The 72,089-nt window shown below is 34.5% G+C and overlaps 1 protein-coding gene, 1 long non-coding RNA gene and 1 pseudogene across 2 annotated transcripts; 1 reads left to right on the forward strand and 2 right to left on the reverse strand.

Moving 5' to 3' along the window:
* Positions 1-4,681: 4,681 nt before the first annotated feature.
* Positions 4,682-7,624, reverse strand: LOC133180029 (uncharacterized). The gene is made up of 3 exons (XR_009720249.1): positions 7,561-7,624; positions 7,390-7,467; positions 4,682-4,814 (listed from the first exon to the last, which is right to left on the reverse strand). It is a non-coding gene; the product is annotated as an uncharacterized LOC133180029 (long non-coding RNA).
* A 2,929-nt stretch (positions 7,625-10,553) lies between these two features.
* Positions 10,554-23,163, reverse strand: LOC133179865 (uncharacterized). The gene is made up of 15 exons (XM_061314561.1): positions 23,031-23,163; positions 20,336-20,508; positions 15,656-15,778; positions 15,416-15,565; positions 15,069-15,289; positions 14,754-14,843; positions 14,336-14,676; positions 14,111-14,216; positions 13,754-13,889; positions 13,098-13,273; positions 11,686-12,754; positions 11,550-11,591; positions 11,243-11,329; positions 10,994-11,062; positions 10,554-10,646 (listed from the first exon to the last, which is right to left on the reverse strand). The coding sequence occupies exons 1-15, from the start codon at positions 23,161-23,163 to the stop codon at positions 10,554-10,556; spliced, it is 3,009 nt and encodes a 1,002-aa protein (XP_061170545.1).
* A 32,752-nt stretch (positions 23,164-55,915) lies between these two features.
* LOC133179607 (uncharacterized) lies at positions 55,916-57,262 on the forward strand (annotated as a pseudogene).
* The last annotated feature ends 14,827 nt before the right edge of the window (positions 57,263-72,089 follow it).

The following is a 72,089-nucleotide window of genomic DNA, read 5'->3' on the forward strand; positions in this document are numbered from 1 at the left end:
CCCAGGGGCCATGATTTGAACAATTTAGAATCTACACTACCCCAGGATGCTTCCACATAAGTTTCAGTTTTTCTGGTCCAGTGGTTCTTGAGAAGATTTTTCAAGATTTTTCCTATATTTTTCAATGTAAAACTTGAGATTCCCCCTATTGTGGCCCCGCCCTATCCCCGGGGTCATGATTTGAACAATTTAGAGTCTACACTACTTGAGGATGCTTCCACATAAGTTTCAGCTTTTCTGGCTCAGTGGTTCTTGAGAAGAAGATTTTTAAAGATTTTCCCTATATATTTCAATGTAAAACTTGTATTCCCTATTGTGGCCTCACCCTATCCCCGGGGGTCATGATTTGAACAATTTAGAATCTACACTACTTGAGTATGCTTCCACATAAGTTTCAGCTTTTCTGGCTCAGTGGTTCTTGAGAAGAAGATTTTTAAAGATTTTTTCCTATATATTTCAATGTAAAACTTGTATTTCATACTGTGGCCTCGCCCTACCCCCGGGGGTCATGATTTGAACAATTTAGAATCTACACTACCCCAGGATGCTTCCAAAAAAAGTTTCAGCTTTTCTGGCCCAGTGGTTCTTGAGAAGAAGATTTTAAAAGATTTTTCCTATATATTTCTAAGCAAAACTTGTATTTTCTATTGTGGCCCAGCCCTGTCCCTGGGGGTCATGATTTGAACAATTTAGAATCTACACTATCCCAGGATGCTTCCACATAAGTTTCAGCTTTTCTGGTCCAGTTGTTCTTGAGAAGAAGATTTTTTTTAAAGATTTTTCCTATATATTTCAATGTAAAACTTGTATTCCCTATTGTGGCCTCGCTCTACCCCCAGGGGTCATGATTTGAACAATTTAGAATCTGCACTACCCCAGGATGCTTCCACATAAGTTTCAGCTTTTCTGGCCCAGTGGTTCTTGAGAAGAAGATTTTTAAAGATTTTTCCTATGTATTTCAATGTAAAACTTGGATTCCCTATTGTGGCCCCGCCCTACCCCCGGGGGTCATGACTTTAACAATTTAGAATTTTCACTATCCAAGGATACTTCCACGTAAGTTTCAGCTTTTCTGGCCCAGTGGTTCTTGAGAAGAAGATTTTTTAATGACCCCACCCTATTTTTGTCTTTTCTTGATTATCTCCCCTTGTAAAGGGACTTGGTCCTTTATTTTAAAAATTTAAACTTCCCTTCCCCCAAGGATACTTTGTACCAAGTTTGGTTAAAATTGGTCCAGTGGTTCTTGAGAAGAAGTTGAAAATGTGAAAAGTTTACAGACGGACGGACGGACAGACAGACGGACGGACGACGGACAACGGGTGATCAGAAAAGCTCACTTGAGCTTTCAGCTCAGGTGAGCTAACAAGTAAAACTGACCATGCCTCCCCCCCTTAGAAAACACGGACCCTTCCTCGAAAACGCGGATCTGTGTTATAATGGTATGAAAAGTCTTAGGTATGAAGCTTTAAAAGTCAACGCCCCCCCCCCTCCCCCATACACACACACAAACACACACACGAAATAGGTTTTTCACGTTTGGGAAAAGAGTTTCTTTTTTTTTTGGCTCGTCAAGAAATTTCTGGGTTGAAATATTTTTTTTTATTGGGATCCCCCCCCCCCTCTCCGTGGAAAAAAATTCCTTGATCTGCGTGTCTAAATATCACGAGCCTAGCGTAATTATGAATATTTATGAGATGCCTCTAACGATTAAAAGGAATCCGATGCAGTACTTTATTTCCGGAATGTTTAGTATCATCGTCAAAAAGAATAACGATCGATAGCAACATATCAGTTTTTTTCTTTTTAATGTATTCCACACTGATTTTACCTTATTTATCTTTGCCGATAATAACTGAATTTAATACAATTTTTTTTTCACATAAAAGAATTATTGAAAGCTATTGCTTGGTTTTCATGTGCAGTTGTACATTAAAGAAATAATATAAATAAATTCTAAAAAAAATATATTTATAAATAAATAAATAGATAAATAAATAAATAAATAACAAGGGCACTGAAGAAAAGAAAAAAAATGTGAATGATAATAAGTAAAAAAAAAATGAAATTAGATTGTAAATGATGGGAAGATAGATATCAATTTTCTAAACAAAACAACACCAGATAAATTATAATTATATTTAATAAATAATTCTGAAATTAACAGTATTAAATTAAAACCAACAGGAAGAAATATGAAACATATTTCAGAAAGTCATCTGATCTAATCTGATAACATTAAGTCCAGCATCCATTTTCCTGATATGCCAAGCTACTGTATTGGTATGCTCTACTGAATACAATATATGTGACGCACCTGTACCCTAGGCTTTGGAAACAATCTACCAAGTACAAAAGTAACACACCTGCACCCTAGGTTTTTGATAAGGTCATCTGGGAACTACATAACAGTGACCCTCCTGAACCCTAGGCTATTGATACGATCTACTGAGTACTACATGACAGGTAAGAGTCCAGTACCCTAGGCTATTGATACGGTCTACTGAGTACTACATGACAGGTAAGAGTCCAGTACCCTAGGCTATTGATACGGTCTACTGAGTACTACAGGACAGGTAAGAGTCCAGTACCCTAGGCTATTGATACGGTCTACTGAGTACTACATGACAGGTAATAGACCAGTACCCTAGGCTATTGATACGGTCTACTGAGTACTACATGACAGGTAATAGACCAGTACCCTAGGCTATTGATACGGTCTACTGAGTACTACATGACAGGTAAGACCAGTACCCTAGGCTATTGATACGGTCTACTGAGTACTACATGACAGGTAATAGACCATTACCCTAGGCTATTGATACGGTCTACTGAGTACTACATGACAGGTAAGAGTCCAGTACCCAAGGCTATTGATACGGTCTACTGAGTACAACATGAAAGATAAGACACCAGTACCCTAGGCTATTGATATGGTCTACTGAGTACTACATGACAGGTAAGACCAGTACCCTAGGCTATTGATACGGTCTACTGAGTACTACATGACAGGTAAGAGTCAAGTACCCAAGGCTATTGATACGGTCTACTGAATACTACATGACAGGTAAGAGTCCAGTACCCAAGGCTATTGATACGGTCTACTGAGTACTACATGACAGGTAAGAGTAAAGTACCCAAGGCTATTGATATGGTCTACTGAGTACTACATGACAGGTAAGAGTCCAGTACCCTAGGTTATTGATACGGTCTACTGAGTACTACATGACAGGAAAGAGTCCAGTACCCTAGGTTATTGATACGGTCTATCGAGTACTACATGACAGGTAAGAGTCCAGTACCCTAGGCTATTGATACGGTCTACTGAGTACTACAGGACAGGTAAGAGCAGGAACCCTAGGCTACTGATACGGTCTACTGAGTACTACAAGACAGGTAAGAGTCAGGAACCCTAGGCTATTGATACGGTCTACTGAGTACTACAGGACAGGTAAGAGTCCAGTACCCAGGGCTATTGATACGGTCTACTGAGTACAACATGAAAGATAAGACACCAGTACCCTAGTTTATTGATACGGTCTACTGAATACTACATGACAGGTTAGAGACCAATACCCAAGGCTATTGATACGGTCCACTAAGTACTACAGGACAGGTAAGAGTCCAGTACCCAAGGCTATTAATACGGTCCACTAAGTACTACAGGACAGGTAAGAGTCAGGAACCCTAGGCTATTGAAACGATCTACTGAGTACTACAGGACAGGTAAGAGTCCAGTACCCAAGGCTATTGATATGGTCCACTAAGTACTACAGGACAGGTAAGAGTCAGGAACCCTAGGCTATTGAAACGATCTACTGAGTACTACAGGACAGGTAAGAGTCCAGTACCCAAGGCTATTGATACGGTCCACTAAGTACTACAGGACAGGTAAGAGTCAGGAACCCTAGGCTATTGAAACGATCTACTGAGTACTACAGGACAGGTAAGACACCAGTACCCTAGGCTATTGATACGGTCTACTGAGTACTACATGACAGGTAAGAGTCAGGAACCCTAGGCTATTGATACGGTCTACTGAGTACTACATGACAGGTAATAGACCAGTACCCTAGGCTATTGATACTGTCTACTGAGTACTACATGACAGGTAATAGACCAATACCCTAGGCTATTGATACTGTCTACTGAGTACTACATGAAAGATAAGACACCAGTACCCTAGGCTTTAGATACGGTCTACTGAGTACTACATGACAGGTAAGACCAGTACCCTAGGCTATTGATACAGTCTACTGAGTACTACATGACAGGTAAGAGTCCAGTACCCAAGGCTATTGATACGGTCTACTGAGTACAACATGAAAGATAAGACACCAGTACCCTAGTTTATTGATACGGTCTACTGAGTACTACATGACAGGTTAGAGACCAGTACCCTAGGCTATTGATACGGTCTACTGAGTACTACAGGACAGGTAATAGACCAGTACTCTAGGCTATTGATATGTTCCACTGAGTACAATATATAAGTGAAACACCTGTACCCTAGGCTATTGATACGGTCTACTGAGTTCATATATAAGTGACACACCTGTACTCTAGTGCAAATTGTTAAGTTATTATGGATTCATGATTCAGGTAGCTATTTTTATGAAAGTTTTATGATATGCATTTCTGTGTTCATCATTTTTGAATTAAGATATAACTAGAGTTCAGCAATTTCATCCTGTACAGAACGCTCTGTAAGAGTGCATCTTTCATCTGCTTCTTCGTATGGTAAACCTGTTCTCTTACATATCAGATACACTATAGATTCTTTAACCAAAACCAGGTTCATGTAATGTACTCCCATTCTGAAATTATAAAAAGGTAAAGAAAATTTAAATGAGTTTGAAAGAAATAGAAATAAGATCACATTTTTTCATAGTACAAAGTTAAATTTATAGACTTGTTTAAAAAAATGTGAAAAAATACTGCATACAGGTTATTTTTAAGTGTTATTTTCTACTTAACACACCTTCGAATAATTTCGTCTAAACACATTTGTATTCAATGAGATATGACTTTCTCTGAAGTTACCCTTTTTAGCTCACCTGAGCTGAAAGCTCAAGTGAGCTTTTCTGATCACATTTTGTCCGGCGTCCGTCTGTCTGTCTGTCCGTCTGTCTGTCTGTCTGTCCGTCTGTCTGTCTGTCTGTAAACTTTTCACATTTTCGACTTCTTCTCAAGAACCACTGGGCCAATTTCAACCAAACTTGCCACAAAGTATCCTTGGGTAAAGGGGATTCAAGTTTGTTCAAATGAAGGGCCACGCCCTCTTTCAAGGGGAGATAATTAGGAATTACTGAAAAAATAATGGCATCATTTAAAAATCTTCTTCTCAAGAACCATAGGGCCAGGAAAGATGAAACTCATGTGGAAGCATCCTTAGGTAGTGTACATTCAAGTTTGTTCAAATCATGACCCCAGGGGGTAGGGTGGGGCCACAATGGAGGATCAAAGTTTTACACAGAAATATATAGGAAAAATCTTTAAAAATCTTCTTCTTAAGAACAGCAAAGCCATGATGAGTCATATTTGTGTGGAAGCATCCTCAGGTAGTGTAGATTCAAATTTGTTCAAATCATGACCCCCGGGGGTAGGGCGGGGCTGCAATGGAGGATCAAAGTTTAACATAGAAATATATAAAGGAAAAATCTTTAAAAATCTTCTTCTTAAGAACAGCAAAGCCATGATGAGTCATATTTGTGTGGAAGCATCCTCAGGTAGTGTAGATTCAAATTTGTTCAAATCATGACCCCCGGGGGTAGGGCGGGGCTGCAATGGAGGATCAAAGTTTAACATAGAAATATATAAAGGAAAAATCTTTAAAAATCTTCTTCTCAAGAACAGGAAAGCCATGATTGGTCATATTTATATGGAAGCATCCTGAGGTAGTGTAGATTCAAGTTTGTTCAAATCATGACCCCCGGGGCTAGGGCGGGGCCGCAATGGAGGATCAAAGTTTTACATAGAAATATATAGGAAAAATCTTTAAAAATCTTCTTCTCAAGAACAGCAAAGCCATGATGAGTCATATTTATATGGAAGCAATCTCAGGTAGTGTAGATTCAAATTTGTTCAAACCATGGCCCCAGGGGGTAGGGCGGGGCCACAATGGAGGATCAAAGTTTTACATAGAAATATATAGGAAAAATCTTTAAAAATCTTCTTCTCAAGAACAGCAAAGCCATGATGAGTCATATTTATATGGAAGCAATCTCAGGTAGTGTAGATTCAAATTAGTTCAAACCATGGCCCCAGGGGTAGGGCGGGGCCACAATGGAGGATCAAAGTTTTACATAGAAATATATAGGAAAAATCTTTAAAAATCTTCTTCTCAAGAACAGCAAAGTCATGATGAGTCATATTTATATGGAAGCATCCTCAGGTAGTGTAGATTCAAGTTTGTTCAAACCATGACCCCCGGGGGTAGGGCGGAGCCACAATGGAGGATCAAAGTTTTACATAGAAATATAAAGGAAAATATCTTCTTCTGAAGAACTGCAAACCATGATTAGTCATTTTGATATGGAAGCATCCTCAGGTAGTGTAGATTCAATTTTGTTCAAATGATGACCCCCAGGGGTAGGGTTGGGCCCAATGGGGGAAGGAAAGTTTTACATAAGAACATATAGAAAAAATATTTCTTCTCAAGAACAGAAAAGCTATGTTTAGTCATATTGATATGGAAGCATCCTCAGGTAGTGTAGATTCAAGTTTGTTCAAACCATGACCCCCGGGGGTAGGGCGGAGCCACAATGGAGGATCAAGGTTTTACATAGAAATATAAAGGAAAATTTCTTCTTCTGAAGAACAGAAAAGCTATGTTTAGTCATATTGATATGGAAGCATCCTGAGGTAGTGTAGATTCAATTTTGTTCAAATGATGACCCCCAGGGGTAGGATGGGGCCCAATGGGGGATGGAAAGTTTTACATAAGAGCATATAGAAAAAATATTTCTTCTCAAGAACAGAAAAGCTATGTTTAGTCATATTGATATGGAAGCATCCTCAGGTAGTGTAGATTCAAGTTTGTTCAAATGATGACCCCTTGGATAGGGAGGAGCCACAATGAGGGATCAAATTTTTACAAAGGAATATATGGGAATTTTTTTTTAAAAATCTTCTCAAGTACAACAAAGCCTTTTGTTATATTGACATGGAAGCATCATCAGGTAGTTTAAAATTCAAGCCCCCCCCCCCCCCCCCAGTCTTTTCAATACTGAACTGATTGTGCTTTTGCCTAGCCAATGTGCTCAGGTGAGCGATGTGGCCCATGGGCCTCTTGTTTAATTTCTCTCACAGATGACCTAAGCCAATTAGGTGAAAATAACACAGAGGCCAAAATATCCTGGTTTACAGTATAAAGAAAAGAAAAACACATACAAAATGTTTTCTCTCAGGATATGTTCTAGGTGTTGATTTTTCAGGTTTTCATATGATCTGTATCTTGTGTAGATGGATCTGAAAGTTGTTTCATGACTATAGTGCAAATGGCAAATGTAAATGAAAATACATTGTTTCATTAAAAACTGAAAGAAAAACTAGCTAAATTACCCATGTACTGGCTTGCTGACACACATCTTTTCTGTCAGGACTGTGTGTAAATGCTCCATAACCTTCAAAAGATGAAACAATATTGACTTCTGCACAAAGCACAACAAAAGACAAAAACAGATGATTAATTTTAAGAAAAGACAGATTCCATCCCAAATCCCATGAAATAATATAAATGTATACTTACCTTTGCGCTAATAAAATTCTCCCCATAACAGTACTTTTTGTTGAATTTCTCATACAACAACACAGGATTTTCCATAAATTGATGATGCCGTACATGATCAACTTCTTCACTGTAGAAATACATTTAAAATGAAACATACAAACCTGAATTTCAATAAAAATTAGTATAGTACTTAAGAGACCAAAGTATTATTTCAAGCATCAAGTATCTTAACTATATACCAGTCTTTCATAGTGCAGTTCATAATCTCCTTCAAGTATGCAACAACACTGTTCACCTGCAGATTGCATGGAAATAAAATGAAATTAATACATGACAACACTGAACTCAAGACAAGAATGACAACACTTCTACTATTTAACAGCAACAAGATAATGTTTTAATTTTTTGAAAACTATATATATTCTATTACATTTTACAAATTATGATATACATGTATAATAAATGATATTCTATTCTACTCACATGACTGTTTATGAAATCTGTTTGAATTTCTGAAAGGAAAAGATCATCAGTATTTACACTGTGTGCGATATTTAAAATTTTTAAAACAAAATTTTATTTTTAAAAAACTTTGATATGAAATATTGATCACTCACTGTTCTGGTTTGATACAGCCTCACTAACACCATCAGCATTGAAATCATCTTCATCATCCTCATCCTCATTATCATCTGTTCTGTCCATCTGTCTGTTCATCACAACATCATCTTCTCTGTTCTCAGCAATAACAATGATGTCATCTTCCTTCTCATCAACATCATCATTAATGACATCTGCATCTGCACTGACTTTAAATCCATTAACTTTCCTTCCAACACTTCTTTCTTCAACTTCTTCAACACCACCTTTTTCTACAGCAACAGCCCTGTGTCTTCTGAATGCAAATTACAATTATTTCAATAATCATATGTCATTGAATAAATTAAAAGTATAAAATTATGCATCTTATTTTATAAATTAATATAACATTAATTAAAGATTAAGTATTAAAGTATAGAAAACCAATGTTATAATAAACAATTGTTGAAGACTTATTGAGACAAATACTACAAGTGAAATATATTGACACAATTGTCTTAAAAAGATATTGATGTTAGAATTTACATAATTACTCACAAAACATTATCCTTTACAGTGTCTTCTGGTTTTCCATACCTGAAATATTCAATTCATACTTTACAAATTTATTATACATGTGGTGCAATATGAATTTCAGAGTTATTTTCCCTTTGTCCACCTATAGTACTATGTATTAGAAATGGCTTAACAGTTCAACAGTAGATGTTCAAATGTTAACAGAGGGTTGACCACAAGCATTGCGAAGTGCAGACAATTAAAACAGATAACAATATTTCACCCTAAGAGATTTATATGGCACGCCAAATTTACAAAAATGAGTAAAACCTAGTTTCACAATTGATAAACTAGGTTTATCGACTGTAAACTATAGTTTACAAATCGTAAACTATAGTTAACGATTCGTTAAGTATAGTTTTCATCTGTAAAACTATATTTAACGGTTGTTAACTATAGTTTACGAATGCTAATCTAAGTTTATCTGTCTGTAATAAGCGTTAACAATAGATTTTGTTGATAAACATAGATTCACGTTTGTAAACTATAGTTTACAATCGTAAACTATAGTTTACAATCGTAAACTATAGTTAACGGTTGTTAATCATAGTTTCACAAATCGTGAAACTATATTTATCAGATCGTTAACTATAGTTAACGGTTTGTAAACTATAGTTTCATAAAAGATTTAAAGATTTATTACAAAAATGACCTAGGAACTGTTCCCCCATTTTCATTGGGAAAATGGAGCCTGGTAAGTAATATAGCTTACACAAGTACATGCATGGACAATGAAGCAAACCCCAAATGAAGAAGTGTTCGTTTTTTTAAAATTGTTTTTTTTGTTGTTTTTTTCCCTTTCTTTGGTCATTTTGTTTTGTGGATTTTCTTCTTTTTTTTTTTTTTTTTGCTTTTCAAAAAAATTCGAGTTCAATTTTTATTTTTTATTTTTTGGAAAGGCTGTGGAGCAGCCTCCCCTTCATATTAAAAAATATTTCTGGATCTACACAGGAGATTCTGTCAATTACCTGTTGCTTGCAAAAGCTGGTTCCCAATTCCTCGTCTAATTTGATATAGATTATCTGGACGACAACTAAATGTTAGAGGCAAATCAGATATGATCAGCTCAGCAAACTATTAACAAAATTTAACAGTGAATATATGATAAAAGGGTAATAAGTGATTTCCAATAAAAAATTATTGACTGCAGGGAGTTTAACATATCTTTTTTTTTCATTTAATCAAAACATCACCAGGCAGATAGATAGGCATTAGAGAATGAAGAGTTTAGATCTAGTGAATATTTTTCACCTTTACAACATACACTCCACAGGAATTAGAATCATACTGCTTTGTATGTTTTATTGTTTCCACTTTCCAGCCATCCTCTGAAATTTCATTCACACCTCTTCTCACTCTACCAAGTAGGAATTCTCTAAACAAAAATATAAAAACCAACAGCCATACAATGCAGTATTTAATAGAATGTAGCAATCATTAAAACTACTGTAGAGCACTAAATTTTCACGACACCTTATTTTTGCGAGATAGACATTTACTTTTTATTAGTGAGACAAAATTTTCACATATTCTGGTTACTGATTAATATAATCTCTACCAATACTTATATATGCGAGAATGATATTTTCGCGAGCACATTGTCTAACTACGCTAGATAATGTGCTCTTGAATATAAAATAATTTACAGTATTGCAATCTTAAATAATATTTACCTCAATTTATCTCCAATATCTTTCATAGTTCTCTTTAATTCACCAAGTGGATTAATGTAAACCAGTTTCTTCGTACTTGGATATACCACCTGAATGTGGAAAGACAGAAACATGTACAGATACTTATTTGGATTTTATGAGAATTTCAATGACTTAGTATTTTCTTTAAATTGTTGGAGGGAAGGTTTGGTCACAGTCATCAAACATGGCATCAATATAAATGACCTTGCAAAAAGCAAAACATATCTTGAAAGTAAGTTAAACCAAACCCTTTTTCTTACACATGTATAATCCTTGAAAAAATATAACAAAGGTACTTATCAGATATACAAGAACTTAATGTCCAATTTAATAGAGTTAAACATGTATACAACTGACAAGTTACTCATAGATCAAGTTTAAATTGAGATTTACTAGTTTTAAAAAGTATACAAACTATAAGTGTCCAGTGGCTGTTGTTTTCATTGACAGCAGCAAGAATCATGTCATAACTGGAGAATTTTGTCTGTATGTCCCAAATGAAATTTAAGAAAAACATCAATTGATTAGCATTACTAAGTTAATGCTTTATTTAGATCAATTATAAATTTTCTAAATAATACTCAATGTTTTCATTAAAAGACATTTTTATTTTTTTATGCATACACAGGCACACATTATCAGAGAGAGAGAGAGAAAGAGTTACCTGTGTCATGTACCCATGAAAATTTTCTGATATTCCTTGAAATATGGGTGTTGCAACTGATGAATCAATGGCTAAAAGCTTCTTATTCTGTGATATTATTCCAAATAAGCAAAATTAAAATATGCAGACAATAATTAACAATACATCAAACAAATTCCAAATACATGTACTAAATAAAACAAGCATTTAAAAACTATAAGAGATTATTAACATCAAACAAATTCCAAATACATGTACTAAATAAAACAAGCATTTAAAAACTATAAGAGATTATTAACATAAAACACAGCTAATTCTAAAGATTTACCTTCTTTGTCTCTGTTAGAAGATGTAAGTATGCATCTATTACCTAAAAATGCATTTTGTGCATTATACAATTGTTTTACTATAAATTGATTTAATCAGAAAAAAGAGGGAAAACTTAAATTTGAAAAAAAATATACCTCATCGGATAGAGAAGTCTTTAAATACCCAATTGAAGTGTCTGTGATTTTAAAACTGCCAATTCTTGCAACTAAATAATCTGATGGTTTGATCCTCCAAAGAGTGTCTACATCAATGACTGGACTTCCTTTGTTTTGATAGGCCATGCTTTGTTCGGTAGCAACAATGTCATTCTCATGGTTCCTATGTTGGTTGCTGGGCATGTCATATGTCCCATCAATAATTATAACATCATCCTCTTCTGCAAACTGGACACAATGTTTTTCATTTAATTTCCTGTATTTCTTTCTTAATGGTAGATTCCCTGATTTTCTTTTTAAAGATGGTCTTCTACATTTGTCTGTACTGTTGAGTGGTAAGCCTGAATCTTTCTTTATTTTTGATGCAGTGAGTAATTTTAGTTCTGTTATTTTGTTAGAAATTTCCTGCAGGTCTAGACAATCATTAATCAGGTATAAGTCAGACTGTATATCTTTCAGTCCACCTAAAGCAGTCTGTAGAAGAATATGAAGTGGTGTTTTGGGTTTATCTGGCTGTTTTTGGCATGACTTTTCCGGGCTTTTTTCCTTTGATGTGCCTTGATTCAGTGGAATATCTGTGTCTTGATTCAGTGGAATATCTGTGTCTGGTGTGTCATCTTGCAGAGATGTATTTGGACTGTCAGGAATGCTATCCACGCACTGCTGTATGATGCTTTGGTCTAAAGTAAAATGTGGACAGGTCTTGTATCCATCAGGAAGGTTATCCCAGCTGCATTCTGGTAAGGACATCATCACTGCAAGCATGTGCTTACATGGCAAATGATGTCTTGAGTAGTCAACACAGGTACATGTGGGTTCAATGTCCGAAAATATCACTTGATATACATTGTTGGAGTCAACACTATGCACAGCATAGGCCCTGTCTTCAACCTCCTGTATATTTTCTATGGGAATAGTTTGAATTTCAGGTGGAATTCTTTTGATGCAGTGCTCGACAAGCATCCTAGGTTTGTTGTGTAAAAATGTTGGAACACATGATGAGTACTTCTTGCAAAACTCAAAACTCTGAATATTGTAATTGAGATAACTGTAAAATAAAATAAAATTGTATTATTGCCACATCTAATTTCAAATACATGTATACTCTTTTCAACATCTTATCCAACCGGAGAAGTATGTATATTAATCCATATGCATGTACTACAATGTGAAAACATCACTAAGGCAAAAAAGTCCAAACCAATAAATCTTTCATATTCTGCAACTATACAGTATATAGCATAAAACTACTATTAAAAATTTTGGGTTTTTTTTTGGGGGGGGGGGGTTGATTCAATGCTTTTTTGTTTGTTTGTTTTTTTTGTTTTTGTTGATTTTGGGTGGGGGGGGGGTGAAAGTTGGAATGAAAAAAAAACATAAGAATTAAATACCTCCTGTAACTGTCAGGTAAGAAACTGGAGACCAATGTTGCAATCATGGTGCAAAGACTACCTTCACTGTAGTGTGACAGGTAGCCTCTTTTGAATTCCTGATGCTTCCTCTCTAAGCCATTAGTTGTTGTAATTCTTATGTTGTAATTATTTTCTCTGAAAGCTTTAACCCATCTCTGAAAAAAAAAATCAGCATTAAATTTGAAGAAAAGAAAGGCATTTAAAGCAGGTAAAAAACAACTTAAGCAAAGCTTGTTGCCAAGCAATAAGTAAGTCCTTCAACAGAGGATGAATGTAAAAAAATAATGCTCTACGAATCATTCTAAAAAAATAATTTTCAAACATTTTGAACTTTTTTATAATAAGAAGAGTCATATAGTACTAATGTAAAAGTGGGATGCATCATCTTTGAAATAATCTTGTTCCACTTGTTCCTTGAAATCATATTTATATACTATAAAAAAGGGAAGGGTAATAGGAAACAGAGCAAAAACAACAAGTTCTGAAGGAATTCATAAGACTTTGCAACAACATTTTTTTTCAATGAAATATCATGCTTTTATCTTAGTTGGTTTTAACATCCATTATGATCAGTTTCTTTATAGAGATGTTACCTTGAAATCAATATGTTTCTACTGTTTTTCCTTAAATCTTACATGTGAAACTGATATCCACTGTTTTTCAAACCACCTCTGCAGTTGTTGATTATTCTGCCAGTGAGGACTTTCTCTTAGCCTGTCTAGAGCTACTTTGTAGTCTGTTTCTGAATCGGCAATAGCTAATCCTCTCATTCTGTAAAAATATTAACCAAAAATAATAATAACATTACACATTTGCCAATAATTCTATCATGAGTCATTCTCTTTAGATTTTTGCATTACAATATCTATGAAAATAATGGTAACTTTTTTTCTTTTGATTAAATAAATATATGCTTAAGAAAATAAACTCACAAATAAATATGACAATAAGCATAATAATTCAATATTATCATCACGTGTACAAGTACTTACAGTTCAATAACCTCATCCTGATTTGAACCAACACCATGTTTTATTTGCTTCAACCACCGTGTCCATGATTGTTCACGATGAAAAGAACAGAGATATACAGTACATTCTGTTAAAAAAAAACTATTTCATTAATTCAACAGAATATTAGAGGATTTCAATGGCTAAATTATTTGGTTTACAATGTGACAAAATTTACTTGGAATAATAAGAGTACATATTTTTTACCTTCAAATACTTCCTCAACTGCATGGATTTCCCTTTCATCATAATCTGTCATGAAATACTTTGGAGTCCATCCTGGATTCCATTCCTTAATTTTGTTTAAACCCTCCTCAATTGACTTTTTAGTTTCCGTTGAAACAACAAAAGAACCACATATGGAATGCCCAACATTAGTTTGCACACAAATGAAAAAGAGAGGGAGGGCATACTTTGAGGTCTTATATGTGGCATCCATGATGCAAATGTCTCTCCCATACAAGCTTAAAAGTCGTCTCTGCCAGGCGGTCTGGTGAACAAACAGGAAGTCCTCTGATGGAATGTTACCATTGGTAGTGGTATCATACCTGTGTGTTTGAAAAATACAATACATACAATGGAAACTTATGTATTATTTTGTCAGTGATACTTTTGAAAAACTTACGACGTCCTAAGAAAGAAGTTGTCCTCAGGATAACTTTCCTGCCATTTTTCCACCAAAGACTCAAGGTTCTGCTGGTCATCTTTGGAAAACCTAGAAGCAATATAATTATCTAACATCAGAATCTGGGATTCAGTTGAATACATACTACTTACAATAGCACCAGTGAAACTCTAAACCATATGATAAAAAAATATATTCTTACTTAAGCTGAGCTTTGATGGAAGATAAATATTTCTAAGACTGTTATGTTTTAACAACTTTACTTTAGATAAGAAATACAACATGTACAAAAGAGGAACATTTATAATTCAATACTTCAAGCTGTTAATGGCAATATCCATGTGGTTTTTAATGTCCTTGTCCAGTGGAAAAAATCTTCTGTTTGTTCTTGGGATATCCTGATCTGGACATAAGTCATTTTTCACAGAGATTAGTAAGTGCCTCTTCATTTCAGAAACATTTCTCACCCCATCGGCAACAAGTTCTTTTATGCGGGTTACTAATCTCTGATCAATACGTTGAGTGAATCCTGCAAACTACAAGGGACACATTTTGTATTATTTGAAATAATTAAAAAAGAAATTTGGAAACTTTATTTTGAGAATGAAATATTATAATATACAAAGTAACTATAATTCTGGTTACTGATCATCAACACTTACCTCTCCAGTAAGATGGTTTTTGTGGTCATTGACACTTGGATATGACACCAAATAAACAAGTGATTTTTGAATTGTGTCTCTGTTTGCGAAAGCTTGTTTGAGATTTCTAGATATCTTCCTTTTCATCAACTTATTGTTGTATGAATCTACCTAATTTAAAAAAAGACCCAAAAAATTATTTAGAGACCCAAGCAGTACAACCCAATTCATGTACATTAATGAAAAAAATGATAAATGTACCTTGAAATCAGGGAATTTCATGATGGCTCTAATTCTTATTGTTGCTGGACAAGCTTGCTTTTTAGACATTTGGATTTTCTTACGTGCTCTTCCTTTATTAGAGTAATCATGGTCTCCAGGCCTCTATCAATGAAAACACTTACAATATTATAAGTTTGTGAATTCGATTTGGTTGTTCAGTACCTAACATTTGGTGGAGGTATTGTTGTTATCTTCTTTCTCTAAATTGGTTATACTTACCTTATAATTGTGAATGATTAGTTCTTAGATCATACTGTCAGTAAATTACTTTTAACATCCAAACATTTTAGCAAGACTTTCTATATGTGAATTTTTTTTTCTCATGTATATTATTTTTTATGATGGATTACATACAACTTAAATCAAAATTCATGCAAATTTTGTTTTGCTTATAAAGTGAAATAAAAGTGGACATCATGAAAATTTATGATCTTCATGCAGTACTTTGTGAACTTCTAGAAAGGTCATGACCAATAATACATGATTGGTAAAGATCTCTCAATCACAAGTTATTTATACTTTTAAAACATATTTCAGTTATTTTTACTGTACTCTATCAAGGTTAGTAATAAACAAAAAGTATTGTCAAATATCATTTGAGCCGTCCCATGCGAAAAGGGCCCTTAAGGTAAAAATTTTCAAAATTGACTTTTCAATGGATTATGATAGATTATAGTGTAAAATAACCAAATATAAAGTTTGATTCAAATATTCAGAATAATTACTGAGATATAGGGAATCAAAGGTTAAGAAAATGTTAAAATTACCTTGAAAAATGACGTTGAAAAATGACGTTCAAACTGACGCTTTTATATCCCTCTCAGAAATATTTGAAATATGTATCTGATTGAAAAAAAAACTACTTTATCACACGGAAACATACACGAAAAGTTTATGCATAAATCCCCTGCCTTTATTTTACATGTAATATTTGATATAGTTGTTTTCGTTAAAGTATATCTAAATTATATACTCGTTGTTACTGTGTATTAGTTTAATTTTATAAAGAAGAGGTATTTTGGACTCTGTATCAGACGTAAGTTACATATATGTACATTTTTAGAGTGTCGACATGTTTGCTTAAATGTCCATTTTGGTCAATTGTAACACACATGATTTAATAAATCCGATAAAAAAAATTCTTTATGTAAGTTTTCTCATAAATAAAACACAGATAATGGTTTTATATCGGTAAATACCCGGTATGCTTTTTTCTTTTAAACACTTGCGACGTCATGTTAGACGTGAATATTGCTCTGATATACGGTTCAGAGAAAAGTAAATATTAAATAAAAAACAAACAAATAAAAGACATGTGTTTAGATATTTTACATACTTGAATTTTATATATTTGTAGTTTATGAAAAATGTTTTTTTTTAATTTTAAAAAGAATCTGTAAGATAAGACTGATAACACTGCGTCTTCCTTGTAATTATAGAGTTCATTGTTTGATAATTTTTCATCATAAGGATATATCTTTTGTTATTTTATTCATGACCTAGATGAATTTATGAAAGAAAGCTTGAAGGGCAGATACAAAAAATTGATCGGCAAGGGGGGGGGGGGGGGGATCTGCAGTAACACAATCCAGTTAAACTTTTCTGACAAGTTAAAGAATGAAGTTTGAGGAGGTTTTCTGACAAAATAAATGAAGTTTACGGAAGGAGGAGGGGAGGCAACATGTACCTACAGTACTGAACATACATGTATTCATTGTCCTACATTGGTAAATATTGACACAAGCAATAATAAGTGCCGAGACAATCCCTTCCCCCTTTTTCATGGGTAATGTATGTTTCTTACGATATTGTACATATTAGACCATCTGTCAAAATTGGTTGATTGCTCTCTCCGACCGGCTAAAAATGGCCCGACTCAAAACTCTTTTTAACTGCCAGGAAGCATTTTAATTTATTGCATTTCGGAAAATAGATTTTGAAAATTCAGCATTGATATTAAAATTTTCTGGGGAAAAAAATTCGCACCTACCTACCGACCCAATTTTTTCGGCCTGAGTCGGGAGAGGGCATGCAAACATTATTTTAAAGTTGGTCGTATTCCCTGCATTATTGGCGTAAAACGTCTAAATATTTGCACCGCCTATTTGCACTGCACCGACTTATAAGCGGGTCAATATTCATACGTCTTGCAGTGAACATGTAATATCACAAAAACTGAGAATGAGGATATAATTTTCATATTATCATCATATCCTTTTACGGTCATTATAAGTTCAGATTATATTTTGATGTTTGAATTTTTTTTTATGTCACATTGATTCATCATGTACCCCCCCCCTTTCGCTAAATTTCGTTTGAAGAAAAAGAAATCAAAAACTTAGGCCTACATATTCTTCCATTCATTTTGTGGTTCTCAAATTTTGTGGAAGAATGACCGCTTAGTTTGGGTCTAATATGATATGTCGTTGATATGGAAAGAGGGAATGTTGGCAGTGAAGTGAGTGGCGCTGCAGACCAAAGTAGTAGTGCCGTATTCCTAGGACTCTTCCCGAAATCACATATTATAAATCTTAAGTAATGAGTAAATCAGTTTCCGATTTTTTTTAAAGCTTTTAACGATGGACAACAATTTTAACTTTCATGCGGGAACACAGATGGAAGTGGCCAGTATTTCGTCGGACCTTCGCACACATACAATTTATACACTGGTATATAACAGAGTTCTTTGACAACAATTAGCGAATTGAGTGATAAAATGACATGTGTTGAGTAAATTACAAAGTCTGTGAAAAGCTTTGGTAAGATGGACATGAAAGAAGTTTAAAGTGTTGAGGGCAATTAAATTAAATACAGATTTGTAATTAAAATTGATAAAAAGAATATATGTTTTAAATAATATTCAAACTAAGATTTATCTCAAAAGTCGATATATAGAAGTATTTATCTCAGATTTAAAAAAAATCAAATTTTCTTCGCTGACACTAATAACCTGTCGACATGTTATACCTGAGGTCTGATAAATTTATACGCATTGGATATTCTTGTATCATTGTTGAGCACTGCCATTTTAGCTCAGTTTTCTTTTGTCGAAAAGGGATTAACCCCCTATGGAAATACATTTTTTCTTTGTTTTTTTTTTTTTTTTTTTTTTGGGTTTATTTTTAAATTGTTATTTTAAGCCCCCCTCCCCCTTTTCAGAAAAACGTTGTTACGTACATGCCTAAAGAAATGAACAAATATGATTCATTAAGAAAAATAAGCAGTCATTCTTCCCATTTATCAATTCAAAGATTAAACTGAACTTGTTGCAAACCTTCCTACACAAAAATGTTTCTATTCTCGTAACCTTTAATTCAGACAAACACTGCATTTTTGGAAGAAATTAAAAATAATAATCAGATGCAATATTAGAGGGAAATAAATCTGTATTCAATCTTGCAGATTTAATTTCCCCGTATTATGTTTTTGGGGTTTTATACATAATGAGCAGACGCATTAAATGCAGGCATGTTGTATTGGGGGGGGGGGGGGTCCATACATAATATTTTACTGTTGATTGAATAATATAGAATGAAGATGTTCACTGAATGACTAATTGCACCCACCTCTAATACCCCCCCCCCCCCCAATTTTTGTAGGAAACTCAAATCTTCCCATATAATGCATAAAAAAATGGTCATTTTTTTTTCTTTTGCAGCATTTACTTTTTTCTCATTTTTTTTTCCGCCTGGTCCAACAGTTTAAACAAATATTACTAGATTTTATTCTCAAATTTGGAGAAATATATATCGTAGCAAACACAGAAGCTAGGCGGTCTCCGTAAACAGTAAAATTTGGTTTTTTACTTGAATGAAACAAACACATTGACCCTCAATCACCGTGACAAAGGCAGATCGTCATTTATTGCGTTTATACACACAGAATAAATGTTGTTTTGAAAAAAAAAAAATTAGATGTTTTCTTCATTAAATTTAATGCTTTACAAAGAATCAAACTTTTTCAAACTTCGTCATTTGCTACATGTAGAGCTGAACAAAATTTTAATCGCATATAAAAACCTATATGCTGGGAACGGTTTAAGATTTTTTTTTCATTTATTGTTCATCATTTCACTTCGGTTACTATGTATTTGTGTTATAAAGATGTGTACATGTAGAGGTATATATCGAATATGTGCATGTACAATCGCTTTCAATGTATTAAAAATTTGATAAAAAAAAACTAGCACCTAATTACATCAGCAAAATTTAATATTCAATATTGGAAATGTCCATTTATATGGAACTTAGTTCTAATAATTCATTTTTTCTTATTTTTCCTGATATTTTATATTCTAAATGATATAAACAACAATGAAAATAAGTTGATAGCGCTCAGGTAAAAATGTTGGAAAAATATACGCAACTTGCATTTTATGACGTTATCTTTACCGGCGTTTTTCTCATTATGACGTCAAAATACATAAGGGCCCTTTTCGCATGGGACGGCTCATTTAATTATAATATGTAGATAGATCATTAATTTTCATAAAAAATTTAAATGGTTTATTACTCCACAATTCTTCAACCAAGAAATCAAATTCCCTTGAATCAATTATTTTTCCTTCAGCCACAAAAATTTCACCCCTTCAAAAAATATTTCAACTTGATTATACAATAATATCTGTAAGTACTTTAAAATAAAAGCAAGATAAATTACATGTCTTTGTTTCTTCTTTTCCTTTGCTCTCCTCTGTCTATCTGAACAATGGTGACATTCTTTTACCATCCATCCTATGTTCACATAAGGAGTGCCATCAAATTCAACAGAAGGACTAGCTGTTTCTTGACAATCTTGCCAAAGAATTTTGTGACCCTTTAAAGATGTAACATCTGTAAAAAGTATTTTTAAAAAATGTGCACATAATTTTTCATATAATTAAAAAGCAAAAGCAATTGCAAAACATAGTAAAAAAATTGAATTTAAAACATTCCAGTCATGTCACACTGACTACGAGTACCCCCACATAGCAAATAAATAGCCTAGGGTATGAATGTCATATTGACAGGAAGTACTCCATAGACTGTATCAATAGCCTAAGGTATGAATGTCATATTGACAGGAAGTACTCCATAGACCGTATCAATAGCCTGAGGTATGAATGTCATATTGACAGGAAGTACTCCATTGACCGTATCAATAGCCTAAGGTATAAATGTCATATTGACAGGAAGTACTCCATAGACCGTATCAATAGCCTAGGGTACTGGACTCTTACATGTCATGTAGTACTCAGTAGGCAGTATCAATAGCCTAGGGTACTGGACTCTTACCTGTCATGTAGTACTCAGTAGACCGTATCAATAGCCTAGGGTACTGGTCTATTATCTGTCATGTAGTACTCAGTAGACCGTATCAATAGCCTAGGGTACTGGACTCTTACATGTCATGTAGTACTCAGGAGACTGTATCAATAGCCTAGGGTACTGGTGTCTTACCTGTCGTGTAGTACTCAGTAGACCGTAACAATAGCCTAGGGTACTGGTGTCTTACCTGTCGTGTAGTACTCAGTAGACCGTAACAATAGCCTAGGGTATTGGCTATTACCTGTCATGTAGTACTCAGTAGACCGTATCAATAGCCTAGGGTACTGGTCTTACCTGTCATGTACTACTCAGTAGACTGTATCAATAGCCTAGGGTACTGGACTCTTACCTGTCATGTAGTACTCAGTAGACCGTATCAATAGCCTAGGGTACTGGTGTCTTGCCTGTCATGTAGTACTCAGTAGACCGTATCAATAGCCTAGGGTACTGGTCTATTACCTGTCCTGTAGTACTCAGTAGACCGTATCAATAGCCTAGGGTACTGGTGTCTTACCTGTCCTGTAGTACTCAGTAGACCGTATCAAATCAATAGCCTAGGGTACTGGTGTCTTACCTGTCATGTAGTACTCAGTAGACCGTATCAATAGCCTAGGGTAATGGACTCTTACCTGTCATGTAGTACTCAGTAGACTGTATCAATAGCCTAGGGTACTGGTCTTACCTGTCATGTACTACTCAGTAGACCGTATCAATAGCCTAGGGTACTGGTCTATTACCTGTCCTGTAGTACTCAGTAGACCGTATCAATAGCCTTGGGTACTGGTTTTACCTGTCATGTAGTACTCAGTAGACCGTATCAATAGCCTAGGGTACTGGACTCTTACCTGTCATGTAGTACTCAGTAGACCGTATCAATAGCCTAGGGTACTGGTCTTACCTGTCATGTAGTACTCAGTAGACCGTATCAATAGCCTAGGGTACTGGTCTATTACCTGTCCTGTATTACTCAGTAGACCGTATCAATAGCCTAGGGTACTGGACTCTTACCTGTCATGTAGTACTCAGTAGACCGTATCAATAGCCTAGGGTAATGGACTCTTACCTGTCATGTAGTACTCAGTAGACCGTATCAATAGCCTAGGGTACTGGTCTATTACCTGTCCTGTATTACTCAGTAGACCGTATCAATAGCCTAGGGTACTGGTCTTACCTGTCATGTAGTACTCAGTAGACCGTATCAATAGCCTAGGGTACTGGACTCTTACCTGTCATGTAGTACTCAGTAGACCGTATCAATAGCCTAGGGTACTGGACTCTTACCTGTCATGTAGTACTCAGTAGACCGTATCAATAGCCTAGGGTACTGGACTCTTACCTGTCATGTAGTACTCAGTAGACCGTATCAATAGCCTAGGGTACTGGACTCTTACCTGTCATGTAGTACTCAGTAGACAGTATCAATAGCCTAAGGTATTGGTCTATTACCTGTCGTGTAGTACTCAGTAGACAGTATCAATAGCCTAGGGTACTGGACTCTTACCTGTCCTGTAGTACTCAGTAGACCGTATCAATAGCCTAGGGTACTGGACTCTTACCTGTCCTGTAGTACTCAGTAGACCGTATCAATAGCCTAGGGTTCTGGACTCTTACCTGTCATGTAGTACTCAGTAGACCGTATCAATAGCCTAGGGTTCTGGACTCTTACCTGTCATGTAGTACTCAGTAGATCGTATCAATAGCCTAGGGTAGTGAGGTCAATAGCCTTGCTCACTGGTTTAATATCTGTGTAAAAGTTTTTTGTGGATTTTTTTTTTATCGGTAGCCTTTTAGCCTATTATATATTTTTTCAATGCATGTCATGCATACCTCTTTGTAATAATTCCATCGTTTTCTATATTCTCATTCAATCGTTTTATTTTGGCAAAATAATTTAGTTTACACCTGTTGTTTTCAATTAAATTGTACCTGTTGTTGGAAAAGAACAGCATACTTCGAAATATAATGTTAATAATCTTACACACACAGATTTATCGTTACGTAATATTATATTGTATAGGTAGTTATAATCGATTAATACTTCTCCTTACCATCTCCTTCTAGTTCAAAGTGTCGTTTATTGCTGATTCTCTGTGTGATGAATCTTGCTGTTGTTGTTTTTTCTAACTCTTCAAGAAATGCTTGTATTTCTTGGTAGTTCTTAAACTTTCTGACAGCCGGCATGGTTTTGTTTTGATTAGAAACCGCGCGAAAATGTCAAAGTCATTTCTTACATTATTATATTCGTATGGGAAAAAACTTGGATATAAAATAATGAATTGCTTCTTATTTGTATATAAAACAACAATTCAAACGTTGATTAAACTATTAAAAATGATAATAAAGTTTGTTTTCATTCTTCTTTAATTTATTGCGGATACCGGATCTGTTTGAGCTGACCGACATATTTTTTCTCGTTATCAATACCTCATGAATATTCATAACTACGCTAGGCTCGTGATATTTAGACACAACCTAACCACCCGCCTGGACCCCATCTAATTTTTTCTACATGTATCCGTTGAAAGAGGATGTGACCCTTCATTTGAACAAAACTTTACCAAAAATATTCTGTGTTAATTTTCGTTTTTATGGTCCAGTGGTTCTTGATAAGATAAAAATGAGAAAAATTTACGAGTAGCTTTAGAACAACAACGACGATAATGCTTATATACACCAATATAGCAAACAAAGATGAAGAATTATGAACAGCAAAAGCTTACTTGGGTCTTTGGCTTGGGAGATGAGATACTTATTAAAAATTGAAATTATTTTGTCATTTTTTTCTTTTTACAATCGACGGGCCTGCATTTCAAAGAGAGAGAGAGATAATTTCTAGCTAGGTCTTTGAATAACAGTGAGATCGGTTCAGAAACCCAGGTCCCTAAGAATGTACATGTATATAAAAAAAGGCAGTGCCTTTCTCTCGGAATTCATCACCTGCTTCTATAAAGCTCCATCCTCACTTGTACTGACATGTACCTGGTAAAACCAACCGACTGCGAAGGAAAACATTCTATTTATTTCGAGGATGGGGGTTTACGTGTAGTGATGAGAGGAAATTTATTCACCTATACGTTCATTAAATATGAAAGATTGCTTCTGAGTATTTGTATACGATCGCACGACTTTCGTGATAATTTATAAAAAGATTATGAAAGCAAAGAACTAAACTAACATTTGTTGTAGATGAATTAAATAATTATTTAGCCGTTTATTTTTTTAATATCTGTAAGAACCACTTTATATTAAAAAACAAATAATCGTCCTATTATTGGCGCCCATGATATATTAGACTAGGTGTTTAAATAAAACATAATTCAGATATCGACATCCAAGAGAACAACACATTCTTTTTCAGTGGCGGAAACAGGAATCTTGAAAGGGGGGCCCGACCAGTTTTGTGTCGGGGTAGGGGCCCAAAGCCACATTATAAATTGATTTATTAAATCTTGTGTATATTTTGGATACAAAAGGGGGCCATGGGCGGATATAGGATTTGTGATGGGGGGGGGCGTCGATAACTTCGTTCAGGCAGGGGGTCTGGGGGCCGCCTTAAGGCCCCCAGTGGGTCCAGGGCAAAGCCCTGGTGGTGGCCCAGGGCGCGAAGCCCCCGGAAGCTCCTGAGTTTTCGTGAATTTTAAGAGTCAGTAAAACCAGACATAAAAATAGTTGTATTGATTACTTCCTTTACACAAAAGCCTACAAGATATGAATTAAGTTTGTAACTTACAATACTCTAAAGTCTTTGTAGGAATTTCACGTCTGCTTAAGAATAATGTACAAATTTATTAATCATTTGATAATTTTTATTTCAAATTTACTCTTGAGAAAGCAGAAACTTTGTGTATCTCCGAACTTCGTGAATCTCCGAACTTCATGTATGTCAGAAGTCGTTCTGAATCATTATTATTTCAGCAAGGATGCTAGTCAACCTGATATTTGTATGTAACTCTAATGTTATTCCAAAAAGTGTTGTTGTTTTTTTTTAAATTCCATTCACTGACCTACACATGTATCTCCACCGCAGCCAACGAAACAATATAAACAAACTCGCTGTAACGTGCAGTTCCCTTTAAAGCAGTATGAAATAAACGAAGCACAATGATACACAAAGAATATCTGAAAAATTAAATATTGCAACGTTTGTTTTTATAAGTATTATACATATATGACAGATACACTGTAGGGTAGGGTGGTGTAATTTCGACCGATTATTTTTTTATATTTAGATTTGTTCAAGTATGTCACTGCCTATTACATGTATTACGCTCAACATTTACTGGATTATTTTTCCTTCGGAATACCTTTTATTGTTCAGATTACAGTGTGTTATATGTATTATTCGTCATGATATAAAATAAATGTGTTCGATTTACAAGATATGTGTGTTGGGTAACTTCAACTGCACACGGGGTATTTTCGATCGATGTGCAAATATAAATGAAATTATTCGCGTCATCTCTAATTTAAAAAAATACATATATATTAATCTAAATTATTCTGTTGTAAAACATAAAAGATTGTGAAAAAATGCTGACAAAAAGAAAAAAAAGCAATTTTCAAAATGTACCTAATTTGAAGACATTAAGTGCACCAGGTGCCTAGAGACTAATTTACCGATTTGTCAAGGCATGCTACAAAAATATATATGCGCAGGCATCTAAACCGCATGTAAACAAAACAGATGATTTTTTCCACGGTTATAGAACTAAGTTTCTACGGAGTATTCTTGTACATAATACTTATCCTAATACTTTTTTTATACGGATGGTGGTCATGATTTTTTTCTGGTAACAAATAGCATTGCGTCATTTTCATTGGTCGAAGTGAGTTACCTGCTGACGCCGTATTCATGCAAAGGGTAACTTCGGCCGATTTCTGTTCAGCTGATTTGCATTTTATTTGTAAAAACTAAATACTATAAATTTAAAAGGTATGAATTTAAGATGCAAATTTAAACATAGTTGATAAATTTCACGTCAGGAATATCCACTGTGTCTTTCTGTATATACAAGATATTTTTAGAGGTGATAAACTGATAATTCCCCGCAATGGTTTAAAAATACTCGTCCGTAATTTTTCGGGCGATAAAGTTTCTTCTTGGATGTAATTTTCCAGTAAAGAAATAAATTTCGCCTATTATTATCAACATTGATTTGTATATGAAAAATGCATTTTCTTTCTGCATAAAATAGATGTGTGTACACTATAATGGGTTATAAACAAATTATTTTAAGGTATTTATGAACAGTCGAAATTAACCAGGTGGTCGAAGTTACACTCGTCTGTGACCATCCTAACCTATATCCTGACGTTAAAAAAAAGTCTTGTATCTATGTAAGTAAATTACTGCATAGTTACACCATTTGATAAATAAATACATCAATCAGTGGATAGGTTTGTAACATAGACCTTCTGATTTTAATTTCATTTATTTACCTCACTCGGCACACCTCGGCCGATTCGTACCTCATCTGGATGAAGGTGACGGAATCAGCCGAGGTTTGCCGAATGTTATTTACCCCAGCCTTTAAATATTGCAGTATTTTTCTTTGCATCATCATAGGAAATTGACAAGTGCTGTATACCCTTCAAACGAAATCGGGAGACGTTTTCCGCTTTGAATAATTATGAGATAATATTCATAGCCTAGCGAATGCAAGGTTTTCAGACTTGATTTTTAAGAAAACCGATAATTGGTCATAAAATAAAATTACCATTTTTTAATTGACCATTAATTATAAAACCAAAGTATGGCATTATTAATATTAGTCATGTCATATTTTGAAAATTTTAGGGGGGGGGGGGCGTGCGCCCCCAAGCCCCACTTAAATCCGCCAGTGGGGGCAGGCCCCCTGAACCTCCTCTAAATCTGTCAGTGTTTTCTTTCATTATACGGACTTGCAGAATAAGCGAAATACTCCAGACATTTAATAAAAATCTCAAACCCGATCTAAAACGCGTTGACAAATTCAAACCAGACGGTTTTAGTTTTTACGGCATTTTTACAGTGATATGAGAAAAGTCGGATAATTGCTGTTAATTTTAAGAAATAAAGTTCGGCATTTTTCAACCTCGTTCGGTATAATATAATTTACTGATATTTTTTTTCCGTTAAGGAGGAACACATGGACGAAGGATAAAAAAAGAGGTATTCTGCATGTACATGTACACATCATTGCTATAATTGAACCCAAAATCCTTCGTTACATTGTATTTGGGTATGATTTTCACATGTTCTCAGGCGGATAATCATCTATTTTTATCTGTCTAAAGACAATAATTTCAGTTAATAGAGAAATGTTTTTATTTCGTCGTTTTTTCCCCATCCTTTTGGTTTACACGTTTGCTTTGTACACAAAAGCGTGTGTTCATATACCGCTGTTTCTACACGCTATCGATGTGATCAGGGAGAACATGATATCCTCCAGCAATTTACTTCTTATGAAAACACTCAATGAAAACATATTAGGTGAAAATATATACACCCATTAGTATCTTAGTACCTTAGTATCGACCTGTTTAATTGCAATGTCACCAACCGTAACGATCGCTGGCCAGGACTTGAATATAATTTATTACCGTTATTAAAACAACTCGTCAGCTGAGTGGACCTATGATTTAAACAGTAAAATAGGGAAATCCCAGAGTTCGAAGTGTATTTATTTTGGGCGCTCTTCCGCATAAACAAATTAAATCGCATTTACGCGTACTTACATGCATGTACCAATAATTTGTGTCATGGGTAAATTCAATTTATTAGATGAAATAAAACAAATGCATAAGATTAATCTTCCTAAACAACACGTTTTTAAAACAATCTATCTGATATAACTGACGGTATAAAATAACAAAGAAAATAAAGGGTTTGTGTTTGTATTTAATTTGGAATGAGAACAAATCTTAACCTGTCAAATCACTTATAAAACATACTTCGTTTTCCAGACGCTAATTGCCATGCGTAATCTTCACATGCACTGACCAAGAGGTCACAAGTTTGAAATGTATGGCTTCTCATTGCGTGAGTCTTGTCAACACATGTCGGAGGAGACTATCTAAGCCAATTGATTCCCAAAGAAAACTGCATAGGAAGGGGGTTTTTTTGGTATACTTTTTAACGGTTAAAATTCATTCGACGCTCGATAGAATTTTCAAATACAAGTGAAATATTGAGGCGGTTAAGTTACATGCGTCCGACCTAATATTTTGTATGCAATAATATTGTAAGTTAGGAAGAAAATAATACAAACTCAAAAGTACTTAATTTTATTTTCGATTTTCCTGACAATTAAAAATGTGACCTCTACATACAATTATCGTTTTTAATTACATACATCCTGTTTAATGTTCATGAAAGAAATAGCAACTCGTTAAATAATAACATAAGAGAGATAAATAAACTGTTTCTTTAATACGCAAAGAAAGTGGTCTTTTCGGCATTCAAAATGCATTGAATTTGAAGTGAATAAGTGAAAGGCAGTTAAGACTAGCTGATTAAAACGAGCGAGTGATAATTAAACAGTAAGACGGAATCATATGAAAGATTCGAAATGATTTTAAAGTAATTTTCCACAAAGCGCAATTATCTCAACAATGCAATGTTTATAAGAATAAATATGCAACTTTCTTGTAATTGAGCGAATAAAATATAAATCGAAATGTACTAGCGACTTAATCAAAGATATGAAATAATCTGAAAGATTCAACATATTTATCCACTCATCACTTAGTTAAAATGTATTTGGAATGGCCATTCTATGGTTTGTTTTGTGTATGACCTTAGGTCGCTGGTTCACACGCCGATTGATCCTCGGTGACCTCCTTTGCCACGCGCTATCGAGGGAGGGGTTACATAATTGTAAACACACGAGGTGAATGTAAAAGGCGTGTACTTAATGACTGTGAATAGTCTATGTTTAAAGTTTTGTTTTATTTTCTAACTTTATTGTTTGTTTTTATATGATAAGAAGAAAAGGTTATCTTTTTTCCCTGTTAAGTAGACTGGTTTATCCAAATTAGAAAACAAACGAAATAAAAGGGAAAGTTGTCAGTAAATAATTTGGAAATAAAGCACAAAATACTTCAAAAACCTGATTCTAAAGAATATTAGCATCTAATATAGCAAGGTTTATTATTTATAGTAAGTTTATTTTAATTACACGCATGAAGAGCTCTTGTTTACTTGCTGAATGAAAACACTTACCTGTATATGTGTTATGCTTCTAGCTCATTTAGAACACAAGACTCAAACAAAATAACATTTTCTTGAGATCAATAAGATGTTAAATAACAACTTTAATTACGGCAGCTATTTCGAAATATTTACCGTTTTTGAGTTATAAAGCAAAAACTTTAAAGGGCCCCAGATCCCTAATTTTAGGGGCCAGACCCTTTTTAGTGGTCTCAAATGAAAGGCCTTAAAATTGTGCACAACTTTTATTCTACATGGTTTATCAAAATATTTTTAGTTTAGAAGATAAAAAGGAAAATATGTGTAAATTTTCGCTCTTTTTGGCGTTCTAATTTTTGACCCCTCTCTAGCGCCATTTTTAATACAGCAATTGAAAAACAAAAACCGATGTGCACAACTTCAGTGCTTCTATTATTTAAATTCGGTAGAATTTCTACTCCAGCTTCAGTAGTCTCTGAGCCTTTGTCTGGAAATGAAGCCTCTTAAATTTTCATTTAAAGGGAGATAACCCAAAAGCGGAAGTGGGTTTTTGAAATGTTTGACAGCATTCTGATAGAATTTTGTAACGTCTTTAAACCCTGCAAATTTGAGCAAAATCCGTTGAGAAATGAGCAAGATATGAGGTCTCAAAGTTGGCGTCTTGGGAAAAAAAAAGAAGAATAATAAGAACTAGAGCAAAGCTCGTTGCAAAGCAACGAGTGGGTCTTCCTTCTTAGCTTGTAAGTTGACGTCGTAATAAAAGGATAAATATTTGTTTAATTTCCACCTAAAGGTTACATGTTTCTGTTTAGATTGTCAACTTTGCTAACATTCTCTTTCTTCTTTGACCCAAATATCAAGAGACCTCATCTCCGGAACTCTGAATCTGGATCGAGCATGAGGATATATAATTCAACTGTACTCTCTACAAAAGTACTCCTGAAATTGTATCCAAAACACTAATACTCCCAGACCCTCATTTCTTGAACTTTGACTTTTAATTTTTAATTTCTAGACTTTTCTATTCATCTAACATCTTTGATGCAATCATGTTAGTAACACGTGTCATACTACAGAATCATCAGTGTTTTGCTACATCACTGTCATAATAATTGCTTGACAAAACATTTACACAGCATAACTACATAGCAAGTAATCCAAATGTGTTACTGATTGAGGATATCCATTCTTTGACAATCAGTAAGTAGAAAAATACTCTTACAAGAAATGCACAGGGATGATTTCAGTAAGACATGGTGTCACTTGTGGAAAATTTTAACATAACATCTTTTTTAGCCTTTAACTTAAAAGTTAAACTTCATTATCTCAAAAACCGATATCTAAATACATGTACCATTTATATGGTGAAGTGAGTTGGTACTCCCAACCCCTTATTCTTTAAGTTTTTTACCCTGCATGGTTATGTGGAGTCATTGGATATCTTGATGATCTTGGTCCAGTTGAAATTGAGAAAAAATGGTTTTACTGTACTTCTTGGGTTCATTTATTCAAATGTTTTACAAGGGGGGAAAAAGACACATATATTTAAATTTTCATAACATGTTAAAATAATCTTTTACATGTACATGTATATTACACATATATTCAAGTAAATTTTTTTAATAAGAATTCATTAAAAATATTTGAATCCATTGAAGTTGATTGCAGTAGATATAATGTGAATTATGAGCCTAAGACACAACAAGCAAATTTAAAGAATAGTGGTCTCATTCTGTCATTTGTCAACTGAAAAAGTTTGATGATAATACGCCTGAAACTGTTCAAAATATGCCTCTAAATCATTTTGAAAAAGAATGGCTGCAAAATTTAAAAAGTAGGTAACCATGAACTACTTTTGAGTCAACATGATACGAGGTCCTTAGATGCATCAACTGACAAGATTTGATGATCCTAGTCCTTATATATAAATTATTAAAATATCAACATTCTAATAAATGTAATTTTTGGTCAACTTTGAAGTGACCTTGAGACCAAGCCCTTTGTCCCAGAGTGATTCCCTGTGCAAATTTTAATCTACAATATATTCTCATCCTTTTGTGAAAGTTTGGTGATAATCTGCCCAGTGATTCTTGAGAAGACGATTTTTTAGCAACCAGTACTTTTGGTTTTATTTACCTAATTATCTCCCCTTGTTTAAGGGTCACAACCCTAAGTTTACTATAAACGGGAGCCTTTGGGCCATGGATACACTGTGACAAATTTGACAATAATTGGCCAAGGGGTTCTTGAGTTATGGCCCATATTCTAACAAGAGGCCCATGGGCCACAACGCTCACCTGAGTTACTTTGGCCCTGCTGTTCTTCACCAGACCCGCCCTCCCTTGTAATACTTATTGCGGCCCCACCCTACCCCCGGGGCCATGATTTGAAAAATTAGAATCTACACTACCCCAGGATGATTCCACATATGTTTCAGTTTTTCTGGCCCAGTGGTTCTTGAGAAGAAGATTTTTAAAGATTTTGCCTATATATTTCAATGTAAAACTTTGATTTCCTATTGTGGCCCCGCCCTACCCCTGGAGGCCATGATTTGAAGAATTTAGAATCTACACTACCCCAGGATGCTTCCACATAACTTTCAGCTTTTCTGGCCCTGTGGTTCTTGAGAAGATTTTTTAATGACCCCACCCTATTTTAGTCTTCTCTTGATTATCTCCCCTTGTAAAGGGGGTTGGTCCTTCATTTTAGCAAACTCCCCTCCACCCAAGGATGCTGTGTACCAACTTTGGTTAAATTTGGCTCAGTGGTTCTTGAGAAGAAGACAAAAATATGAAAAGTTTACAGACGGATGGACAGACAGATGGACAGACGACTGACAACTGGTGATCAGAAAAGCTCACTAAGCTTTCAGCTCAGGTGAGCTAAAAAGTTTACGTACACCGCACAAATGGCCATAGCATTAGCTCTTTGAGCCTTTGGCTCACAAGAGCTAAAAAGATAAAAAAAATTATGTATCTTAGAGTTGTCTATTTGTAATCAAAGCTATATTGAAATCAGACCAATTTCTTGAAATAAAAAATTGCACTGTTGTAGTGCAAAAAATTAATGATATTTTACATGTCGCTACAATATTCAAAGAGGGTGTGTTGCAAAATTTTGAATTAAATTAGAGGGGTTATGACTGTTTAATCGCTAATTATAGATGATCAATGCGAAAACACAAAGTTGAGAATTGCAATGTCATTGAAAGTCTTGGAGAGCAATGAGCTATTAAAAAAACATAGGTAATCAAAGATTACGAAGCTCACCTCGACGAATGTTATCTACATGTAAGGCAAATTTCACATCATATTTTTTTCTAGTTAGGGTACATCCCAAGATCAATATCCATGCAAGTTTGATTTAATTATAGATCTGCTCAAAAAACTTTTGACCTGTTTAGTAATCAAGAAAATTTTGGTCAGTTCCAACATCCAAAGCAAGTCTGGAAGTTTTCATCCTTAGATGCACCATCTATGCAAGTTTAATCATAACAGGCCATAATATTATATAGCTACTCCAAAAAATTACCCTGGTCACTCATCTGGAAAATGTACGTCAGATTCAGAATCCAAGGCAAGTCTGGAAGTATCCATCCCTAGATACATCATCCATGCTAATTTGGTTAAAATATGGCTAAAATTCACTCATGTGGAAAATCTAGGTCAGACCCAGCATTCGAAGCAGGTTGGTTAGTGTACATCCCTAGATGCATCATCCATGCAAGTTTGGTCCAGGTAGGGCTTATAGTTACTTGGGAACGAGACTACTCCTAAATCTAAACCTGGTCTCACATGTGGAAAATCTAGGTCAGATCCAGCTTCCGAAGCAAGTGTGGTAGTGTCCATCCCTAGATGCATCATCCATGCAAGTTTGGTCCAGGTAGGGCTTACAGTTACTTGGGAATGGACCTGCTCCTAAAACTTTAACTTGGTACACATCTGGAAAATCTACATCAGATCCAGCATCCGAACTAAGTGTGGCCATGTCCATCCCCAGATGCATCATCCATGCAAGTTTGGTCAAGGTAGGGCTTATAGTTACTTGGGAATGGACTTGCTCCTAAAACTTTAACCTGGTCACTCATCTGGAAAATCTAGGTCAGATCCAGCATCCGAAGCAAGTGTGGTAGTGTCCATCCCTAGATGCATCATCCATGCAAGTTTGGTCCAGGTAGGGCTTATAGTTACTTGGGAATGGACTTGCTCCTAAAACTTTAACCTGGTCACTCATCCGGAAAATCTACACTAGATCCAGCATCCGAAGCAAGTGTGGTAGTGTCCATCCCTAGATGCATCATCCATGCAAGTTTGGTCCAGGTAGGGCTTATAGTTACTTGGGAATGGACCTGCTCCTAAAACTTTAACCTGGTCACTCATCTGGAAAATCTAGGTCAGATCCAGCATCCGAAGCAAGTGTGGTAGTGTCCATCCCTAGATGCATCATCCATGCAAGTTTAGTCCAGGTAGGGCTTATAGTTACTTGGGAATGGACCTGCTCCTAAAACTTTAACCTGGTCACTCATCTGGAAAATCTAGGTCAGATCCAGCATCCGAAGCAAGTGTGGTAGTGTCCATCCCTAGATGCATCATCCATGCAAGTTTGGTCCAGGTAGGGCTGATAGTTACTTGGGAATGGACTTGCTCCTAAAACTTTAACCTGGTCACTCATCTGGAAAATCTAGGTCAGATCCAGCATCCGAAGCAAGTGTGGTAATGTCCATCCCTAGATGCATCATCCATGCAAGTTTGGTCCAGGTAGGGCTTATAGTTACTTGGGAATGGACTTGCTCCTAAACTTTAACCTGGTCATTCATCTGGAAAATCTAGGTCAGATCCAGCATCCGAAACAAGTGTGGTAGTGTCCATCCCTAGATGCATCATCCATGCAAGTTTGGTCCAGGTAGGGCTTATAGTTACTTGGGAATGGACCTGCTCCTAAAACTTTAACTTGGTCACTCATCTGGAAAATCTAGGTCAGATCCAGCATCCGAAGCAAGTGTGGTAGTGTTCATCCCTAGATGCATCATCCATGCAAGTTTGGTCCAGGTAGGGCTTATAGTTACTTGGGAATGGGACTTGCTCCTAAAACTTTAACCTGGGACGCCGACGCTAACGCCGACGCCGACACCGACGCCGACGCCGACGCCGGGGGTATAGCATAAGCTCATCTCGACTTCGTCGAGGTGAGCTAATTATTTCTTCAGACAGGTCATTTTTCAAAGTGCACAGTAAATTTTCCTTAAATCAATGTGTCCACAAACTTTTCTAACTATCCTCGTTCATGTACATGCCCTTAGCACTGAAGTCATTTGAAATATGCACATATGTTAACATTTGTTGCTGTACATACCAAAATAGCAGTTCTCTCTAAATGTTTTTGTAAAAATACATATATTACAAGTTCTTAATGTATTAAGGCCTGATGTGTCCATAATCCTAGATGGAAGGACTTTTATCCTTGTGTGACTGTTTAAATTTCACTATGCTGCTTATTCTTCGTCATCTCCAAACAGATGCTCTTCTGGTAAATATGGTCATGCTTGGTATCAAATTTCAGTTATCAGATGGCAGTCACACCTATCCAAAAGAAATTGAAATTTCTCATTTAAAATAAAAAAAAAACTGTACATTTTACTCGGACAGCTAAGTCGCACAGTCAGAGGCTTTAGTCAAATGAAAGTCGAGTACTCGTTGAAATTTAAATCAATTTTTCATGTCATTTTCCTTTTTGTCTTTAAGAGACTGCTAGCCTGTACAATATTTAAACCATTATACAACAAATTATTGAATCATTAACATTTTCGTAGTAATAAATATATGTATCAAATGTATTTGATTTCAAATATAATATTTACTGCCAGTGTTTTTTTTTCAGTACTTTGGGACTGGGGGCTGGGGCCCTCAGAATTGGGAATTTCAGCATCAAGTAGGCTAAATTGGGAATCTCCCAGAAAGCCCAATCACTTAAAAAGCATTGTCAAAAAGCTTCGTTTTTGTCTTTGTATTACTTTAACAAACAATTGTTATAACTAATCAAGACTATTCTTGGTATGGATTAACTAATTACTTGCATCAAGAACAATAGTGGTATGAATTATCTAATAATGAAGAAATTCAACTTGACTGAGGTGGCAGAGGATAGTTTTTTTTAATGCCAAACATGTGCTGAGGGGGTACACATATACATGTGATCAATAAAAACATGTACATGGGGACAGTTTTCCAGGGGCTAATTAATTACACTTCATATGCCCATGGCTCACAAATTCTGTCAACAAATTACATGTAATCTGCCTAGTAGACAATCTCTCACCAGAGGGCGTATTACGCTTCGCTACAACACCTTTGTCAATGTCTAAATGCCAAGATTCTTGGCAAAACTTACTCTGACCTATTGCATAACAAATTATAAATTTTAAAGTTATATATTTTAGCTTTAAAGTTTAGAGAAAAGTTTATGTATGAAAATTAGAAAGAGATATATCTGTATCACCGTATCTTACATGGGATTATTTCTCGGCGGGATGTTGCATCACTCATGTAGACAGATATGGAGAACGTGGAAAATTTAATAAACGCATTGCCGACAAATATCAACATGGTTTAGTTTTTAAAGACAAACAACTTGCAGCATTGACACATGCACAGAAAAGTGATAGTAAACGCTTGTTAATCTTCCTGTGATAAAGGCCACGCGTCTCCACCTTCCGTACTACTTTTTAGACGTTGACAGAGGTATAAGTGGAGCGTAGCGGGAACGATAACTCTGGGTAGAGATTGCCTAGTAAAGTGCACATGTACCAAAAATGCACCTGGGGTCTCCCCAAATTTTGGCTTGTTTTTCCAAGATTTGGGCCTCAGTCGCACCCATACAACCCATCCCCAGGCCCTAGCGAGCAGGATAAAACACCCAGTAGTCCCTAAATCAATGCATGCCCTAAAGAAAATTCACCAATTGATATGGGGCCATTCATCTTCCCTCTGAGATACACACCTTCTTCTAAGGCCTACTGCTTTTCAGCTGAATTTTCTCTGCAACTGACCACGTGTCTTAGGTTCGCATTTACAACTCTGTATATGATAAGCCTCATAGTGACACCTACATGTTGCACATCATTTATTTTAGCAAGCACTCTGCTACACTGCAAATGTGTCCCATAATTATTCTAATCATTTTTCTACATAAAATATCACATCAAACAGGGGATATCTCAATTTTTTAAGATATATGACCGGGTCTTTAGTACGAAACTATCCCCTGCCACCTTTAACTTTCAAAGTTTGCTTTTTAATTAAAATAACTTTCCATATTTAGAAAGTGCAATCAATTCTGAGTAAAAATATACTAAATATGTCTTATTTCAATGAAAAATAAAAAAGTTAGAGGCAAATAAGTGACCCCACCAATTGTCGGTCAACCACCTTAACCCCATATTCTTTGTGTTACTTCAAAAATGACCAACTCCTACAATCCAAAAGAATCTATTTCTTATCAAAACAGTGTTTAATGGTAACTTTGATCAATTTCAAATGCAGCTACATATAAAAAATTCAATAAGAATTGCATGCCTTCATGAAATGTACTCACATGAAACACATACTTTCCTATTTTTGATGTTTTGAGAAATCCCATTTTACCTCTTAATTGCTTGAATTTATACATCTATAGCTTGTTTGCAAAAAGAAAACCTAATCTATTTTTCAGGATATTTATTGTAATATACAAAAACCCCTCTTGCATCAAAGGTTCAAGAAGAAGTGTCCTGAAAATTGCAGTTATCTACCCTACCCCTCCAACCATTACCTGATTCTATAGAAAATATACCGTGGAAATCTGATTTTACTGACTGTCCTTTTTCTGAGTATATTTCCATTCAATTTCAATGTATCTGAGTGATCAAATACATGCATTTGATTCCCCTGAATAATTAAAGTGATCGTCCTGTCCTTACTTGGCATTTGTGAGTAAATTTCAGGTGTTTAGTAGAATCCAATAATTACATGAAAATGTACATATTTCTGATATTTTGTTCATTAAATATGCAAAAAGACCATCTGTTTTGTTATAATTTAAAGAAAAATATATAATCTATATGAAAATAATGAAAAGTTTAAGTTCTATCACATTATAGAAGACAAATGAGGGGGAAAATGAAGGGGAGGGGGGTATTTTTTTTATGTAATTATCAATAGTAAGATGGGTCTAATTTGAAAAAAAATTAAAGCACTGCAATTCTTTGAATAAATGTGGTTCTGTTAACTGATATATTTGCATACTGACTCATTCTTTTCTCAAAATAATGATATTTAGTGAAAATACATGTAAAAAAGAGTAAGTTTATAATTTGTAATTTCAGTGATATCGCAATAACTGAGCCCCTTTAATTTTAATTAATACTAAGTGATTGCATCAAAATTTGATAAAATATATGTGACAGTGCCCAAACTATTATTTTCAAACAAATAAATTTTTCTCAGACAAAAATTGCCTTACTCTGTTAAGATTTGTTATGCTGATGCTTCAAACTCTTTGAAAATGTGTACTGGGAAAGGTTTACCCCCCATGTGTTTAGGTCTCTCTACCTAAATGAATGAGAGTCAAATAAAAGAAATATGGTGAGTTTTGAAAATGGCATACATCAATAAACTTATTTAGAGAAGAATTAGACTAAATTACATATTTCTGAAAATTGGTGTTTTCAGATAGTTTTTTTAAATGCCAAACATGTGCCGAGGGGGTACACATATACATGTGATCCATAAAAACATGTACATGGGGACAGTTTTCCAGGGGCTAATTAATTACACTTCATATGCCCATGGCTCACAAATTATGTCAACAAATTACATGTAATTTGCCTAGTAGAGTGCACATGTACCAAAAATACACCTGGGGTCTCCCAAAATTTTGGCTTGTTTTTCCAAGATTTGGGCCTCAGTTGTACCCATACAACCCACCCCCAGGCCCGAGCGAGCAGGATAAAACACCCAGTAGTCTGTAAATCAATGCATGCCCTAATGAAAATTCACCAATTGATATGGGGCCATTCACCTTCCCTCTGAGATACACACCTTCTTCTAAGGCCTACTTCTTTTCAGTGTATTTCCTCTGCAACTGACCATGTGTTTAAGGTTCGCATTTACAACTCTGTATATAAGCGTCATAGTGACACCTACATGTTGCACATCATTTATTTCAGCAAGCACTCTGCTACACTGCAAATGTGTCCCATAATTATTCTAATCATTTTTCTACATAAAATATCACATCAAACAGGGGATATCTCAATTCTTTAAGAAATTTGACCGGGTCTTTAGTACAAAACTATCCCCTGCCACCTGAACAACAAAACCTGCTTGAAAAACATGCAATAAACAAACTAAATTTGATCACATATGTTGTAAGTTTTTCTTTGGGAAAACTTCCATTACATTTTGGGAAAATACAGGCATATTTTCAATTGGGACTGGGGCCGAATTTCGGCCCCAAGTCGGTTCTAAAAAAATCACTGACTGCACATTTTATCTATATACAGAACATCAAATGCTCGTATTTATCCTTTCTTTTCCTGCTGCTAGTACATGTACCCGTTATTGATTTCTTACCTGAAGCCATTTGAATGTGTTTTGTCAGTGACCCGTGATTGTTAAACAATTAAAGTGTAACTCTTATAAAAACAAAATTTTAATTATGAGATTTTTTGCATTCAATCAATACAATTTAAAAATGATTGATATTAATATCAGAAAGAAACACCTTTGAATTATGCTCATAACCATTCCCCAGTTTACATGTATTTATAAAGTTTTATTATTCTTCATTAATTGGTAGTTCCATTTTATGAGATCTGAGATCTTACGAAATTGCAGGTTGAAACTTTACAATTTGGATCCGACATCTTTTAAAGTATGCCAATGCATGTTTGTCGAACAACAAAATTCCTTTGAACAATTAACAAAGACTGGTTAAGCCTTTCCCTGAGTTTGAACACTGATACGTTAATAAATGAACTGAGCAGGTCCAATTTTTTTTTTAGCTCATATGAGCCATAGGCTCAAGTGAGCTTTTCTGATCAAAATTTGTCCGTTGTCTGTCGTCGTTGTTGTCATTGTCGTTGTTGTTGTTGTAAACTTTTCACACTTTCATCTTCTTCTCAAGAACCACTGGGCCAAATTCAACCAAACTTGCCACAAAGCATCCTTGGGTAAAGGGGATTCAAGTTTGTTCAAATGAAGGGCCACGCCCTCTTTCAAGGGGAGATAATTAGGAATTAGTGAAAAAATAATGGCATCATTTAAAAATCTTCTTCTCAAGAACCACTGGGCCAGGAAAGATGAAACTTATGTGGAAACATCCTCAGGTAGTGTAGATTCAAGTTTGTTCAAATCATGACCCCCGGGGTAGGGTGGGGCCACAATGGGGGATCCAAGTTTTACATAGATATATATAGGAAAATATCTTGGAAAAAAAATTCTTCTTAAGAACAGTAAAGCCAAGATTGGTCATATTTATATGGAAGCATCCTCAGGTAGTGTAGATTCAAGTTTGTTCAAATCATGACCCCCGGGGGTAGGGTGGGGCCACAATGGGGGATCAAAGTTTTACACAGAAATATATAGGAAAATATCTTTAAAAATCTTCTTCTTAAGAACAGCAAAGCTATGATTGTTCATATTTTTATGGCAGCATCCTCAGGTAGTGTAGATTCAAGTTTGTTCAAATCATGACCCCCAGGGGTAGGGTGGGGTCACAATGGGGGATCCAAGTTTTACATAGAAATATATAGGAAAATATCTTTAAAAATCTTCTTCTTAAGAACAGTGAAGCCAAGATTGGTCATATTTATATGGAAGCATCCTCAGGTAGTGTAGACTCAAGTTTGTTCAAATCATGACCCCCGGGGTAGGGTGGGGCCACAATGGGGGATCCAAGTTTTACATAAAAATATATAGGAAAATATCTTTAAAAATCTCCTTCTTAAGAACAGTAAAGCCATGATTGGTCATATTTATATGGAAGCATCCTCAGATAGTGAAGATTCAAGTTTGTTCAAATCATTATCCCGGAGATAGGTTGGGTCCACAATAGGTGATCAAAGTTTACAGAGGAATATATAAGTCTTTTTCTCAAGAACAGAAAAGCCAATGATTAGTCAAATTGATATGGAGGCATCTTTGGGTAGTGTAGAATGAAATTTGTTCAAATGAGGGCCCCCGGGGGTAGGGTGGGGCCACAATGGGGGATCAAATTTTTACAAATGAATATATGGGAAAAAAATCTGCTGCTCAAGAACAACAAAGCCATTTGTTATATTGACATGAAAGCATCATCAAGTAGTTTAAAATTCAACACCCCCCTCCTTGTAAACTTTTAAATTCTGTACTGATTTTTGCTTTTTTTTCTCCTAGCCAATGTGCTCAGGTGAGCGATGTGGCCCATGGGCCTCTTGTTTTACATTGAATTTAAGAGTAGCAAATTTTTAACGAACAACAGACTTAACAAATTTTAGTCGATAGTCAATATGATTGAATGATAGTCGAGTACTCGAATATTCATTGACACCCCTAATGAAACCATCAAACAGAGTTCAAAGATACTGTCACATTTTCCGTGTATTATTTGTAAAAAGTACTCTATTAAATAGATGTTTACATGCAGTCAATTTTGAGGATGTAATTACAAAATATAATATAAATAGGGATTAATTAGGAGTTTTTTTTCATGATTTCACAAAGGAAATGCACATAACTTATACATGTAAAAAATTTATTAGGATGGCAATGGTCAACTGGGTAACCATCTAATCAGTCAGAAATATAGTAACCGGTTTAGTATGGGATGACGGGTAATGATTTTCATAACCGGTTAGTGGGTATTTTTTGTATAATATGTACTTTTTAAATAATATACCAGTATACATTTTTTTTTTTAAATTACCACTAAGATCATGTAGATAGCATGTGTAAAACTAGTCTCATTCAAGCAGATGCTCGACTGTCTCCATAAACTCCTGCTCGTTGGAGTTTACGGAGACAGAAAAGCATCTGCTTGAACAAGATTAGTTTAAAACTGAAAAGTTGCTATTGACTTATTAAATTATTCACAATATACAGCCACTGTGAAAACAAATCCCCATTATTTTGTCATTACAGTAAAACATGCTTATAAGTGCCAGGGACAAATAATTTTGATTCATTATAAATGTATTCATTTTTCAGTTTAGTTTTCAGTATGTTTTAAAACCACAGGGAATGAAAATCACTTCACTATACGCTTCAATTCCTTATTTAAGTCTGTTCGCAGTAAGCGTGTTTTACTGTATAACCCAAATACCACTCTAAGTTTACATACCCAAATCATAAAAAATTCTATATTCTAATTTCAAGAACTAATTTTTTACTAAACAATGTTTTACATGGTAATTAATCTAGTTCATTATCTGTAATGGTAGCCTAGTTGTAGGGCATTCATTTTGTAATCAGGAGGCCTGGGCTTGATTCTCATTTGCTGTGTCAAACCTAAGACATAAACATACAGGTAATGAAGGTTCCTTCACCAAGCGCCAAGCATTAGAATGAAAGTCAAAGGTTTTTCAGATGAGACCTTAAAAACCTCACAGTAGATGTTGGGACAATAAAGAACCCTCACTGCTCAATGGGCCTTAGTGCCAAGTATTAAGGTCTATGTTTGAAGCCCTTCACCAGTATGTGGTAATGTCTCTATACTAGGGGTGCAACGATACACTAACCTCACGATACGATACGTATCACGGTATTCAGTTCACGATACGATACGTATCACGATACATAAAAAGGTTAAATAGTCTTTCAATTTTGTCATCATATTTTTTAAAACTTGACAGGGTTATACAAAATGTTCATATTTTTTAATAATAATTAAAATAAAATTTTGTTAACTTGAATTCGATTGTTAAATAGATCTTTGAGTTGTGTCATTTTAAACCAATGATGAACATTTACAGGGAACTACGGGGACCTTTCCTAATAATCTTCCTTTTAAATTGGAATGAAAAAGGAAGACATTCATTCTTTTATTTATGTAGAAAACCAGTTGTCATATTTCTCGTGTTAATACGTTTTAGTCAACAAGACAGCGAATTTTCATCGAAATACACAGGTGATGGAATATCATGTATTACCAAAGAATACGTTTAGATCTAAAGGGTTTATCATTTGTCTTAACATCTATAACTTATAATCACATTAAGTCCCTCTCCGTTATAAATCTGAGGTCTGTAAGATGCTGGAGATGAGTTTAACTGCCGTAAATGCATTATCGGCGACCTCACCGGCTCATGTTTTGCGCGGAAGCCATTTTGAAATAGTAAAGAAGGAAATAAAATGGACAAAACGGATAATTCTGGACCGATTGAACCGAACCGCGATATCAGTTTAGCGTATCGTGAATTGAACCGTGGAAAAATATACCGCGATATACCGTCAAACGGTTTATCGTTGCACCCTTACTCTATACAAGAGAAAAATTCACAAGTAAGATGTAAAACAACATACAATCAATCAAAGTTTCAGTAAGAAGCTGATCCTTACGTCGCAGGTTCGAATCCCACAGCTGGATGTGGAGATAGGTTCCTCAGATGGAACCGTATGAACCGAGGTTCTGTGTCACAGAAGGTGCTGGCATGAAAAAGATCCCTCACTTCCCAAAGGCCATAAGTGTCAAGTACAGGTCTATATTTGCAGGCCTCCACCAGCAAGTGGTGGCATAATAATATGACTAAAAAAAATTTGAAGGGGCAATAAACAAAACACAAATCAATCCTGCAGTCTTATCACAGAAATAATTCAAACTTTTATGTATAAATATATTTCCAAATTTCTTTTGCAATTTAACTGAGTGACATTTTTGAGATTTTCCAATAATAATACACATTTACTAACTGGGTTCGAGGGCAACATGTGTTTTGTCGGACCCAAGAACCAAACTGTTTGCCTGAGGCCATTAGGCCGAAGGGAAACAGTTTGGTTCAAGGGGTCAGCAAATTGCATTTTACCCCGAGAACACGGTCAATAAATGTTTTGTTATATCTTTTACTTTCTTTTTTTGTTTGACATACATGTATTTTGTAGTGGCTTCCGTGATGTAAATTTCCTTTACCAGCACTGAGGAAAAACTCTGTCAATTCCGTAACTTTCGAACACCAACGAATGCAAATGAGATTTAACTAATCCCGCGCATACTGTAATATAGGAGTGAAACGGTCCACCGCGGTATCGATGCACCGCGGTATTTTTTCTCGGTTTGATACACGGTGCAAAATCTCTAATTTTCGGTTCGGTTCATTTTTCGGTCGGGATCGTTATTCAGTCGGGTTTGGCATAAGGTATAACACGTTACTCAGAATAAATAAGTATAGAAAACGTAAATTTTTAATGACTGATAGCTTGTAAAATAATTTTTGACAGTCAAATAATTTTAATCAATTTCTTCTAGTCAATTTGCAAATAAAATTCGTAAAATATGTGACTAGATTTAGAAAAAGAAAGCATAAAACAACGTAGAATTTGTTTCCTTCTATCAAAATGTATCGTATCGAAAATAACCGAACCGAGACAAAATTATACAATACGTATCGAACCGTGAAGGAGGTGTATCGTTTCACCCCTACTGTAATATGTAAGCAGTCCAATGATCTCATCGACAGGTTCAATATCTCACTTTGCGGTTCAACATAGATTTTTTATGATTGCTCATAAAACCTTGGAAATGTTAGACATTTTGAGTGTACACTGGTATAGATTTATATAAGAACAAATTTTTAAAGGTATAACAAATTATAATATTAATTAAGGCCCTAGTTATAACAGCTATTCATACTTGTTGAAGAATATATAACAATAATTATCATGTTTGTATATGTAGTATGTTAGATAGTGTATTGTTGAATTTTTGCATTTTTTTGTTTCAATAAAAAAAAATAAGTCTTGGTGAAATTACATGCTCTCGTGCATTTAAATATAAGGTAAAGCAATGGGGATTTGACAATGTCATGTCAGGGCTAACAGACAGAGACTGAACCATAAAATAGATAACATACATCAGTGTTTGTGCGTACATTTATACATTTGCTGGCATATACATGTAAACATCAGTGCTGTAAGCAGCTGTTAAATTTTAGATAAGAAAAATTCTAACCTTCATTTCCATGGTGCACGCCAATCATATATTAAAATGTCACCGTGAACTCTTTCATCACTCGCTACATTTATCACAGAAAACTCCGACACAAGACTGTTCATCGCTGTTAATGTGATCGTCAGAATTTCCTCGTAAACAATTTGCGCAAGAATATATATATCCCTTTAAAACTAATGCTCCCTGTACGCAACCAAGGATTTTATGTGCTTCGAAGATGTGGATTAAATCTGCATGTCTACATACGGCTCGTACGTTAAGAAAATGTACAACTGTCAACTTCACATATTTTCTTCTCATTTTCAGTTTTTCTGTCTGTAATTCCGACTTGCATGGCTACTTCCGGGGACGTACTAAAGACTTGATATACTAAAGACCTGATATTCGACCTGATGATTTTTCAAAAAATAAAATAATCAGATTGAGTGTTAGACATGATTTATTTTTAAAAATTATTGATTATGAAGCATTATGCTATACTAAACTACACTTCTTTTTAAATATTTGCCAACAAAGCATCAGATCAAATCACGTTTTTCGTATATCGGGTCTTTAGTGTCGTCTTCCCACAATGCCGCTCGTGATTGTTTACATCCAGGTTACAAACAAGAGGCCCCGATTAAGACTCTTTCTATACGGATGCATTTGTAAATGTTGATTTACCTTTACTTGTGTAAATAACTTGCATTTATAAACGATTTGAATAACAGAAAACAGAGAAATCGAATCAAAACAATTTATTTAAAACACAACAACTATCTAAAACCGTACAAGCATGTGTTACGATGCCCTAAAAGGCGTGGCTGGTTTGTAGACAACTTGTTCCTGTACGATTCTCGAATAATTATTATATAAAATAGAATAAAATATAGCACGGAGCTTGTTTCTCTTTATACCACATGACAAGATTTGATATGTTAGAAATTATGTCATTCAAATTTTTTCATAATATTTTAATATTTTTAGCTATCCAAAAAATACTTTTATGACCTGTTGTCCCCTGAATATAGGGGCCAGCCCCTTTTTCTTGATGTTGTCTGAAAGCTCTCGTAATTACACACAACTTTTATTCTATATGTCTTCCCAAATTTTTATCAGTTTAAAAGTTATTAAACAAAAAGCAGCAAAATTTCATGGAAAAATAATTCTTAAAACTTGCCGTCACATAGCTTCCGAACTTAAAAAAAATAGCCTACAATTTTAATGTTCTGCGCATCTGCAATGTATTAGTTACAAGTTCTCTAGTTTTCATGCAAATATCATGTGTCGTTATTGAGAATTCTACTGGACAAGAGACCCTCCAAATATCGATTAAAGGGCAATAACTCATGAACGGGGGTATATATCAAAAATTTGAAAAAAACGTTTTTAGACAATAATACATTGTATCTACCCTGAAAGTTTCATAGCAATCGGACAAAAGGTCTCCGAGAAATCGCCTGCTGAAAATCGGCGGGAAAAAAAAAATAAAATAATAATAAGAAACAGTAGAATAACAGTAGGGTCTTCCGAAGGAAGCTCGGAAGACCCTAATAATCTTAACCATCAGAATCAGTAGAAGGTCTTCCGCCTGGAGCGGAAGACCTTAAAAATGAACTAAGAAAAAGAAATGCCAGGATAACGGGACGAAAACAAGAACTGGTCGACAGGTAATTCGATACTGAAAACCGCATGACAAAACTTCGTGCTGCATGCCGACAATGTGAGCTCTTCGTCTTAATAATTTATTGGTCTGGCGATAAATTAAATAATCGTAATATGTGAATATCAACAGTTTCTTTTTTCTTTTAATTTTCCACAGACTGGAAGCATATGACAGAAACTTCAACTTCGGAAAAGTTGATCAAATTGATCCAGAATTTTGTATGCAACTTCCAAGTTACGATACATACGCTGACGTAAATTCTGACACTCCTTTTTCTGGTATGACTATGGATACAATTCGTAATTATTTTGCGAGGTTTGAGAAGAAATTTGAAAACCATTTCATTCACCTTTAGGACGACAATTTCCTGATATACTACCGTATATCCATCAGTTCGGCCTGTACATTTGTAAAAGGAAACTGTCGTGCAGAAATGAGAAAGGGTGTTTGTTAAATTGAGCAACGAGGGGTCTGTTCTGGAGGCCCAGTGCGAATGTGCAGCAGGCATGGGGCCTGATGCACATTGTAAACATGTAGCTGCAGTTATGTATGGTGCTGTCATGTTTGCAAAGAATAAATTTATCAAGACCGAGGAAACATGCACATAACGTTTGCAAACTTTCCACAAGTGTAAAAGATTCAAAGGCAGTCCCATTAAATCTGATGGGACTGAATTTAGAATTAACAAATATTGCTATTGACCCAAGACCTGAAGAATTCAGAAATAATCCATCTTATCCTCACTACTTTAGAAATGTATGTTTGAATTTCCAGGGTATTTCCAAGATGCCCATCTACCAGACATTTACACCAGCAAACATGATTGCAGTAGCACATGACCATGTTTATCTTAAATTATCTCCTGAGGACAATTTTTTGGAAAAATTACAAATAACAAAAATATCAGATTCCCAAAATGAAAATATTAAGTCAGCAACAAAAGGGCAAAGTCTAAAGAAAACATGGAAGGTGGAAAGAGCAAAACGTTTAACATCTTCGGTGTAAGTGCATTGATAAAACTGACATAGTGAAACTTGCCATGTCACTTACAGTTATTAAAAACATTAAAAGCAATTCAATTGAGCATGGTAGCAGGCATGAATCTGTTGCAATCAAGAGGTTTGAACATGATAAACTAACCAATGTTCAATCAAGTGGTCTTGTCATTTGTAAGGAGTACCCCTTTCTTGCTGCATCACCTGATGGAGTCATCAATCAAGAGAAACTCATAGAAGTCAAATGTCCATATGTCAGTAGAAATAAAAGGAATTTCAACCTCTGCAGTGCCATATTTAAAGCAGACCAATGAAGGAAAATATTGTCTTGATCAGAACCATGACTACTATTATCAGATACAAGGACAACTATTGTGTACCGGTGCAAACACATGCATTTTTACTGTATGTTTAGCAAACAATTTAAAAGTAAATGACATCATATACATTGAAATCAAACGTGATGATGCATTCATAGCTGATATGATTAACAAGCTAAACACCTTTTACACAGAATACTTCAAACAAGCTATTCTTGAGAAATATTTCTACAAGCCTTACAGTGAATCATTGTGAATGTGCGCAATAAAAAATATAGAAATTTTCTTATCCAACTACAGTACATGTAGTGTTGTTTATATTTCTTATGTTAACTAGCATCAATATTTCTGCCAAGAATACAAAACATTCTCAAAATGAAGTTAAGAAATTAAAAAAAATGTTTTTCCTATGCATTTGATGATACAATACCAGTGCGAAAATTGCACAACATAAAACAGACAAATATTATATCTGATGACATGCATGCTTCGGTACTTGTTAAAGGATGTGTTAATATTTTATAAGTTTTACCAAGTCCAATAATTCTTTCTATATGAACCCTTTTACTTGAAACCTTTCTGTCATTGAGCACAATTCTTCCTGACATTCTGTTTCTATTTCTAAAAAAATGTAGGAATGTTTATAGTAACATCTTTAGAAGCAAAAATATCTTGCACCTTGAAACCCTTATCAGTCATTAAACTGTCACCTTGATTACACAGATTTTTAAGGCAACTTCTCTCAACTATTTATCTATCACTAGTTGACCCACAATATGCTGGGCTAATAAAGTTAACAAGGCCTCCTGGTGTACATCCTATTAGTGCTTTCATTGTGTTTCTGTTTTTGTATGTAGAAAATGTGGCTTGCTGTGTCCTAGGTGTACTTGGTTTTTTAATTGGAAATTCAGTTGCATCTAAAATGGCTCTGGTAGTGGGAAATTTTGCCTTAAAATCTGATGGTGCAAAATAACGAACAAGAGATTGAGAAGGCCAAATTGAAATCTCTCGCCATTGTTTTGACATAAACAAAATCCAAGTAAGAACAATATTTTTAACAGTACTTTCAGATACATTGAAAAATCTTGAAAGTTTAAAATTGGTAGTGTACCTTCGTAGTTTCATAAGTGTCATAAAAAACTGATTAGGAATAGATACCCCTTGAACTTGGAAAAATACATATCTTAAACAACAAGCATTCTGAGATTATTGCATTAGCAATACTAGTCCCCTACCGGCAAGTGTAATCTGGTTCCCGTTAAGAATTAAAAATGCCATAATTCCGTCAAAAATCAATGAAGCGGGACGAAATGCAAACTTGGTCTATAACTAATCAAGGTTAAGTCGTTTGCCAAAAATCAGCTCAATATCTGAAAGCGTTTAGAAGAAAATTGCGGAAAACCCTTAAAAATTGAAAAGGCCGTAATTCCGTCAAAAATCAATGAAGCGGAACGAAATGCAAACTTGATCTGTAACTCCTCAAGATACACTCACATACCAAAAATCAGCTCAATATCTGCAAGCGTTTAGGGAAAAAGTGTGGAAAACCAAGTGGGACAGACTGACTGACAGACAGAGGGACAGACTGACATACTCAGAGGAAACCTATAGTCCCCTCCGGTTTCACCGGTAGGGGACTAATAAGCAGCAGGACCAAGTGACTGCAGTGTAAACAGAAATTTGGCATAAGTTTCAAGACTAGTATAGAAATGTATGGCTGAATCATCCTTCTCGAACTGTTCAACTGAAAATATTGGCTGTGACTGCGTTTGTGTACAGGTGTCTCCAAGTTCAACAGTGTTTATTTTTTCCTCCTCATCACACACTTTTGAGTCATCAGCTAGAACAGTTTCTTCCACAGAGTCTAATTCTGTAAAACTGGACTCTAAATTTTCATGGCAGAATTCGTCAAACTTTCTTTTTCTACTATCCCTGCCTTCTGCCCTGGATGCTCGATCAGATGAATTTTCTACCTCCTTTGTCCAAAAGAAAATGCTTGGTACAGCAGTATTCTTCAGTCTTCCAGATAGCGGTTTCTGTCCTACATATAAATAGTAAAACATATTACACTGTGCAGCAACGTTTATTTAAGTACTAAATTCTCAAACTATAGACGTTTGCTTTAGTTCTATGCTTAAACCAATGCAGTGCCCCCCCCCCCCTTTCCATTTTGATGGAAAGGTATTTGATACTCTTAATGGATGAATAATAAAAAATCAAGTGAATAAAACGTAGTTGTAATATATTTTCTTTCCACAATATTAAATAAAAATCTCAAATTAGAAACCTGTATATATCTACAAATATACATACCGTATACACCATATACACAACATATGTATTTAAGATTGTTCGCAGAACGTACGGTCACTCAATTCTGGTATTAACAATATGATGTCTAAAACTGAGTATTTAATAATTTAATGTCATTATACAATACCCTGAATAATCTCTGTCACGTAGTCATCTAAAGTGAAATGTCGTTTACAAACAACAGCTGACTTCGAAGGCTCCCACAACTTGTTTGTGCGCTCGTCCAAACGTGTAATGGCAACAATTCACTTGTTTCTCCTTAACTTTTCAGTTGGGAACTAATGTCCTCCTCTTTCGTGACACCCAGGCACACAACAACAACTACTAGGCATTATTCTTTGTATTTTAAACAATCTTATATCTGATTCCCGTTTTATTTACTATGTGTTTATCACGATGCGGAAGTTTATCATGGACCGGGACACGTAGCGCCACCACAACACGAACGATAATTCACTACTATTAACCATTGTAAAAATTGAGATGAATTTTCATGTGAATTCATGAAAACTGAGAATTTAAAAAAAAAATATCGAGGAAATTCGGATTAAATGTATTTATTGAATATAAAGGATTTCATGTTATCTTTCACCAGCTCATTTCATATTAATTAGTCATCAAAAATAAGTAACAACTTTAATTTTAGGGTGAAAGATATTTTTTCAGTCAGCAAAAAATGCATAAATTTCAAAACTTCTTTGTGTAAAAGTACTATTTTTAGGACAGACTTTCAAATGACCTTGACTGAAAATCAAGGCAGATGACACCAAAGTTTTTGGATGTTTAAATAGGGTAAACAATCTGAATATTGAGTATTCAAGATTCTGCCATTATAAGAAATATGAGAAGAATCCATTCTTAAATTGTTCTTGTTGACTAAACTACTTTCAAGATAAATTTGACGTATAAAAGTAATTAAAACTAATTTGATATTGTATATTATAATTAAAACATTTTATATTGTATAATATAATTAATTAATTGATTGGTAACTAATCATAAAATATACAATAAACAAAGCTGCAGATGATGGGCCTTTATGCTCTAACACAACCAGTTGAGAAATATATGATGCATTATTTGTTATAATTAATACCTACACCACAGGAGATGTATGTTTATCAAACATTTTAACGAATGGAAAAATCATTGAAATCTTTGAATCAAGATTAGTACTTTATTAGTAACTCCTACACTGAAGAAAAGAAAGACAATTACATGCATAAAACGTTCGTCTTAGTTCGTAATGTATCTTTTATACAATATTTTATCAAGCTGATAAAACATTTATTTCTTTGAGTCACACTTTTTTGTGAACTTGAGATAATTTTTACTCATTGCAAACTTGTAAAAATCCCACGAATCTGGAAATTCTTTGGGTACGCCAGATCCTACACATAATATAAAAAACAGAAGGAAGATAAAGGTACCTTTGATATCTTTGAATTCCTCCAGCAACGTTGAAGGTATCGCACACCCCTCACTTGCACCTTGCACGAATATTGGTCTTGGGGGTCATCTGGCTTGATTGTAATGGAATTCATTTCATTAGGCTGTGCATAGTTCAAAGGAAAAGCATTACTGTTATAAAAAAGTATTATCCAGCATAATGTATTTATTCAACATTCTGATGTTCCCATTCTTTGTGTTAGTAAATCAAATTCAAGTGTTGACCTTAATGAGCATCATTAGATGATTCTTCCAAGAGATTCCTTTGTGAAAGACTGAGATTTTCAATTGTTTCAAATCCTGCATAAATTATTTCATGTATACTGTCATCAAAATGAATGCTAACTAGAGATGGTGGCCATCTCAAAGGGCCCCGCTTTCAACAACGAACATGACAATGTAAGGAAGCTGAAAAAGGGTTTATTTTGAAGGGGAACATTTGTGTACTATTAATGGATGTGTTGTTCGAGTCTAAAGGGGACAAAAAGTAACTACTCTCTGAATGACCCCAGTACTATGTAACAAGATACCTATTGAATATAAATTTAAATAACTTAATATTCTAGCAATACTCTTGTACTTCGTTGTCTTTATTTGTACTTGAAAAAACGGCCACCTGTGTAACCGGCCAGCGGCCACTCAAATCCTGGCCCATCTCGTTAATTACACTGTAATTGTCACTGGTCAGCTTACCTGGACCTAGTGAACAGAATTGTGTTTGAATTAAATATTTTGTACTCTGTTATCATTGTTTGTATTCTTACTTATAGTTGAAATGGTCTCGCCGAATGCTTAAAGGGAAGTTTTAACTTTGTCTGAAAAAATCAAAATAATTGATATGGATAAAAAATCAAAATAATTGAAATAATTGATATGGATAAAAAATCAAAATAATTGTTATGGATAAAAAAAGTACATCTTCTCGCAAGATTACGGTAGAATGAAATGTTAGCAAGATTCAGATAAACAAGCTGAATATCTGACTGAATATCTGGAGGATTTTGAAAATAATGTGGACCCAGAAAGAAAACGGCGACGACTTATTACTGAAAATGAAGAAATAAATGGTTTATGCTGGGAGTGGTTTAAGAATGTGACATCTCATAGAATAAATGTAAATAAATTCGAATAAATCAATCGAGAATACAATTATACAACCGCGAAATTTGTACCTACCCATTTGCGTTTCCTTTAGTTTCAAATGTTCTCTCTTTTGATGCTGCCCTCATCCACTCCTCCAGGGAGGCAATGGTGTTGGTAACCGTATCAGCATATATGTTGTCCGAAAGAGTCACCAGTTTATGCGACAGTTCCCGCTGCACAACCCTTGATGTTATGCTTTATTTTTTTAAGGCTGACAGAAAACAGGACTCTTCTTGACGCCTATTCGGCGTATCTTCGTCTGTTGTTGATGAAAAATAAGGTCCGTTTGAAGTTCCTGTTGATTACGAATGCTCGAGAAGACAAGTGCTATGCAAGTCAAGTATTATCTTTGGCCTTTATGCATGACTTCTAGTAATATGACGTGCAGCCATGATCTTTATGGAATACTGATAAAGAAACATCATCAAAACGTTTAATTAAAGGTTGTAACTACAAATATGCGTGAATTGAAACTGTAAAAGAACAGTCGGACCGAAAGACAACAATACAACTTACGCAATTAACACATCTGTAATTTTTTCCATCCTTCAGCCCGATTTTCCCTAATTTTAAGTCCCATCTCCTTTCATTTTTCCAAATAGTATCTCCTCCCTCCTCGTCTACTAAAATGATCTATCTGATGTCATATTAGCAGATCTTTTTGCCAGTTTTGCTTTTGTAAACAAAGTCTATATAGCAGAAAAATATTTGTTTACTGTTATTGTTTATTGTTCTTTTTTTTACCGCAAAAATCTGAAGAGTTCCCTCAGCAAGTGCGATGCTCCTCAGTAAAAATGTTCAGAAACAGCGGCGCGTGTGTCAAAGCGCATCTTAATTTTTCAAGTGAAAAAATTCTCAATTCTATTTATGGTCGAAGATCTTTCTGAAATTATCAGCTGAAAATTTAATACTTGGAAATTTTGTCATGTATTATATAAAGAAACAAGTATCCTTCGTGTATCATTTCTGTGTTACAGTATTTGAGATTCATATGTATAAACTAATATTATAGTAATAGTTGTTTAAACTAATATTATATCAAAGAATATTCGTGAAAATGTTTTAATAATGCACATATAGTGTGAGCAAAAATGTGTTATGCGCAAATATTTGTTCGAATGTCAAAAATTGTAGTTATCTTCAAAATAAGAATATTAATCAAAAGAATTTACAAAATCCGAGTTACTACAAAAGAGTTTAAAGTCTCATTTGTAATTTTGTAACAAAGAAAACCTTTTTCTCAACCTTACCATCCATCTTTTATAGGCTTCCAAGTAAGGAATGAACGTTTTGGCTATAGAATGCAAATGTTTTGAAGAATTGGCGCCAAACACGGGAAATCAATGCAGAAAAATAGCTTACTAAGCAGAATCAAAACATGAAAGAGGCGCAGATCATAGAGTAAATTTTGAACATCGTAGTTAAAATTTTCAATTTATTTTAAAAAAGGCATTTTAATGAAAACGACTGGTAGTTACCATAGAAGTAAATGTTTTCTGATATTCATGATTTCGCTGGTGTCAGTGATATTGAAAAGGAACAGGGATATATCATATCGTTTGCGTTTTGAAACAAAGTTGGAAACAGTTTTATGTTCAATGTATTTTTTAACTGCCTCAATGGCTCAGTCGTTTAAAGGTTTGTACATTGATGATCAGGGGTTCGAGTCTCGATTGGCTCTTTTATGATCTCTTGATTTTTCATTTTTTTATAGAATCATCAATATATTTTCTTTTAATAATTTTTATTGAAGATAATTTTATATTTAATTAATTCTTTGGAACAACTTTGTATGATGCCTCATATACCTTGCCATCTTCTGTGATATCACATAGCTTTGGATTGGAGTCCTGTTTTGCTAGAACTGTTGAAGTTCGACACAGACATGGAAAACCAAACTTTTCCATTATCCAACGGGCAAGTTAACCAATACATTATTACCAATCAGCACATGACAAAACGCCTCCATCTGCTTCGGTTTTACAGACATCCTCTTGTCATAGACGTAAACGGCATTTTTGTCCTTCATTTTTGTAATCATGTGATCATAATTCAATTTTTACATCCGCAAACTAGTTCTCAAAATACCTGGGGAAAAAGTTTAAAGGGATGATAGAATTTAATTGAATGATACATTATCATTTTTATTAATAAATAAAAGAATCAAAACAATTATAAATACATTTTATTCATTGTTGATAATTTGAACAAGAACGCAGCTAGGTTAAGGCTGTCCGAAGGCTTAATATGCATTAAATATATACTATTTTGTATTGAGCAATGTTTTGATTTCAATTTGTAATCTATGTATACATACACAGTTAAGTAGGCCTTTCAACTAATTTTTCAAGTTGCGTATATAGGCTGCTTCAGTTGGTATTGTTATTTAAACAAAAGGGTTCCTTACATTGTTTTGTACACAAAAGTGTTGACCAAAAGAAGGAGAATGTCTTCACTTTACCTGAAATAACGGGATCAAATGAATGGGGAACGGACTATATCCAAGATTTTTAACTCTCTTTGTCAATTGTTATGAAAAAAAAAATATAATGTCATGTTTTTTGTGTGTGCATTTTTGTGCTTCCTATATAAATATATATATTTCTACAAGTAAATGTAACAATTAATTATCTTACTTGTGTTACTAAGCACGAAGAAGAACGACCAAGTATAAAAATTTACTCAGGTTAAAATTTGGAAGGGGGGTAGATTTCACTTTATATTTTAATTTAAAATTTTACTTATATGTAATTAAACAGTGTCCGTAACTACATGGTAAATAAGTTTCACATTTGTGCTAAATTTTAAAACCACTGGATTCTACTGACAGCAAAGAAAGACTTGGAAAACGCTAAAAACTGACTTGCTTAAAAATACTCAGATCCTCGAAACTGCTCTAAACAAGTTCCGGCAATGAGTTATCGTTCTTAACATCGAACCCTAGCGGCAGTTGAAAGGCCTAAGTTAAGTTGTAAAGAAAGTTGAATAAGGTATTACAAAAAACCATTTTTGTGATGTCACATGACTGTGTTGATCACGTGACGGACACTTATAAATTTTCTTAAATGTTGTGAAAAACAAAATTACTGTGAACGGCTTGTTACATAAATCAATTAAACGTATTCTTTGGTATATATAAAGTGCTGGGGGCAAGTCTGAATTTTATTTCATAAAATTCAACTTACCCACATACAAGGAGTCATTTTCCACTCTTCATCGCAATTTATACAAAATAGGATAAATTACATACGATCCCCCAGCAAAATTCAGTTAGAGGACATATTTCTCTAGTAGATTCGCACAGAATATCTTCAATTAATCCTTATTATTCACTTGTGCCAGTCTAATATATATAAGATTTATAGATTCTAACTCTGTCTACAGACACGTTAGGGGGCATTTCACATTCTTTTTTTCAATTGTTTGAATACGTACATGTTAGACAAGAAAAAGTAATAACTATATTCTGTTATGTTATCATACCAAGGGAATCACGTGAGATAGCATTGTGTCTGCGTAATAGGGTCAGTGCGTTGCTTCTGCTTGAAGTGATAGGGCGCAAAAAAAATTAAGAACTCATTACCGTTGTGAACGGTGAATTATATAAAAGAGTTCGTTTTTTCTTTCACCAAATTTGTCGTAGACAAATAACTTTTGGTGAGGTATTTTTATCTGTCGAAGACAGATTCTATTGTGACATTTTTTGGATAATCATCATACACGTGGTGTAATCATGGCATCCGCCATGTTGAGAAAATCGGCAGATCGGGGAAAAAGTATAGATCGTGAGTCGATATCAGTGCCAGTTAAAATTCCCCTGAATAACATTTCAAATGAGAATGTTTTTGACCGTATACGTGCGGCAACTGTTACAAAAAATCCTGCCTCTGCACAGGAAAAACAGGATACGCCACGTGCTAGTAGTAGTACAGCTACAAATATCACTTCTCCACGAAATGAGGTTAGTGATTTGAATGAAAAAATAGGAATTCTACGCAAAACATTGGTAATTTAGCCAAGTGTTTTGATATGTTAACAAACACTATAACAGCAGGATTTCGAGGGCTAAGATCAGACATAGTCGAACTGATTTCAGATCAAAACAACTCATGTAACGATTATGAATCAGAGAGCTACTCGGATTATGATTCTGAGATTGACAATAATGTCCTAAACTCACAAGTAACAGATACGACTATGAGTGTGAATGACTTATTATCGAAAACAAAAATATCGGGTTCGATATCCGGAAAAACACAAGATTCCGGGAAAAATGAAAACGAAAGTGGATCACAGTCGCAATTTTTGAAAGTTGCTGCTGAACAAATAACCTCACAAGATGTTACAACTGACCCAATACACAAAGACTTGGCGAAGCTTGTTGATGATCTGATGTTCAAAATTAAAGATGACAAAAAGTTAGCAGATCAAGTTAAAGAGTCTGCTGAAAAAATCAAAAGACCAGAAAATTGTGAGAGTTTGGTATGTACTAAAGTTGACGAGTTAATCTGGAACAGACTACGAATAGCTACCAAATTGTTGGATAGCAGATTTCAACATTGTCAGTTATTTTTGGTTAAAAGTGTTACGGTTCTGGTGAGCATTTTGGAAAAAATTATGTCGAACAAAGAACTAGAAAAAGAAGAATTGGTCAAAGAATTGATAAAATCAATTGAAATGCTTAGTTTTTCGAACTATGAACTTAATATGAGGAGAAGAGAATGCTTGAAAGGTGATATAGACAGTGTTAACTATTTGTCTCTCTTCTTTCCGGGAGTACCGATAAACCAATATTTGTTTGACGGAGAACTGGGCAAGAGGCTGGATGAAATAGAAAAGACCAACAAAGCAGTCAACAAAGTCATGACTAGCAAAGCTGCAAAGCAAAGAGGAAGTTACCAGGGAAACAGAGGTCGACGTTTTCAACCGTATTCCCGACAAGGGTTTCAAGGCAATTACAGAGGTAGAAATGCGCCTTTTTAGGCCAGGCTCCCAGAAAAGGAGATTACAACAGGAAGTTCTCAAAAGGAAAAAAGAACTTCAAACAAGAGTGAATACTGACAAGTTCAATGAGGTAAGAACTACTAAAGTCAAATTTCAAACAGAATCAATTGATGTTTTGTTACCAGAAAATTTCAGAGCTGGTAGACTGAAACAATTTTTAAAGGAATGGAAAGAAATTACTTCAGATAAATTTATATTAGAATCTGTAGAAGGATGTCAAATTGAAATGATAGGTGAAGCTAATTTAAATCAACTAAGGCCATCATATCCCTTGAAATTTAATGACAAAGAAGTTAAAATTGTTTCTAATGAAGTAGAGAAATTATTGAACAAAAATGTTATAGAGAAATGCAATCACTGTTCAGATGAAATCATATCAAATATATTCATCAGACAGAAAAAGGAAAATTCTTATAAAGTCATATTAAATTTGAAAAAATTTAATAACTTTGTAGAATACAACCATTTTAAAATGGAAAGTTTGCAGTCAGCTGTAAATTTAATGAAACAGGGATGTTTTATGGCTTCTGTTGATTTAAAAGATGCATATTATTCAGTACCTTTGGCAGAAGAACAAAGAAAGTACATGAGATTTATTTGGGAAGGAGAATTGTTTCAGTATTCTTGCCTTGTAGTGGGACTAGCATGTAGTCCAAGAAAATTTACCAAGCTTATGAAACCTGTATACTCAGACCTTCGAAAATTAGGCTTTTCTAATGTCACTTACATAGATGATGTATATTTACAAGGAAGTAGTCAGTACGATTGTTGGAAAAATGTTGAGGCTACAGTAAATAAATTGCAGAAATTGGGATTTATACTGAGCATTGATAAATCAGTTTTTATTCCCAAACAAGAAATAGTATTTTTAGGTTTCATTCTAAATTCAGTGAACATGAATGTGAGATTAACAGAAAGTAAAATAAACAACATATACCAGTGTTGTAAAGATATTTTGAGCATGTATGAGGTTGAAATTTTACAGGTTTCACAATTACTTGGGTTTATGGTAGCTAGTTTTCCAGGGGTTGAATATGGTCCTTTGTTTTATCGCACTTTAGAGAATAACAAAATTGATGCATTGAGAATTTGTCGTGGAGATTACAAAGAAAAAATGAAAATTACCTGTGAAGCAAAAAAGGACATAGAATGGTGGATAAAAAAATATACAAAATTCGGACCGGAAAATTTCACACGGTGAACCTAGTTTTGTGTTGAGGACTGATGCTTCCAGCATGGGCTGGGGAGCTGAGTTTAATGATACAACCACTGGTGGTAGGTGGAATGAGCATGAATGGCTTTTACATATTAATGAACAAGAATTATTAGCAGTGTTATTTGCACTTAAATCACTTTGTAAAGAGGTAATTCAAGCTCATATCCAAATACTATCTGACAACACAACAACAGTTTGCTATATTAATGCTATGGGAGGTAGCAAATCAAGATCATGCAATAAGATAGCAAGAGAAATATGGTTGTGGTGCATAGAGAGAGAAATTTGGTTGTCAGCAACTCATATTCCTGGTTCAAAAAATACAGTAGCGGACAGATGTTCAAGAATTTTTAATGATCGCACAGAATGGATGCTTAATCCAAAAATATTTAATAAAATAAGTGCATTATGGGGACCATTTGATATTGACATGTTTGCATCTAGACTTAATAAACAATTGTCAAGATATATTGCATGGAAACCTGATCCCCAGGCAGAGTTCATTGATGCTTTTTCAATAAACTTTAAAGAATTTTATTTCTATGCTTTTCCTCCTTTTAGTATCATAAGTCGAGTACTTCAGAAGATTCAAGAGGAAAAGGCGGAGGGGGTAATAGTGGTCCCACTATGGCCCACACAAACATGGTACACGAGTCTCATGGAACTTCTAGTGGATGTTCCCCATATAATTCGGAAAGCTCCCAATTGGTTAAAGTTGCCACATTCGGAAAAGGCACATTCGTTGAAGATGACATTGATGGCATGTCGAGTGTGTGGATCAAATTTCAGGAACAAGGAATTTCTAGAGAAGTATTACAGATCATCAAAGAATCATGGAGAGGATCCACTAGGAGTAAATATGCAGGATTTATTAAGAAATGGACAAGCTTCTGTAGTGAAAGGTGTTTTCATTTCTTTCAACCAACTGTGAATGATGTGTTAGAATTTTTATTATTATTGCATAACAAAAATTTGAGTTACAGTTGTATCAATACTGCCAGGTCAGCATTATCTTGTTTTGTGAAAATAGATGGAATAGATGTAGGTAAACATCCTTTGGTATCACGTTTTATGAAAGGTATTTTTCAGATTAAACCAACAAAATCTCGTTATAGTGAGATTTGGGATGTGAAAGTTGTTTTTGAATATATTAGGAGCATGGAGAGTAATGAGTCATTATCATTGAAACAATTGACATTGAAAACTGTAACTTTAATGGCAATGATTTCCTCTCAACGAGTTCAGTCTATTCATAATGTATGTTTGTCAAATATGAATGTTGATGATTCAAAATATGTTTTTTATTTAGCGAAGATAAAGCAATCTAGACCAAATTGTAAATCATTAGGGCCCCGCAAGGATTTGCGGGTGCCCTATAGTAATCACTCTGTCTTTCTGTCCGTCTGTCATTCTTCCGTCCACAAATTTTCTTTTTTTTTTCTATTTTTTTTTTTAGGGTTGACCAATTAAGTTCAAATTTGGTATGTTGGTTGAGTAGGCAGTAAGACATATTTTGATGCTAAGTTTAGTTCTCTATGTCATCCGGTTTGGAGCTGGGGTGGTGGGGTAGATTCCTTAACTTTATATAAGAGTGAATGGGCAAAGAGAGATAACTGCTGAGAATGTTCCTATTGTAAACTATGAAAGGCTGCAATGAGTCTCTTGGGATTAATTAACTTTCCTCTTGAAGAAAATCCAAAGCATTTATCTTTATCTGCCACATTGAGATTAATTAACACCTCTGTCTGCAAATGAAGTTTGTTTTGAAGTTAAGGTCAATTCTGAATTATGTTTACTTTCTCTAAAATGTGGATTTAAATAATGTTCATACTTTATTTTGTTAAAATACAAAATGAGTTATGATTTTATTGAATTCTAAAAACAAGATATAGATAAAGATATTGTTTTTATTATTATTTTCTTTATCTTTTTTTTTCTTTTTTTCTGCCTTATGTAAATTCAAGAATACAATTTATTTTAACAGGTATTCAGGTAATAACCTCATTCTATCATTGCTGAAAAAGTTCTTATTGTAAACTAATAGAAGAAAAGGTTGAGAAAGCAGTATAATTAATCCTGTGGGTTTGATTATCTTGCTGGTTTGCAGAATATTTTAGAGGGTTATCTTTCTGTCACTTTAAGATAAATTAACACCTTTGTCTGCAACTGATATTTGTTTTGAAGTAAAGGTCAAGCCTGGGTGATATTTGCATTCACTGAAGGCTGGCATTTTAGAAAACACATGCTTCATTCATTTTTAAATCCACGTCTAATTGAGTTATTATAGATATGATGTTTTTTACTGCCTTATGTAAATACATGTACAAGGATACTTTTTACAGATTGTTGGATATTTAGCAGTTGCTGTTGCTTATTCTTTATATATTTTGAAATTTTTTGGAATCAAGTAAAATTCTCATCCCCTAATCTGCACCCTTATATTTCTAACCCTCGGCGGGGCCCTTGCTGACTGGTCAGATTTCTAGTTTTATATGAATTTGAAAATGTTTCCAAGTGAAGAAAAACTATGTATTTTTCAATGCCTGACAGAATATTTGAAACGCACAGAACTTATTAGGAATGAGTGTGACAAAGTTTTTATTAGTTATTTAAAACCTCATAAACAAGTGAGCAAAAGCACCATTGCAAGATGGATCAAAACATTTCTGGGATTAGCTGGAATTGACATAAATTCTCAGCACATAGTACCAGGGCTGCTTCCTCTTCTGCGGCATCCTTACGTCGCGGGTTCGAATCCCACTGTGAGACGTGGAGACCGGTCCTTCGGATGAGACCGTATAAACCGAGGTCCCGTGTCGCAGTAGGTGTTGGCACGAAAAAGATCCCTCACTGCTCAATGGCCGTAAGTGCCGAGTATAGGACAAAATTTGCAGCTCTCCACCGGCAAGTGGTGGCGTCTCCATATGAGTGAAAAATTCTCGAGAGGGACGTTAAACAACATACAATCAATCAATCAATCAATCTTCTGCGGCAAAGCTGAGTAGTGTACCCATTGGAGAGATTCTTAAACAAGCTGGATGGAGTTCTGAAAAAACTTTTCTTAGGTTTTATAATCTAGATATTGTGAAAAATAACCAGTAAATTTCTTGAATTGCTAAAGATGTGTTTATACCATTGCTGATTGTGAAAAAATTTTATTCTTGAAGTTTTATGTAATAAATGAATTACATTTGAATACTGGTTTTCATATTTTAATGTAATGTAAATGCTGTAAGAGGAAGTTTGATAGGTTCTGGTTTACTTGACATTAAGTAAACTTGACACATCAAGGCTTCAAAATCTCACGTGATTCCCTTGGAATGATGACGTAACAGAATTAAAAAATTAAACGAGACTTACCTGTAAGTTGAAGTTTGATTGAGATTCTGTTGCGTCATCAGGATACCAAAGGGATTACGTGCCCACCCAGTTTTGGGGCTGTGGGTGTAGTTCTTGATGAGTCAAGTTGTATCTTTTGAAGACTGACCCTATTACGCAGACACAATGCTATCTCACGTAATCCCCTTGGTATCCTGATGACGCAACAAAATCTCAATCAAACTTCAACTAACAGGTAAGTCTCGTTTAATTTTTTAATTATACTGCAAATATTCACTATCATTACAGCCTTAAAGCAACAATCCAGACACATGAATTAAACATCAACGTAAAAAAATCTACATGTGATGTGAAAGGAATGTAAAAGTTATGGCACTTTCCCCGTCATATCAGCTCAAGTATGCAGTGACTTGACGTCATATCTAGGTACCTTGCCATCTTCTGTGATATCACATAGCTTGTGGATTGGAGTCCTGTTTTGCTAGAACTGTTGAAGTTCGACACAGACATGGAAAACCAAACTTTTCCATTATCCAACGGGCAAATTAACCAATACATTATTACCAATCAGCACATGACAAAACGCCTCCATCTGCTTCGGTTTTACAGACATCCTATTGTCATAGACGTAAACGGCATTTTTGTCCTTCATTTTTGTAATCATGTGATCATAATTCAATTTTTACATCCGCAAACTAGTTCTCAAAATACCTGGGGAAAAAAGTTTAAAGGGATGATAGAATTTAATTGAATGATACATTATCATTTTTATTAATAACTAAAAGAATCAAAACAATTATAAATACATTTTATTCATTGTTGATAATTTGAACAAGAACGCAGCTAGGTTAAGGCTGTCCGAAGGCTTAATATGCATTAAATATATACCATTTTGTATTTAGCAATGTTTTGATTTCAATTTGTAATCTATGTATACATACACATTTAAGTTGTAAAGAAAGTTGAATAAGGTATTATAAAAAAACATTTTGTGATGTCACATGACTGTGTTGATCACGTGACGGACACAAATTTTCTTAAATGTTGTGAAAAACAAAATTACTGTGAACGGCTTGTTACATAAATCAATTAAACGTATTCTTGGGTATATATAAAGTGCTGGGGGCAAGTCTGAATTTTATTTCATAAAATTCAACTTACCCACATACAAGGAGTCATTTTCCACTCTTCATCGTAATTTATACAAAATGGGATAAATTACATACGATCCCCCAGCAAAATTCAGTTAGAGGACATATTTCTCTAGTAGATTCGCACAGAATATCTTCAATTAATCCTTATTATTCACTTGTGCCAGTCTAATATATATAAGATTTATAGATTCTAACTCTGTCTACAGACACGTTAGGGGGCATTTCATTCTTTTTTTCAATTGATTGAATACGTACATGTTAGACAAGAAAAAGTAATAACGATATTATACTGCAAATATTAACCATCATTACAGCCTTAAAGCAACAATCCAGACACATGAATTAAACATCAACGTAAAAGAAATCTACATGTGATGTGAAAGGAATGTAAAAGTTATGGCACTTTCCCCGTCATATCAGCTCAAGTATGCAGTGACTTGACGTCATATGCCATTATGACGTCATATCTAGGTAGTTCAGAGAAGTTACTACGGCTGGCATACTGTGACATTCTTCGGACAGCCTAATCCTTGCCGCGAATTTTGTACAACAGGCGCTGACAGAGGTCTACGTGAAGCTTGCATAGCGCGCCCTCTAGTGAAAGAATGTATCACAAAAGGAGGAATATCACGTGACGTTCTTTCAGTCAATGAGAATTACGATAGTAATCTTACATAATATGTTATACTTCATGTTCACAAAGTGGAAATGGTCGACTCTGTTGTACTTGAGAAACGAACAACTTTAAAGTTTAAAGTATGTATGAAATTAAAATTACAAATGTATCCATGCTTGTGTACATACTGAATAAAATGTATCTCTAGATAACTCTACATGTACAAGAAATAATGTGTCGGTCTCGTGTTTCGTCATATTTTCATAAAGATGTATATACCTGCATCAACACACGTTGCGTAGGCATTTCAGTATTTAATCTATAACAATTAAGTGCATATAATTAAGAAATGAATTTTAATTTTTGAAGATTCATGAGGACATGAACTACGACGCTTCACGCCGGCATATGTCATGAAGCGCGTAAGCGCTTCATGATAAATATGCCGGCGTGAAGCGTTGTAGTTCATGTACCTCATGAATCTTCAAAAATTAAAATTCATTTCTTATATTTACATTATTTTCTGATGAGTTACCACAAATTTCACCATTCAACTGTCATTTTTAAAGCAAAACAGTTTGCACTATAGTTTTGACGTCAAGTATGGTATTATGACGTAACAATGAAGATATTCATGCTCATCCATGGTAGTTCATGAGAAAATGATCAACATTCTAATTTGCAAAGAATCTTAAGAAAAAATATTTTGAAATGTAAATATTATTGCGAAGACTTAAGAACTTGATGAATTATGATGTATACAATCCATGATTTATCTCAAAGTTCTGGCCAGAGTAGAGCTATAACAGGCAGAGGGGGCGGCAGCCACATGTCATCGGGCTATACAAGCTCTGGTTGAGGATCACACACGCACTGAGTGAAAAATGGAAGTGCCATTTTCTCAGGTTGCTGACGTGTATCTCCAGCCCTCACCGTCTGCTTCACCCTGGACTTCCACACAGGAATGTCCTCCACGTCTTCCATCCACTGGGGATGTCGCCTGATCCTCTGGGATCGTCCGAGCTCCATTCTACAATGACAATATAATAAAATATTATATTGTCATTGGTATTGGTTAACTTGCCCGTTGGACAATATTATAATAAAACTGTTTTCCTTTAATTGTACTAAATAAACTGTAACCGAGTATACGTTTGTTTGTTTGTTGTTAAACGTCACTCTCGAGAATTTTTAAGTAATACGTGTTTGAAGACAAACTGAATATTTACACTTTATTTTGAAGATAACACAGTTAAGTCTTTTTAAAAAAGTTTCTTTTCTTAAAGCTCTGTAAAGGGTTTTCAAATCAGGTTTTTAAGGACGTGGTTAACAACTTATTTCTCCAGTTGATAACCGATTATTGGCATGATTTTTCCTCAAGAACAATTTTTCTCTCTTTTATTAAAACATGGTACATAAATAATTCAATGTACAGAAAATCATAATACATACATTGCATAGAAATTTATAAATCAAAATCACAAATAATTGCCTACTTCTAGATACAGATTATCATTAATTACATGTGCTTTCCTTAGAATCACGTTTTGTAAACAAAGACAATTTTTTTATCTTATTTCGAAAAACTTCTATATACATGTTTTCTTTTTGAAATCTACATTTCATTTTATATTTATAAATGGTAAAACAAATGAATGACAATAGATTATTCAATCTAGTTGTTTTTAAATTGATTTCATTGTAAAATCCTAGTACCAGTATTTTCCATGTGATTTCAAAACCCAAAAACAAACTAATTTTTTTCCAAATATTTTCACAAAATTTACACCTGTACAGGAGATGTTCAGTGTCTTCAACAACCATACAATATTCACAAAAAGGTTCTACATCTTTGTTCCATTTTCTTACATTTAAGTTATTGTTCAATATGCAATTCAATAATTTATAATTGAATTCAGCAACATTTTTTCATACACATACTTAATTTTAGCTAGATATACATTTTTCCAGACATATTTGTAACAAAGATCAAAAGTCTTTTGCCACATATTTTCATAATCTGATCATTGAAACTTTATGTTTACCAAAATTGAATAATAAAAATCACATTTAAGGTTTGCTACAGTTCTTACACTACTATCTCTAAATAAAAATGACACTTCGTTTTTAATATTAATAAATTTTGCATATGTACAATCAAAATTGTTTTTGTATTCTCTGAATGCCTTCTTTATCATAATATATTCACAGAGTATATTGTTTTTCTTTTCCAGTATATTATAAAAGTGTTCAATACTAAGGAAGTTTCCATCATTATCAAAAAGATCTTTGATATATAGAATATCACTTTCTATCCAGTTTTCAAAACAAAGAGGTTTAGAATCATACTGAAACAGATTATTGTTCCAAATGAATTCCGATAAAAATTGGTCTCTCTTTAAAGCACAAATTTGTTTAACTTTTTTACATTTATTGAAAGCAGAAAGGACTTCACCATAAAAAAGTGGTATTCTTAGCATCTTAAAAAAAAGCAGTATTTTCAAAGTTACATACACTTGTTTTAACAATATCATTAACTGACAGGTTTTTAAGATTAAGAATATTATTCAACATGTTATATATTATACTTCTTTTATCTAGTATTCGTTTTATCCAAGAAGCCTTCGCTGCAGTAAATTTACTCTCCTATTCCACCTTGGTCAACTTTACCAATTAGCGTATTTCTCTTTATCCTATCTTTTTTCTTCCATAAGAAATTAAATACAAGTTTTGATACATTTTCAAAGAATTGATTTTTTGGATTTGACAAAATAAAAGCATTATATTACAATTTAGATAATGCTAGTATATTTATTATAGTGCATTTTCCGAAGATCGTTAAGTTTCGCCTTCTCCAAACACTCAGTATTCTTTCAAGTTTCTCTAATTTATTTGTCCAATTCATATCATAACAGATATCCTTATCCGAGATATACACCTATATATCAAGAACAATTTTAACAAACCTGATCAGAGCATGCATGTGTTCAGGAAATATAAATAGTAATGTATTTTATCTATCATGTTAATTTTGAATTTACTGGGTGGCAGTAAATACATTATTAGCAGCAATCAATCCTGAAGCATGCTTGTTTAAATGTTTCAGTTTAGAAAAGTGTTCTTATTCTCATTAATTTGATCTCTTCTGCCTACCTCAAAATCAGTTGAAATTGTCATTGCTTGCCAGCAGTTTTAAGGTATGAGAAGTGCCACCAACTTGGTAACCTTATTGCATATATGTATATATATATATATATATATATATATATATATATATATATATATATATATATATATATATATATATATATATATATATGCGCTAATTCATTTTCACACAATATCCCTTTCTCTATGCCATCTCCGACATGCTGCATTTTTGCTTGATCTATCCATAAATCTTCAAGGACATCTCTCTAATCATTAATGGTCATCCTGCTTGGATCACCACCTCTTCTGGCAATAAATTAATGTTAATCCTAAAACTATCAAATCTCATCTTGTAGTTTGCAAAGTTTTGTTTAATCTAATGGGTGATAACATCTGATCTTTTTTTTGTTGTACATGGAAAAGAAATTCACTCCCCGTACTCTGAAGAAGTCCTCCATATTGTTAAAGTGTTTATCTGCTGGATATTGATGCTCCTGGCCTCCTTCAGCTCTCTCAGAGAATTCAGTTCCTGGTAGAGAGGATAAGGATGCACTGCAGGCATTCTTTGTATCATTCTTCGTTTATGACCACTCTTCGTTTATGATGACCGTTCACGGTAGCTCCGTCGGTAGAGCGCTCGCTCCGTGATCGGAAGGTCGTGAGTTCGAATCTCGAATCTATTGGAAGTCGATAACTTATTCAGCATAACTTTAACTCCTAAGCTTAAACAAACTTTAACTTGGTTACGTAATGGTCAAGACCATTGTCATCCTATCAATTTAGCCAGACTCTTAAGACATTTATAATAAAATAATGAGAAAAAATTGCTAGCAATGCAAACAAATCGACAGAAACCTACAAAAGAGCACCAGGAGTATTACATGATTCACATAAAAACTGTCTTTAAAAACAAACAGTATAATTTTTAATGAAGTAGTAAGTGAAAAATTTGCGTTTACCTTCTTTGATCGAAGTTTATCATATACATTGACAATAATCCGCTCAGTTATATCCACAAACCCAACCAACGACTAGACGCAACGACGATGAGGTGGATAGGAGAGCTAGCTCAGTCTGACGAAAAGGTTTTATAATCCACGAAGCTAAATTTGGATGCCCAATTTCTTCAATGGACTTTGAACTGGGCTCTTATATGATGACATTTGTACCCTGGTTCAGAAGAAAATGACTTGATTTGAACGAATAAACTTATTATCAACTGCTGATCTTCTAATGAAGAAGGACTCTTTTTTTTGCTTGCCCTGATCAATGTCTCAGACATGAAATCAAAGTTTCTGGTTATTACGTTCATCCCAGACAAAGCTGATGTGCGCTTTGCCATAGTTTTTTTTCAGTTTATTTGAATGGATTGCCTTTATATTGTCTTTTACAGGTCTATCTATATACTTCATCTGTAGATCTGCAGCAATGCAAAAGCAAGACCTAGTTCTAACATTCGAGATGAAAAAGATTCCACTAAAGCAGGTCGTTACTGCTCAACTATAGGTATCAGTATCCTCATAGGATTTATATATGAGCTGGTAATATCAACTTCCACACATATCCGAGGTTCTGTGTTCCTAGTGGAATTATGAATTATTTGTATGGAATCTTTTAGATGTATTTTTGTACAAAATTCCTAATTACACCACATATGACTTGCTGCTTCTCTGCATCACTTAGTTCATTGGCAAGCAAATCTTTTAAGGTGACGTACAGGCTCTTTATTGACATCTTTCATGTATAAGTATCGCAGAGCTTGAACAACCACATGTGATGCTATCGCAAAACTGCCAAGTTCTTTGCACTGCTCATAGTGATTTTTTTAACAGTTTCCCCATTTGCAGGTGATCTATGTTGTTTTTTTTTATTCTGCGTACAATGTTCCTGGTTCAGTTCAGTTGTAATTGTACAGAGTTTTTAACAATAGAGTTTTTTAAAAAAAAAAGCAATCTCTAAATGGAAAACCTGATATGTAACTGGTGACAAGTGACGAACCTTTTTTCTTCGCATGGCTTGTTGGCGGACTCGCTTTCAGTTTGCACCAGAAAATCTTTCTCTAGTTAATTAGTTTACACCGATATGGACTTTAACACCAACCAGATATGTTGCATGTTACTGTTGCATGTCAGTTGCATGTTACTAACATTCACAGAGTGCTTTAATAAATCGGCGGTGCAAAAACTTTACAAGACTTGCAGACGAAAAGTAAACAACTTCACTAGCGAATCCCGATCGCGATGGAACACTAATAACAGTTCGTAGGTCTAATACACAATTGATTATTTTAGTAAATTCATAACTTGTATCGGTATAATAAAACAATTGATTACCCCTTATGAGTTGAACATGGTGAAATAAGGACCCTCGACCTGGTCAGGTCACCTTGTGGGCCAGGTCGAGGGTCCTTATTTCACCATGTTGATCTCATAAGGGGTAAATGATAGTGTAATAATACATAATCAGTGAACTCACAGAAAATAAATAACGAGCTCATCAAAAGCCTTATTCAAATGTTGCATATGACTGTCAGCAACTTTTACGTAAATAGGTATTTACAAAAATAAAAATTTCATGGACGGCACATCTAACATTGCACATAATTTATATACTGAAACGCAAAAGAAACGCAACATCCTATTTTAAGGTAAAATATTATATATAGGATATAATTTTGTATCTAAAAAGTAAGCACATCTTCATCTTTGTAAATATCGGTAATTTAACGGTTGAATGATTTTCCTACCATTACCGGAAGTTAGGTTTGAGTCCGCTTAACAGAAATCAAAAATTGCATGTTTAACAAAATATTTGGCAATAATATGGGGTTTTAAGAATTTGTATCTGTTCATCATAAGTAATGAAGCAATGTTACGAAAAATAAATTCTCCTTTCTTTTCCGTAAGCGATGCCAAGGCTTCCTAAAAATGACTTAAGTACGCATTTCCATTGAACTAGCTGGAAAATCTCAAAATAAAGGTGATTGGGAGTTGCATATGCAAATATGCAACACCTCACGCCTCAACAGGCTCTTACGTTTCATTAGCATGAATGACAGACCTTGGACCGGAAGTCCAAGGGTTACTACACTGCTCTTGGCCAGAGAATATTCGACCTCGTCATCTGAAAAACAGGCATTTAAAAATGGCAAAGAATATTTCTTTCGCTCAGATCTCGAGATCGATGAACCTATTGCATCGTAGAAATCAAGCTGCAACTGTTGTACTTGGCAGTCTTGCACGCTGTAATTGAATTGCCGGGGTGGGGGGTGTTTTAACATTCATGTGTTACTTTCTAAAGTTAAAAGATTATAATTTAATATTTTTATCAAATCTCTGATGTTTATAAATCGAGTTTTAACTTACTGTATTCATTTTTTGAAAATCATTAGATAAAAAATTCAAATATTTGTAGATTACTGCTTGCTGCGTTTCTTTTGCGTTTCAGTATACAATAGCTAAAAACCACCCACCAACCATCCTAAGCTATCATATTTACCCCTAATAAATTTAAAGATACATGTACATAATTAACAAAGCTAGATAAACTAAACTTTACAATAAGAATAAACATTCAATTTACATTCTGCAATTAATTAATGATCTATCATTTATACCGATTAATGTTCATTTTCTAAATCTCTTAGATGGTCTATAGCTGTTGGGCACTCCATGCTGTAACATCTTTTTCTTCCTTCTGTATAGATCCGTAAAAATCAGCTAATGATTATTCTTTGCTTTGAACACCACCGTAAACACTATCTAGAGTCTCAAGAATATTTTCTATCGGCTTTTCCAGTCCTTGATATATAACCATTCGCGCTGCTGAGCCAGTCAGAGATCTTCTGATTGCGAAGTTCTTTTGCTCTTTAGTGTATGTTGGATCCTTAAGTGTCATATTCACTTCATATCTCCATACATCATAGGAGATTTCTGATTTGTTATCTCCTCCAGAAAAAGTTCTAATTTTTGGGGGAAATGAAGATAATATTACCGTTTTCTTCGATATAGCTCCAGTGTCCGGTAAAGCAAGTGGTTGGAGTTGTTGGATAGGCTTTGTGTCCTTTGACTTAATGTAACTTTGTATCCAATTGTCCAGTTCCTCTGGTGTGTCACCTTTTGGATTCAATCGCATGGCTTGGAATGTTTGAAACATTTTTTCATATCCACCTTTCAGAGGTGTAGTAGTTGTAAGAGGTGCAGTAGTTGTCATAGGACTGGTTGGTAGTGTAGTGATTGCTGTTTCGTCAGTTGCCACGATAAAATTTCACTGTTTTCATTCTAAAAATTTCAATTTCACAATAAGTCACATTCAATAGAAATGAATGACGATTACAATATAACTGGTAATTAAAAGAAAAGGAAATTAATTTATGTACATATTTACGAGGGCGAAGATTTTGAACACATTCAATGAACATATTAGAGGTTCGGTAAAGTACAACTTTGACGTTGGTAACATGCACCACTCTCCACTTGGAATGCTGGGCAACTCGCCCCCCCCCCCCCCCCCCCCGACAGGTCGCCCCCAATTCAGGACAGGTCGCCCCCATTTTAAACAACTCGCCCCCAGTTTAAGAAACTAACAAATATTAAATGTTTATATAGATATTTGAATTTAAAAATGTTCTTAGAAAATTAAAACAAACAACTGAAAATAAAATTTCTCAATTTTTTTGAACATAAAACACAACACAAATAATTGAAACACTAATATCTATTGTCGGTACTGGACTTTTTTGATATATCTTCACTAAATGCACACATTTGTTTACATTTTCATCACAAATAAAAGTAAATATACGTAATTTTCAGAGCTTGCATGCTTTAATTCTTCATCAGTTTGAAGCTGCTTCGGAGCTTTAAAAAAACAAAAATCAAAAACAAAATATACGTAATGCGTGCATGTCCTAATTAGTCATCACTTTGAAGTCAGGCGCGTAACCAGAATAGAAATGATGTGTACGCAGAGAACGGCAGGGGGTTGGGTGGGTGTGGGTCTTGAGCCCCCCCCCCCCCCCAGTATTTAAGGGTTCTGGTCAAACACGTAATATAGATTTTGCCAGCCAGGAAAAAATTACAACTTTAAAGATTTTGTCAAGCAAGGAAGGAAAAAGGAAGATTGTCAAAATTCAAAGTCCTATTTTCTTTGTGTTTGTTTGTTGAAGGGTGGGGGGGGGTCAATCTTTCACAAACCAAATTTTTATTAATACATTACCAAATTACCATGAATTAACAATAGTGCAAAAAACAGTGGGGTCCACCCTTTCAATGTACATTTCTTTCAATAGTAAAAGGTTAGGTTTTGGGAATAAATAGTGGGGAGGCTCCCCTGATACTACGTGCCTGCTGGTGAGGGCCCAGAAGCTCCGGAGTTTTAACAAATATTTCATTCATTTTCTTGAAAAATAAAAATT

This window comes from Saccostrea echinata, unplaced genomic scaffold, assembly GCF_033153115.1.
Source record: "Saccostrea echinata isolate AGI-Se365-2 ecotype Australia unplaced genomic scaffold, CSIRO_AGI_Sech_v1 ptg000005l, whole genome shotgun sequence".
NCBI classification, from domain to species: Eukaryota; Metazoa; Mollusca; class Bivalvia; order Ostreida; family Ostreidae; genus Saccostrea; species Saccostrea echinata.

Excerpts from the sequence above, each read along its gene's own strand:
- LOC133179865 (XM_061314561.1), bottom strand. The coding sequence starts at position 23,163 with ATGCCGGCTGTCAGAAAGTTTAAGAACTACCAAGAAATACAAGCATTT. Across the intron at positions 11,592-11,685 it reads AGACTTCTCTATCCGATGAG|GTAATAGATGCATACTTACA; the intron begins GTATATTTTTTT and ends ATGCATTTTTAG. Across the intron at positions 10,647-10,993 it reads ACAGCCACTGGACACTTATA|GTGGTATATCCAAGTACGAA; the intron begins GTTTGTATACTT and ends TTCCACATTCAG.